Raw genomic sequence first — 64,784 nt, 5'->3', positions numbered from 1 at the left:
CACAGAGCCTAACTCAGGGCTTCACTCTCAACCCTGAAATCATGACCTGAGTCAGAACCAAGATTCAGATGCTTAACCGCTTGAGCCACCCAGGTGCCCCAATTTTGTCATTTTTTAAAAAATAAAAATTATCAGGCACCTGGGTGGCTCAGTGGGTAAGGCTCTGCCTTCGGCTCAGGTCATGATCTCAGGGTCCTGGGATCGAGTCCCACATCGGCTCTCTGCTCAGCGGGGAGCCTGCTTCCTCCTCTCTCTCTCTCTCTCTCTCTGCCCGCCTCTCTGCCTACTTGTGATCTCTGTCTATCAAATAAATAAATAAAATACTTTAAAAAATAAATAAAAATAATAATAATTATCTACTTTGGGGCACCTGGGTAGGGCTGAGTCAGTTAAGCATCTGCCTTCTGCTCAGGTCATGATCTCAGAGTCCTGGGATCGTATCCCGCATCGGGCTCCCTGCTGGGTTCGGGGGGAGCCTGCTTCTCCCTTTCCCTTTGCTGCTTCCCCTGCTTGTACTCGCTCTCTTTCTGTCAAATGAATAAATAAAATCTTTGATTAAAAAAATTATCTACTCTGGGTGTCAAATATGCTAGGTATGCCAGTTTTACTAGAATATTTGCATGCAGGAAGAGATAAGGAAAGCTTGGGTGTAACCCAACATTCCCCTTCTTTACTCCTGCCTTTCCAAAAACAATTTTGTAGTCTACTTGTTTGGACAGAATGAGGAATTATTTACATTCCACAACCAATTTCGAGTATATTTCGGCTCCACACGTTTCTTCACTTAGTAAGTAAGCTGTATTTCTACGAAAAAAAAAAATCACCACAAAAGTACTTAGCCTAAATGTTGGATTTTTAAATTGAATTTAGAGGAGCTTTCCCGATAATCTTGGATTATTTTCACCTTCATCAGAATAAATTTCCATAAACTTTGCTTTGACTCCAGGAACTGGATGAACACTGAACTAGTATTGGAATTAACTAATGGGATGGTTCATGTATGTGTCCCTTTGGCTGGGCCACCGCGCCCAGGTAATTTGGACAAACTTTCTGGATGTTTCTTCGAAGGTGTTTTTTGGATGGGATTAACATTTAAATCAGTGGACTTTGACTAAAGCAGATTACCTTTCCCCAATGTGGGTGGGCCTCATCCAATCATCTGAAGGCCTGGAAAGAGCAAAGGCGGACCTCCACTGAGCGAGAAGGAATTCGGGCCCCCAACTGCCTTTGGACCGGAACCGCAGCTCGTCCCTGAGTGTCCAGCCTGCCGGCCTCTCCCATCAGATTTTGGACTCGTCAAGCCTCCGCAATTGTGAGCCAATTCCTTAAAATAAACCTCTCTTGCTCTCTTTCGAACTCCCCCTTCTCTCTTCTCCCCATCCCCCCATACACACATCCCATTAGTTCCCTTTCTCTGGGGAACCCTAATACAACTGGTTTCCTATTGGAAGCCTCTAATGATCTAGATGGCTACTTCTTTAAAGCTATCACTTCACTTTTCCTCGTGAACGGGACACACACAGTCATGATCAATTTTCCTAGGTAGCAAATGCGGTATTTACTTTTTCACAAATTTTGCACTGTGAGTGTTTGAACTCCCATGTCGAAAGGGGGGATTGAAAATTCTTAAAAAGTCATGGGTCGTAGATTTGCGCCATATAATGAATGACATAACCGTCGTACTGAGAGCGTTGAGGTTCCTTACTGTGTTCTACAGCAGGACACCTCAGCCTCCTTTTCCTAAAGATATTTTATGTCCATGGAAAGAGGTAATTTACTACACCCACTGGGCTACCCACTCGTGGCCGGGCAGCTTCTTGCGATCTCGGGGGCTCTGGCATGGGCACAGCTGGACGGCATGTCCTGCTGGGACGCCTGTGCATCCAGCAAGGGGCACAATCTTGAATCTTCCCTCTCATCCCCGCCCGGGACAAGAATGAGTCGGTTGTCTCCAACGGCTAATGCCTGGGCGCGCTGGCTCTGTTATCTGTGAACACCTAGCTCGCCGTCCTTGAGAGGGTTGCCTCTTATTTGGAAAAGATTAGAAACAGGGAGAAGGGTTATCACTGGTTTAACTCTGTGTTAAAGGGAGAATGTGCTTGTCTAAGTACGCACCATGCAAGCTAGCAGACAAGACCAAGGCAGAAGCTGGAATTAAAAAGTGGTGGCCACCCCCGCCCCCACCAGACGCATCCTGGCTTAGGGCGATTCAGTGATTCCTACTTACACCTGGTGGGGAAATGAAAACTCTGGGACAAATGATGACATGGACAAGTTGCTGGGATAACCGTCCCTCCCATGCAGACTGGAAAGTAGAGGGCCTGGGTGGGGACACCTTCCAATACTGTGGATGGCCGTTCTTGGCTGCAGTCTTCTGATCTCTGACCACAATTTTCTTCCTCTCCAGTTGTCCCTGGCCACCCTGCCTAGCAGAATTGTGCTTCAGGCTCATGGGCGACCTCCAGTTCCCCGGTCTACCACGGAGCCCCTGGCTTCCTTCCCACATCAGGTTGGATCCCACCGGAACCACTCTCTTGCCAACTGCTGGAAGTCCTTTGTAGCCCTTTTTTTTTTTTTTAGGGTTTTATTTGTCAGAGAGAGAGGGAGAGAGAGTGCGAGTGCCCAAGCAGGGGAAGCAGTAGGCAGAGAGAGAAGCAGGGTCCCCGCTGAGCAGGGAGCCCAATGCGGGGCTCCATCCCAGGACCCTGGGACCATGACCTGAGCCGAAGGCAGACGCTTAACCCACTGAGCCACCCAGGCATCCCCCTTTGTACCTTTATTAATTCTGCTTTGCCAAGATGGCAACGCCACACCATGGTTCAGCCCCACAGCCTGTTTTATCTACCCCTACCAGGCGGCAGAGAAAATCCCACAACCATGGAGATGGATTCATGAGCTCAGGTCTCTTCTGGGCCCTAAACAGCCCTCCACGGTCCTTTGCAAGTCCTTGGTCAGCACCCCCTCTTGTTCCCCTCAGTAATGTTGTGAACATCTGCCCCCATTCAGCCTCATCATCCTCACTCTGGAAGGTAGACAGGACCCCATTAACTTACGAAGAGAGCAAAGGAAACGAGGGACGAAGCGCGTCAGTCCCTCCCACCCACGTCTACGCTGTCTTCTCTCTCCTCCAAGCCCAGAGGTGAGGAGGCCCTCTGACCAGCAGATCTGTCACCTCTGGTACCTGTCTCTTTTATTGTCTCACAGCTCTGTCCTTCCTTCTAATCTTTCCCCTCAGGCCTGTACAGACTCAAGTTTCTCTTCTCCTAAAAACAAGTCCGTGAATAATGGAGTGAATGAATGAATGAGCATGTTGAAAGTCCTCTCCTGATGTCATACCTCATGTTCTCAGAAAAATTTCCATGACATTCTGAGGAAAATCTGATGTCGTGAAACATTTTATGACAGGAATGTCTACAGCAAGTTAACTGCTGTTTTAAGTCACTCGTGCTGGCTTTAGCTCGAACAAAGAAACGAGTTTATAACAAGTAAGGCCAGGTGCTGTATTATAGGACTATGTATTCTTATTGGATTCTTTTCAAATTCTCTATCTCTTCTTCTGAAAATTGTCAGCCACCCATCACCCAGAGTTTCCCTCATTCAATCTCTAGGCTAACGTTCCATGTCTAGATCAGAGTCTTCTTAATGACCGCTAAACTGTTACTGGCAGGGCTTAATTTTCTCCCAGCTGCCTACTGTCATCGTCTTACGTCTTTCATAGCTTTCTGATATTACCGCAGGGAGTCTTTTATATAGACTGATATCTAGAACTTTCGAAATCGCACTTGGCTCACAGAAGTTGCTTTCTGCTTAGGATTTTTTTTTTTTAAAGATTTTGTTTAATTTGACAGAGAGAGATCACAGGTAGGCAGAGAGGCAGGCAGAGATGGGGCGGGGAAGCAGGCTCCCTGACGAGCAGAGAGCCCAATGTGGGGCTCGATCCCAGGACCCTGAGATTGTGACCTGAGCAGAAGGCAGAGGCTTAACCCACTGAGCCACCCAGGCGCCCCGGGATTTTTTTTTTTTAAATAAACTGTTAAGTTAAAAAAAAGAAATTCTTTTTCGGGGAGACGCCTGGGTGGCTCAGTCGCTTAAGCATCAGACTCTTGGTTTTGGCTCGGGTCATGATCTTGTGGGTCATGGGGTTGAGCCCCGCTTCGGACTCCGCGATCAGCGCAGAGTCTGCTGAGATTCTCTCCCCCTCTGCTCCTCCCCCTGCTCGCTCGCTCGCTCGCTCTCTCAACTAAATAAATACAATCTTAAAAAAAAAAAATCTTTTTCAGTCACAGCACCCCCTTCTTGAGTTGTTCAGACTTGCTCCCTTGCTGTTAGCCTCCTCACTCACCGCGCTCTGTCTTCCGCACCCACAACGGTGCCAGAACACCGTGGCTTGGACAACACCATGGACTGTTCTCTGGCTACATTCAATGGACGCTATTTTTGGCCTAGAACCGTCCTCCCTGTTGTATTTGACATTATTTGTCACTGGGTTCTTTTGCCTCTCTTCCTTTGGCTTCTGGGACACCACCCTCCTGACTGTCCTGCCTTCCCGATTCTGGTTTTCTCTCTCCACCTTCTCAGTACAGATAGTTCCCGACTTACCTACACTTTTTCGACTTTATGGTGGTGCAACAGCGGTACACCTTCGGTAGAACGTGTACCTGGAATTTAGGATTTTGGTCTTTTCCCAGGCTGGCAGCATACCGTACGGTCCTCTCTCGTGATGCTGGGTGGTGGCAGCAAGCCACAGTTCCCAGTCGGCCACACGGGCACGGGGGCGAACAACCCATACGTTGACAACCATTCTGGTTTTTTGCTTCCAGTACAGTATTGAATACATTCCATGAGATCTTCAACACTTGATTATAAAATAGGCTTTGCGTTAGATGATTTTGCCCAACGGTAGGCTCATGTAAGTGTTCTGAGCATGTTTAAGGGGGCTAGGCTAAGCTGTAATATTTGATAGGTTAGGTGTAGAAAATGCTTTTTTGATTTATGATATTTTCAACTTACAGTGGGTTTATCAGGGTCTCCCCCCACTGTAAGCGGGGCAAGGTGTGTATACTCTTCCCCAGCGTTAACATTTAATATAACCACACCCATTACGATGATCAAAATCAGAAAATAACATTGATGTGACATTATTAACTAATCTAGAATCCTTATCTAACTTTCATCAGTCGTCCCATCAGTGTACTTTTTCCAGACCAAGATCTGATCTGGGAGCACATGTTACCTTTCCTTAAATCTCCTTAACCTCCTTTATTCTGGAACAGCTCCCGTGTTTGTCTGTTATGACCTTCACGTTTCTCGAAGGGCACTGGCCAGTTACTCTGTAGAATATCCCTTGGTTTGGGTTTGTCTGATGTTACCACATGACGGAATTTCAGGTGTTCCATTTTGGACCAGAAACACAACAGTGACAATGGTGTGTTTCTCTATTAGGAGGCACAGGCTTGTCAATTTGTCCCTTTAAAAAAAAAAAAGATTTTATTTATTTCTTTGACAGAGAGAGACGTAGCGAGAGAGAGAACACAAGCAGGGAGAGTGGGAGAGGGAGAAGCAGGCTTCACGCTGAGCAGAGAGCCTGATGCGGGGCTCCATCCCAGGACCCTGGGATCATGACCTGAGCCAAACACAGACACTTAACGACTGAGCCACCCGGGTGCCCCAGTTTGTTCCATTATTGATGCTAAGTTGGATCACTCAGTTAAGGCAGTGTCTGCCACATTTCTTCACTATACACTGTTTTCCTCCTTGTAATTAATAAGGATCATGGGGCAGGCTGCTTGGAGACTGAACTATTCTGTTCCCCATCAAACTTCCACTGACTCATTCTGGTATCCATTGGTGATTCTGAACTGTAACAGTTCTTACTGGGATGTTTGTCAAATGTTGCTCTTTCCATTAATATCATTCCTTCTTCACTTATTTAAATTATTTAAATCACTGCAGACCCAGGCATTTTATCCTGTAGGTAGTGATCCATCAGTAGCATTAATTACTTTTGTGCTCAGAAGTTGGCTCTTGGGAATCCCTTTGTGTTGGTTCCTGTGTCTTTGTGGTTATTTTCCCATCATTCTTGGAGCACTTTCTTAATTTCTGGCACCACAAGATACACCAGGCTCATCTTGTACTTTTCCTGTCCTAGCCTTGGAATTGGCTGTTTTTCCAAAAAGCCTTGGTTCTACTCATTGGAAAGCAGTATTAGAAATAGGAGAAAATACTAGTATTAGAAACTAAGCTCTGGGCATTAGGTTATAACATTTCTTTTCTTTTCTTTTTTGTATTCCAGGAAGACATTTACTGTTTGCTGAATTAGAAATCTAGTGGAAAAGAGTCCCAGGCTTTGAGTGCTCAAAGACATGATCCAGAAGTCAAGCCTTTCTTCCCATTCTATTATGCCCTTCTCGGGTTTGTTCCCTCTTGGTCACAAGATGTCTCCTGCAGCTCCAGACACAAGATTCAAAGCACAACAGGAGGGAAGAGGGCTCCCCAAGACCCTATTTCTACAACTCGCTAACAAGGAAGAAAAGTCTTTCTCATATACCCCCCTGTAATCTAGATGGCCAAAACCTGTGTCACACTTACTTCTCTCTAGACCAGTCAGTGGTCAGTGGGAATTAGTTCAGACTGGGCACGTTGTCCACTGAACAAGACCCAGGGTTCTGTTAGCAAAGAAAAGAAGGTGGGGGAAAGGACTGTTGGAAAGAAAATTTAGAATGTCTGCCACAACAACTTTTAGACATTCTCACCAAAGTATCTAACCAATGTATATCTGAAAGAAAACAGTGATTCCATTGCACCAAAATGACAAACACCAATATTTTAGTACAGTGTGTTCTCTCGAAATTGAGTATTTAAGGAGCATTTCCTTTTTTAAAAAATATTCTATTTATTTATTTGACAGAGAGAGATTAAGGAGCATTTCCTAAGAAATTGCTAACTGTAAGACATTGTGCTAGGGATATCAGTGGGCATAAAGATGAATAACAAATGGTCCCTGTCCTGCCTCAATATAGTCACTCCAGAAGAGACAGGATAGATCTAGTGAGGGTTCTCAACCCTGGTGGCACATTCCAGTCACTTGGGAAGCTTGTAAAATTCTGGCTCCGGGGCCAAGCCCTAAAACAATGAAATGAAACCCTTACAGGCAAAGCTGGGTCAAAGGTTAAAGCTCCAGAGTGGGGAGGATGCGGAGAAAGGGGAACCCTCTTGCACTGTTGGTGGGAATGCAAGCTGGTACACCCACTCTGGAAAACTGTATGGAGGGTCCTCAAAAAATTGACAATATAGGGGCACCTGGGTGGCTCAGTGAGTTAAAGCCTCTGCCTTCAGCTCGGGTCATGATCCCAGGGTCCTGGGATCGAGCCCCGCATCGGGCTCTCTGCTCAGAGGGAAGCCTGCTTCCCTTCCTCTCTCTCTGCCTGCCTCTCTGCCTACTTGTGATCTCTGTCTGTCAAATAAATAAATAAAAATCTTTTAAAAAAATTGACAATAGAGCTACCCTACAACCCAGCAATTGCACTACTGGGTATTTATCCCAAAGATACAAATGCAGTGAAAACAAGGGGCACGTGCACCCCAGTGTTCATAGCAGCAATGGCCACAATCGCTAAACTGTGGAAGGAGCCGAGATGCCCTTCAACAGATGAATGGATAAAGAAGATGTGGTCCATATACACAGTGGTATATTACCCAGCCATCAGAAAGGATGAATACCCAACTTTTGCATCAGCATGGATGGGACTGGAGGGGATTATGCTGAGTGAAATAAGTCAAGCAGAGAAAAACAATCATATGCTTTCACGCATACGTGGAACATAAGGAATAGCGTGGAGGACCATAGGGGAAGGGAGGGAAATCCAAAGGGGGAGAAATCAGAGAGGGAGAAGAACCATGAGAGACTATGGACCCCAAGAAACAATCTGGGGCTTTCAGAGGGGAGGAGGGTGGGGGTAGGGGTAACAGGGTGATGGGTATTGAGGAGGGCATGTGCTATGTAACGAGTGCCCTCCTTAATGCCCATCGCACATTTAACCCATCCCCCCGCTGCCCAACATCTCTTTCTAATGTTGCTCTTTCCTAGGATCAGGCACCAACTTCAGAATAATAAAACTGATGAGGTATTTTACACCAAAACCCATCCTTAGCTGTTCTCCTAGATGCCTGCTAGCACCTGACTCCCAGTGTGACCTCACAGGCAAAGGTGGGGAGGGGTGTGTGTTAGCAATAATTAGGTATAATAGGTAGGCTTCATGTATGTTTCATGAGATCAACAGTAAACTGTCTTGTAGTTTAGGCTCACAACACAGGGAAGGTTGTCAAGTCAAAGAAGCTCAAGTTATTTTAGGTTTACCTTTTACTACTATAGGAAATGGTATCTCTTCTCAAGCATTGTGGCGATAGCATTCATGTTCGTGGGTGTAAGGGCTAGTGAAGTGGCTGTTTTTGTTTTTAGGATTTTATTTATTTGTTTGGCAGAGGGAGAACCAGGCTCCCTGCTGAGCAGGAGCCCGATGTGGGACTCGATCCCGGAATCCTGGGATCGTGACCTGAGCCGAAGGCAGACGCTTCACTGACTGAGCCACCCAGGTGCCCTTAACTGTTGTGTTATAGGGATTCTAGCACACACTGTACAGGCCAGATTTTAACACCCTGAAGATTTCCCTGAGGCCTTCTCTGTTCATGAAACGTGTACCACTAGCTAGCTACAAGCGGGTCCTTTCCCTCGTGTACTGTTCCCTGCTAAGGCGTTCGGCTCACCTCCATTCTGATACTGTTGGTTATCCTAAGGAACCACTAGAACAATTTCGTCTTTCCGTAGATGGTCTCTGCTCTCCCTTTGGGCTTGCACAAAGATCCCTGCTGTGATTTAAGTAGAGCTGTGCTATCCAATATGGCGGCCACTAACTACATGTGGCCATTAGTCTACATTTAAATGAATTACAGTTAAATAAAACATTTGGTTCCTCAGTCCTCCTAGCCACATTTCAAATGCTCAGTAGCCACTTGTAGCTGGTGGCTGTTGTGTTAGCCCGCATGGACGGCCGGAGAACATTTCCATCGTTGTAGAAAGAGTGGGACTTCCAGGAGGAATGACAAAGAACAGGGAGAGCTCTACTAGAAGCTGATTTCTCTGTAAGCTGATACGGCTACGAGGGGCCCAAGACTGACAGACTTTTCCAGTATACCAAAGACTCAGGACTTCTAGGATTATCTTAGCCCAGAGTCGGAAGACTTCATGAGGGTAGACTGCTGGGACTCCTGGGTGGCTCAGTCGGTTAAGTGTCTGCCTTCGGCTTGGGTCATGATCTCAGGGTCCTGGGATCGAGCGCCGCATCCAGCTCTCTACTCAGTGGTGAGTCTGCTTCTCCCTTTCCCTCTGTGATCTCTCGCTCTTGCTCTCAAATAAATAAAATCTTTTAAAAAAGTTTATTTAAAAAAAAGTAGATTGCTACTCTAAGTAGAAAACAAAGTAGGACAGAGTAAAACTGATGAGAAATCAAGTCGCAGTTGTCTTAGATCAGAATTGTTCTGAATGTTCTTTGTGGCCAGCATAGCCAGAGCCCCCTTTCTCTTTTCTCTCTCCCAGCCCTCAGTTTAGCAGGCTGTATCGATGCTATTAAGGTAAATGCATTCGCTCAAAGTTCATTACCAGTGGACTCCCAGCCTTAATTTCTAAACCAATAGTGTAACTCCTTCTTTGACTGTTAATGCCATTTCAATTACCTGATTTGTGGAGGGGTGCTTTTAAAGAAAACCTTGTAGGGGCGCCTGGGTGGCTTAGTCAGTTAAGCATCTGCTTTCGGCCCAGGTCAAGATCCTGGAGTCCTGGGATCAAGCCCAAGGTGTGTGTGGGGGGGGTCCCTGCTCAGCAGGGAGCCTGCTTCTCCCTCTCCCACTCCCCAGCACCCTGCTAATGCACATGCATGCTCTCTCTCTCAAATAAATAAAATCTTAATTTAAAAAAAAAGAAAATCTTGCAAGCAGGGAAATCAAAGCAGTATAGGGACAGGGAGGGAGCTGAGCAAGGATACGGCCTCAGGGAAAGTCTAGTCCTGGCCTGACTCACAGGGGAAACCAACCCCCCCCATACAAGGACTTTGTATCCTAGAATCACTGGCTACCTTGGGAAGGGGGAGGGCACCCTCCCAGGCTCCCACGAGGCAAGGGCAAGTAACCAGAGATGTCACAGGTAGAAATTACAAACCAAACAAGTGTGGGATGAGGGCACTAGCTGGTCAGGGAAGCAGGGCACCAACAGCACCTCCCACACCCGTGTCCATAGCTACGTGCCACAGCTGCCAGTGAAAATGAGTTACCATGGGGTTTTGTTCTGCTAGAAACATTTTCCTAATAGAGGAAGGCAGTTTAAAGGGATATTATTGCATTATCATGAATAGAAATGACTTTAATAATGACTTTCCGTGCTACGTAACTAAAACTAGGTCTCATTTCCACCATTTGTTAGAAATTTTTAAAGCAATTGACTGGGCAACAAATTAATGGAATTTTCATTCATTTTTGCTAGTAGCTATTGAGTAATAATTTGTTTAGCTGAACCCAGGTAACATTCTGAAATTTACGTGTATAGAAATGTTTCTACTCAGCTTTGTGTGTGGCCTTTTAAAGGCATACTATCTGATGGGTTTGTAAAAATTATTTTTATTTAGCAGTTGTATTTTATCTCCGTTTTGTATCTCTTAATATTCTTAAGTGTCTTTGGGGAGTTTAAATTAGTATAATACTAGATTAATAAGCATCTAGTTTTATACAGTGTACTAGAATTGCCTGAAATATATGCCTGTAACACATATAATACAGAGATGGTAATTATATGCAAGTGAGTGCTGACCTCGAGGTGATTTCAAAAACCTCAGGAACTTGTGTTTACATCCCTCCCCCCCCCCCCCCCCCCCCGCAGAAAACTGGAAATTTAGATAAGAATAGCAAACACTTAAGTTGCACTTACCATTAGAGAAATTTAAACACTGGAGGTTTGAAGACAATCGGGGAGTACTATTAAAAACTGAGGAGTCCAGGGGCGCCTGGGTGGCTCAGTCGCTTAAGTGTCCGACTCTTGATTTTGGCTCAGGTCATGCTCTCAGGGTCACGATTTTGAGGCCCACACGAGGCTCTACTCTCAGCAGGGAATCTGCTTGGAATTCTCTCTGGCTCCCTCTTGCACCCTCCCCCCCCCAATAAATCTTTTTTAAAAAAGAAATTTATCTTAAGGCTATAATCAGACAAGGGCAGAAAGCTATATGGATAAGAATGTTCATCTCAGGGCGCCTGGGTGGCTCAGGCGGTTAAGCGTCTGCCTTTGGCTCGGGTCATGATCCCAGGGTCCTGGGATGGGGCCCCACATCGGGCTCTCTGCTCAGCGGGGAGCCTGCTTCCTCCTCTCTCTCTGCCTGCCTCTCTGCCTACTTGTGATCTCTGTCTGTCAAATAAATAAATAAAATCTTTAAAAATAAAATAAAATTACTTGATTCTCTGACTTCCCTACTGTCTTCTTCCCTGTCATTTATTCCCTCTACCTGCTCTGCAAACAGGGGGTACTCCAGCAGAAAAGGTTAGCGATCACCCCGAGTACTGGGGAGGGAGAGAGTTCTCTCTGGGCCACTTGGTCCAAATACAGTTGATGCTCTTTCCTCCAGATTGTGGTTCCTTAGTGGCCTTTGGTGGCCTTCCTCTCTAGGCGACTTGAGCCAAATATAGCTCGTGCTCCTTCCTCCAGAGTGTGGTTCCCCTTCCCTCCCCATACCCTTCGGAAGGATGTCTTGGCTTACTCTCGTTCCCTGAGCTTGGACCGTCTTCAGGCTCCCTTAATAACGGCTGCTATTTCTGCTGGTATGCCTGACGTTAGATTTTTTCCCCAAAATTACAGAAAAGCGGCAATAACAGTGCAAAGAGCTCCTGCAAACCATCCACCAAGATTCATCAACATGTGGTATCGTGCTCCATTTGCTTTCTCTCTCTCTCTCACTCACTCTCTTCTTTTTTCCGAACCAGGTAAAAGGCAGACATGACACCTTTACTCCTAAACACATCGGTATCTGTTTTTTTTAAGAATAAGACTATTCTCCTATAACCACAATGATCAAAATCAGGACATTGCCATTGCCATCATAGTATGAAGTATGAATCTTCAGTCCATGTTTACATTTAGTCAGTCGTCCCCAAAATGTCCTGCACACCAATAATTCTTTTTTGCTGAACCAGTCCCCAATGTCAGGATCCCACATTACTTTCAGTCGTCACATCTCTTTATTGCCTTTAACGTGGGACCGTTCTTCAGGCTTTCTTCGATCTTCAAGACATTCAAGACAAGTACAGGCCAGCTGTTCTCTAGAATATTCTTTAACCTGGGGTTCTCTGCTGTTTCTTCATCATCAGATCGGCACTGTTTGCAACAGCGAGGTAACAGCAACAACAAAAGTCGGAAACTTAACGATCTAAGGATAGGAAAATGGCTAAACTAGGACAGATCCACAAAATGCACTATTAGGCAACTAATAAGAATGATAGAATTTATGTACTGAACTGTGAAGATACTTCCTATTTTTAGGTGGGAAAAAAGCAGAATACAACTTAGGTATAAAATGCGCCCTTTTTTTAAAGATTTTATTTATTTATTTGACAGAGAGAGATCACAAGTAGGCAGAGAGGCAGGCAGAGAGAGAGGAAGGGAAGCAGGCTCCCTGCCGAGCAGAGAGCCCGATGCAGGGCTTGATCCCAGGACCCTGAGATCATGACCTGAGCCGAAGGCAGAGGCTTTAACCCACTGAGCCACCCAGGCGCCCAAAATGCACCCATTTTGTGTGATTACATATATGCACAGACATGTTTGAAGATTTTACAAAAAATATAATGGTGGCCTTATGGTTCATAAGATTAGGGGAGATTTGAAATTTTTATTTTTACTTCTCTGTATTTTCTAATTTGGATTCAGTGACCATTAATTCATGTGCAAGTGGTGAAAATACAAAAAAAAAAAACTTTTCAAAGAGATGGGATAGCATTACTTTTATATATGGAGGCTCAGGTGTGGCAGGCAAGGGGACTAGCTGATGAAAGGATTTCCAATCTCCGCCCTGTCATCTAATGTGTTACTCTTATTCTTGGGTTATCTGCAACATAACCACATGACAGTGCTTGGACAGTTAGGGACATGACAGTCAAGAAGTCACGGAAAGAAGAACTGAAGAGGACCGACGGGCTTTAGCAACGGCCCCTGGTGGACTTTGCTGGAACAGTGTCTGTGTAGTTGAGAAAGTGAGTTCAGTGAAGCTGAGGACTAAGTCATAAAAATAGGGAAGCAGAGGCATCGAGTGGGGGCTCAGCGCTCAAGAAAATTATTTGCGAAGAGGAGAGAAATAAGGTAAAACTAGAAGGGAACACAGGAACGAGGGCCAGCGTGTCAGGGGGATGGGGAAGTCTCGAGTCTGTTCTCTCCTTTAATCCTCACAAGTCTATGCATGGAGTACTATTTTTTTTAGATTTTATTATTTATTTGAGCGAGAGAGAGAGCGAGCGAGCGAGTGAGCATGAGAGGAGAGAGGTCAGCCGGAGAAGCAGACTCCCGATGTGGAGCCCGATGTGGGACTGGATCCTAAGACTCTGGGATCATGACCTGAGCCGAAGGCAGTCGCGCAACCAACCGAGCCACCCGGGCATCCCATGGAGTACTATTTTTATGGGCATTTTAAAGATAACATCATGGGGGTGGAGATCCAGTAACTTAATCAAGGTTACACAGAATCCCAGCCAAGGCCACCCATACCTAGAGTCCATACACTTACGTCTGTAATAGGTTCTAGGTATAAAAGGAAAGACAAGTAAAAAGGATCGCAGAGTGATGTGGAGAACCTGAGACGAAACCCCAGTGTACGTGGTGGCATGAGTCTGCAGCGTATGTGGTGGCGATCTCTAGTGGGTCCCCTTCCCCGATGGAACAGGAGAAGGAACTCTAGGCACAGGGACGTGAAAGGGCAGATGAGGATCGAGGAGTGGCAAGTCGTGGCCAGCGATGTCTATTAAGCATCTCATGCGGACTGAGTAGGAAAGGAAGCGAGGCCAAAAACTGCCCCCAAAGAAAACGGAGGAACAAAGAGTCTGATGAACAAGGGTGCAGAGTGGACACGGAAGTTAGGATTCTGAGCAAAAGGTGAAAGAGAAAAACAAAACACCAGGTAAAATCAAAACTAGTTTATCAGCCGGGAGACTATGGAGAGGATGGATCCAAGAGACAGAACGAATGACGGGTCCTGAGGAACTTCGCAGGCAGACGTGGAGAGGCAATCAGACCGGGTGCGGCCCTAGAGACGGATGGTGTCATTAACAAAGAGATGAAATTCCGGTCAGGACAACTGAGTTTGGGACTCATGCCGGAGTAGCCTGCAGACTGGGCGCAAGTGCTCAGGAGGACAGTGGAGACTATTTGGTGGGTGGAGCCAGCTGTGGACGAGGATGGGGACTCTGCAGCAGACCATGGTGGAAAGGAGAACAGCGCAGGCGGCAGAGACCAGAACGCTGCCTTCGGTCAGGGCTGGGGAGAAGGGCTGGGGAAGGAGTCGTCCTGAAGGCGTGGTACACATCATGGGAGTGAAGGTACGAGGGTTTCCAGGAGAGCATCAAAGGAAGAAAAGAATAAAGATGTGAAATGTTCCAAGTTTTGTGCCGATCTTTCTAGGAAATGACCTAGAGTTGGCTGCATTTCCAAGTTTCATGGAATGAAGGGACCCCAGTTACGAAATAGACCTCTCTCTCCTACCCTGCCTCTTCCCGAGCAAGAATGAGCATCTGTCAAGGCTTTCCCTTAAGCAACATATGTTTTTTTTTAACCCTTCTCCCTGTGTCCCCGTCGCCAGCCCCTGCATACTGGATAGCTGCCCTAAGCCGTTTGGGCACCTGGGACAGGGTGAAATGCTTAAGGACAACTCCTCTAAGGGAGGTCCGGAATGACGGTTGTGTTTGAGGATAATGCCAAAATTCCAGCTCTCTGATCTGCAAACTGTCAGAAACTGCTTATCTTTTGTGCTTGCTCTCTAACCGAGAACATGTGAAACCAGGATCCCAAGAATGACTGCTTCCTGGTAATACTAAATCAATACTAAATATTGAACATAGGCCTACTTGGGCTTAAGGATCAGGAACATTTGAAAATAAGCCTTTGTGTTAAATTGTCTGGCTAACTTCTGAAATGAAAGTAACGGCAGTCTCTGTGACCACTGAAGTTCAAAGTTTTAAGAACTCATGGAGTCAGGGTGTTTTCTTACCCCTCTTTACAGACGTCATTATTTCATAAACATATGAGAAATGAGTGGAGGGAAACATGATCAAAGGTTCTGTTACTGGTAAAACATTAAAGAATTATTTTTATAGGTTATGCATCTGACTGAAATCTTTTTTAAAAAAAATGGCTCTTTGACTAATGTCATAAGTACCTAATTAGCACAAGTCGATTTTGAGAATTAGAAAAAACTACTTTTCAGGTGGCACCGATCATCCCTGACTACATTCAATTTATTCTTTCTTAGAAACTGGTAGGTTGACTGAGCAGCATAACCAAATATTTGTGTTATTTTTGCCAACAGTTTATTTTTAGACATGCAGGTAACTGTTGCTTGAAACTCTTAAATGAAAGCAATCATTCTTTAGCAAATGAGCTAAAAGCATGATATATACATCAAGCCCATTTTTCTGGCTTGTCTTAGATTTTTTATGCATACAAGGACAAAACAACTAGTCAAAAAGTGAAAAGTACAAATGGCTTCCTCTTGTTTTTACGCAATTGACCAGTTGTTAGACACAAGGATGGGGTTCTGAGTTCAAGCTCCACCTTGGGTGTAGGGATTACTTAAAAATAATTTTTTTTAGATACAATCTTAAATTAAAAAAAAAACCAAAATGAAACTAGGTAATATATTTTAAGCACACGCATTCACACGCACATGCACACGCACCGAGCACTACTAGGTAATGTCTGCAGTCAGGCACGCCGTCCCACAGTTCTGGCGTTAATCAGAAGCTGTTCCGTAATTTGTTTTCCTCTCGAGTAGGAATGCCGGCGAGGACTTTTCTGTATGGAATGAGCACATTCCACTAACTGAAAACTGATTTCTGCCCTGGCTACACCTACCTCACTGTATGAGCGCGCTACTAGAAGTCAGCTGTCCGTGATAAAGGGGGGACATTTAAATCTGTAAGTTGGAATCCCTATTACCAAGCAGATAAACCACACTAGGAGTTTTGGGTTATTTTTCAAAATCACCTTCTACCTAGGTTCCGGAGGACCCAGTTGAAGCCAGGGTTCTCCCTGAATCACGTAATAATAAAAGCAGCGAGGAGTCACGCACTTCTGCTGTACCTGGGAGACTGCCGGTTCTCTCCATGGCGAAACCTCTGTGCTGTGACACCTTGAACTGGACTCGAATGCACTTTTTGACGACCAGTTCCTAAGCCAACTAGGCGTCTCGTCTCGAAGACTAAAGGGAGCACCGTCCTACTGCCGCTGCGCGTAAGTGTCATTAGACCCTCTCACAAAAAAAGACAAGCGTACAAACGTGAAAGTCGTAACTCATTTATTGAATGAATAGTATATGCAAGGATACCAATAAAAGGAAACTAATACTACAAACTACCATTTTGAAAATAAAGCCAATATAACAGGAACAAAATATACATAACATGAGAGGAATGTTTGATTTTGACCCATAATGCATTCCTTATCTTTACAACGAACCTAAATGCCTGTTAGAACAAAACTGCATACCTTGGTCTAACCTTTAGTGCTTTTCAAAAAAGCAACAACATTCTAGAACACTTTTCTTTTTCTTTGAGATATTTAAGATTCACACATTTGTTCAAGTACATAGATTCTGATTCAACAGTAGATCTACATAGCTTGTTACTCTCTTAATATCTTGAGTAGCATGTACTCCTGAGCAAGTACTATCTGAAATTCTAAAATTGCTGATCTTTGAAATAAAATCTATTTCAGCTGTGGGTTTTTAATAAATTGAGATGAAAGTAAAATTCACACCCCCGCCCCCCCTCCCCCCAGGAACAAAGAGCTCTTATTAAAGTATAGAAACTCAAGTCTATCTTTCTACGCTAAAGAACATTTCTTACTAACAGTTCTGGTAAGGCAATAAATGCTCCAGAATAATCTTCAATATACGCTTGCAAAGATTACACTGTTGAATATCAATAACGAAAACAGAACAAAAAAGAAGAGGGGGAAAAAAAAGGAAAGAAAGAAAAGACGCTCCGAAATTTCAAGCTAAAATATGCGTAAAAGACAGTCATGGCAGTATTTTTTGAAAGGATGTACATGTTATATACTTATCAAATAATGTCATGCTTATTAAAACTACAGTTAAGGACTTAAGAGATGAACAGTAAATACACTGCTGAGGTCCATTTTCCTAAATATTCATACCACAATGTAATTACTACCCAGAAGATGATGACGCTACTTGGGAACATAAGTACTGTACAATTTTTACATTGTAAGGCACTTTTTACTCAGCATGTGACAAAAACATGGATGGAGAATCAAAGTATTGGAGGTTTACAACCAAAGGTGATTTTTCATGTGACTTCAGTTTACATCTCAACTTTGAATGAAAGACTGTTTAGCCAATCACACCACAGTGAGAAAAACAGGTAGCCAGCCACTTAATTCTAGCCAACCAAAAGGTAAAGTGCTATTCTGGTTGCTAGTGGCAGAGAAAGGGGTGAAGACACCCATACAAATTGACACACTTGATTACATAACAAATCCATCGACTAACAACTACAGTATGTGAAGTCTATGATATGATCATTGGCTGGCCACGATTACCCCAGCACCTTCCATTTTTCCTAAAAACATAATTACAGTAGTTGTCCGAAAATGAAGGTGCCCTACTGTTCTGCGGGTAACTCTATGGCACACAATGTAAAAATGATCAAGACACAGTGATTCGAAGATTTAAAAATAACAGGTTTCAAGCTGTTGTAAGGAAATAAAGTACAGATCCTTTGGGAAAAGTCACATAGCTTGGTAAACAAACATCTAGATCTGTCGTTGCACTTCAAGTCATGGTGAATTTTGAAAATTCATCACATACACACACACACAAAAACCCAATGGCATATTTAGAGAAAAAGAGAAAAACATATAGGGCAACCCCACTAAAGCTAGTTTCCTTCTAAAAATAATAAAAGATGGTTAAAATAAAGCAATCATTGAGTCCCTTGATTGAAGTGAATGTGTGAATAACACACTTGACAAATGTGACCATAAGGGACTAGCAGTTAAAAAAAAATCAGTCATTAAGCACAGTGTAATTTTCCACCTGTTAATATTTTAAAAACGCTTCTCCATAAGCTGCAGAATATCATGATGTACAGTCAAGTTAACATATTATTTCTTATTTGCTAATTTGCTTTAATGTGGTAGGTTAACGAAGAATTCAGAAATCAGAGTCCCTACCCTTGGTACTGAGGTGCTATGGTAATATTAGGCAGACCACAACTAAAGTTTTTTGGTTTTGCCATAAAGAAATACATAAATGTGCTTCAGCAGGTAAGTGGAAGAAAATATCCCTAGCTGGAAATACCAGTGTGAAAATCCTTTCTAAACAGCTGCGTTCTTAGGCTTCGATAAACAACTCTGATGATCAAGAAAACACCACCCAGCCCTACCAGGAAAAAACAAAACAAAACAAAACAAAACACGTAGGGCACCGAAAGCCTAGTCAACAGATAAGCAAAGCAATGCATGAAAACATGAGAAGTATTAAATAATTTTTTAAAAAATAGTGGTCACAAAATGAAAAATAAATACTGTTTTATGCAGACTTTTTTTTTTTTATTCCAACAGCGGCTGAGACCTCCTCGTGTACTTTGGGCCAATATATGAAGTGTTCCACACCACACGGCACCTGAGAGAAACCAGTTTCAGACATGGTGGCTGAAGTCCTTCGTGAGTGGTAACCCTTTCAATCTTAAAGAGGTTTAATTTGCTGCTGCCAAATCTTAGTTTAAACTTGAAAGGATCCAATCATTTTGCTAGAAGCTCTTTGTAGGACATGATAAGAGAAGAGGTTTACTGTCAAGGGAATTTTGGCGTAAGCACCGGAGCTCACAACTTAACATCGCCAGTCGCCCGAGTGCATGCTGGTCAGTGAGAACAACTTTAACAGGAACAAAATAAAAAGCTTTAGCACACTTCTTGGAAGAGATTTTTTTAGCATGTGCTGTCAAAGCCAAGAGAAAAAGAAGGTTCTCTTCATTTCTAGCCTCCGTGGCTTGAGTGTGGAAAAAAAAGAAAATCACAAATTCCCATGTGTTGCCACCAGAGGCATGTTACTGTAAAGTGAAATTTGCTTATGCTTTCCCTTGAGTATGAGTCCACTAAACAAACTTAGACACTCTAAACAGTAGAACTTTTGTTCAGTCCAGAAATATAGCTTACTTCATTTCAATGTCTGCTTTAACTGTTGACACTATACACAGGGTTAATAGTGTTTCGATTGCTTCCCAGAAACTGCAAACTACAGCTAGTAATATCAACATGTCAAATTCTGCCATCTAGTGAAGGCTCATAAAACAAACAAGACGTTTTTAGGCAGTTCAATGAAGGATCTAAGAGTTGGGCAGTAAAAAGTGACAAACCCTTTTTGATTTTAGAAAACAGTGAAAAAAGAATAGTAGTTATGGATGTCTTATTCATTCCCAGTTTTCTAACTCTGTCCCATGAACCTGTTTAAAAGATGATAAAAAATTGTAAAATATGATGTTTGAGGGGAACACAATAAATATCAAGTTACTGAGGAGCAAGAACATCTTACTGGTTCGACATTACAGCTACGCTGATTGATAAAGCGGATCGCTTGTTTTTAGTTACAAAATCAGCTAGTTAAGAAAAAAAAACTATGCAAGCCTACACAATCCTTTAGCATTCTAGTAACATGCTGAACTAAACATAATAGCATTAAAAAATCATACTGCATATACCATTACTCCGACAACGTATTTATCAGCGAGTACTGTATCCCGACAACAGATCCGACATAAGTAACGTTCATACCTAGTTTCCATTAAGTTGCTGCTGAGTTAGTTGCTGCTGGTCAATTTCTACTTTTCCCCGGCTTTTACTCTCTCGTTCCTCATCTTCTTCATCTCTTTCATCATTCCCACTATGATTTTTACAGTACAGTCTACAATGAGGAAAGATAAAAATCTCAAAATGTTTTCTCGCTGTTGATGAGAATATATTCGTGCCACTAGTAGATGAGGTCGGTGCCCACTTAAAATAGCTATGCTTTTTAAAAATGCTACAATTAGTTACAGGTCGTCCATTTCTACCTGAATGATAGGAAAGCACACTATTAATGAGATCATAAAAAGTTCATCTGAAATAAAACCTGTGGTTTAGGATAAAAGTTGTCATGTATGCCCAAAGATATAGACATTTCTCATTTTACGCATTGAGATTAAAAATAAAGCTTCCAGCCTACTTGAACATATAAACTTGCAGGTATGTCGACGAATAGTCCAATTCTGCGTTTTAGATACAGAATTCAAAAGCACATTTTAGGACATAATATAAACTCTATAGATACTGCTGCTTTCTGCTCGTATTACATGAAACACTTTTATTCAAACTCCCCAGTGTCATTTCATCATTAGTGTCCCGGCCCTTCATGAGCGCCCTATTTTTATTCATTCATTCATTCATTTATTTGGCTCGGTCTCTCTTGATCTAGACTGGCTCCTCCCAACTTCTTTTTTCCCCATGACACTGACTTTTTGGGAAAAGTTAGACCAGCTACCTTTTCAACTGTACCATTCTGGATTTGTCTAACTGTGGGACTGTTTCATTTGGTTCTCTCTTACCCCGTATTTCCTATAAACTGGAAATAAGGTCTAAGGGTTTAGTTAACTCTAGGTTCAACTTTTCCTTGTGAGTCCGGGATATTTGATAGGGGACCCTGCACACTTCAGGAGGCATGTTAATTTCAGAATGCCCCACTATTAGTGATGCTATTGGATCATTTGGTTAAAGTGGTGGTGATAGCCAGACTTCCCCATTGTACAAGTAGGTTTTCCCCCTTTAAAATCAGCAAATAACCTCTGGAGTGGTTCGACATCAGGCTATTCTGACAACCTTTTATGTGGGTATATACACTGTTTATTTGGCATTCATTGTTTTTAATAAAAAAAGCAATGCGCGTTATTTAGGACAAGGGCGTAGGTAGGCCAATTAATGTATATGTACCAATATGTGTTTTATAGTTAACCACCCCACCGTAATCAATGGGTGAGCTGACCATCAGCTCAGTTCTAGGTCAATTTATATATATCATGACAGGATGGAACAAGGCTTTAAACATGTTCAGTGGGTGCCCTCTTGTGGTCAGCAATAGGTAAGACAGTCATATACGAATTCTGACACAAAAGACCTAAAACTAGGTTTAACATGAAGAGTTTCTAACGTGTGAGTAGAATAAAAGGTAGGGAGGGGGGTGGGGAGCAACAATAACAACTGACTTCCAACCTAATTTTACTTATTTTTTATTTTTAAAACATTTTCAATTATTTCCAAAGAACTATGGAGAATCTGTATTCTTCAAATGCAACATGTTGGCAACCACTTAAAAATAAACCAACAGCCTGAGTTCAAATATCAGGAGTGAATTCCTTTATAGTGTACCTATAAAGTGTCTTCCTCCAAAGTATAACCTGAATTAAGCCTTTGAGCCAACTTGTAAATTACACGGTAGAGGAACAAGGTGAACGCATCATGAAAGGACAAAAAAATAAATCTAGAATGTGGGGTTTTCACAAGACGACTTATCAGGGTTCTGCAACAATAGGGGGAAAGGCGGGATGGAGTGGGGATTGCTCTATTTTGAGAGACTTACGAGACATATTCATTAAATGCAGTGTAGGGGCCTTGTATGTATTGAGATTTGAAGAAATCGGGTCTGGAAAGGCATTTCCAAGACAGCTGGGGAAATGTGAACGTGGACTTGGGAGATGACACTAAGAACTTCCTGCTGATTTTACAAAGTGTGGTAATGGCATAGTGATACTGATGGATGTAGGGATACACCGACAAGAGGTGTGGGATTCTGCTTCAACAGAAAGAAAAAACAGTAGATGAAAGCAAGTGTGGCAGTAACTCGGGAGCTGCTGAGATGGGGAGCAGCTACAGTATCCTATTATTGTATACTTTTGAAAACTTTAGTTGTTAAAACAGATTTTAATCTTTTTATGGCATCATTTTTCACTCCCATAGGCCCATTACGTGTCCTTTGCCAATCCAGACACCAAGAGCACAGGTGACATCCTGTCAAACAAGATCCCTGTCACATAATTTACTTTTTTATGGTGGGGGACTCACTTTTTAAACATACATATTTTAAAAATTTTAGTAATACAACAGAGACAATAAAACAGGATAAGCAGAAAAACTATGTAAGGAATCTTCCCTCACCTTCTTAAGGAACAAATACATTTAATCTAATGAATAGATTAATGTAATAATTTAATGAGCCAGTAAAGAAGGAAAGCCACATGCAGGAGAGGGAAGCCCCTTCATTCAGAAGTATTTCTCCTTGCATTTCCTCTTTGTGTGTTCTTCTCTCCCTGAACTACTTGCACACGGACTCATTTGAACTCAACAGTCTCTATGAACAAAATCTGGAATCCGCACCATAAGCAAGATTTCAGAAACAAATTTCAATGCGAAAAAATAAAGAGTAATTCAAATCACTGTGGATCCTGGTGCAAATATTTTCTTTAGAGACGGTCACTGCGACGTGGTTTCTTAATAGCTAAAGATTAAAAACCATCTGATTGTCTAAAAAAGGAACTGATTACACTGATAGACCTGTACAATGGAATACTATGCAACCATTAAAATGGTGATATAAAACTGTTTAATGTCACAGAAAAATGTCTCAGGTATAGCAAGTGGAAGACAGATTACAAAAGCGTATATAAGATCTTTTTATGAGTAAATGCGCACACACAATCATATATGTGTCTAGAAAATATTCTGAAAGATTTAAAATTCTCTCTGCTGGTAGAATTGAAGTTCACATTAGGCTTTTTCCCCTTATCTTTATTTTCCACTTTTTTTCCCCCCAAAGCGAAAATGGGTAAATATTACAGTATGTAAATGAAGCTGAAATTTAAATACAAGAATTTTCCACATACCTGATTCTAGATGTTCAGCATGGGCCTGTTTTTAAATCTTAATGCCACTTTAAATAACGATTGCTTATAAAAATATTCAGCCACTGAACTATATAAATATAAAACTGCTGAACAGTAAGTTGTATAAAGAAAATTGCTTCTCTCCCATCCCCATGCAGTGAATGAGGTAACAACTGTTAAAGTACGTTTATGAACACAGACACGTATCTTGTACACGTGTGTTTTTTATATGCCAGAACAGATCACACAACTCGGTTGCTTCACCTTACTCGACCCCAGAACACCCTCCGTGACTCTCCACATGGATCGACTTCAGTCTTTCATTGTTGCATAGTATCCCATTAAATGCACCTACTAAAACTTGAGTCTCTTGATAGGCATTATTTTGGGCTTGATTTTTGCTGTTGTGGGTTAAAGGGTAAAAAAATTCTTTTCCCATTTCACCTTTGGTTAACTCTAGCTGTTATTCCCTTGGCAACTGCGCCGAAACTGGCATGGTGCGTCCGCTTCTTTACTGAGCCGCCCCTCCTTCCACCTGGTAGATGGTAGCGGGCTCAGGAGAATTCTGGCCCTGTGTGGTGTGACCTGAAAATGCCCTACGCCTAGACGACTATCCCGTAACAGGTGCTGGCTCAATGGGGTAGGCAGCTTTTAAGGCGGGGGGGGGGGGGAGGGGGGAATCCCCTGTGGCCCCACCCAATGTGAATCCAAACTTACTGGGCCTGCGCTGTACCGCACCAATCCCAGCACAGGTGCGTCAACAGGGTGCCCTAGCCCGTAGTGCAGCTATCCTTCAGGGGGCAACGGAACTGCCTGCACATACATCTTTGTGCTGTTTTCTGCTTCCCTGGCAGAAATCCCTACGACGCATACCAGTAGCAAAATACATTATTTTGTTAAAGGCGGTGGTCTCCAATGCTAAATTGCTCTCCTAAATTGTCAGTTACATTCTAATTCACTCTCAAATGCAAATACCAGGTCTCCAGGTGAATCCTACTCATCCTTGCCCATCAGATAGGCAAAAACTAGTAAGGTCTTGTTTAATTTGCATTTCTTTCATTACTAAGGGTGAGTGGCTTTTCACATGCTTATAACCCACGGCTAGTTCTCCCATAAACTGCCTTTTCATGTTCTTCACCCATTTTATACCCCCTAAACTGGGCTCTTTTTCTTAAGGATTTGGAGTTCTCTTCAGCCTAATTTTAATGTAGTCAAAAATTCCAAGTTTCCTAACACGTTTAGAAAGGTCATCTGTACTCAAGAGATTCTAGAAAAATTCTCCTACATTTTCTGTTTTACTTAGTGTTAGATTTTTAGCCCAACGAGGAGGTATTCCTGGGGTACAGTCTGAGGTAAGGATTCAAACTGTTTCCTAAATGGAGCCAACTATATAAACTGTACAGAGATCAGATACTGAATAATCAATTAATCCTGTCTCCACAGATCTAGAACCACCGAAATTACCCAACAAAGACATGGATCTGTTTCCTGTGATCTTTGCGCCAGTACCAGTTTTTTAATTACTGGGTGAGTGGGTTTGATATCTAACAGGTGATCCTCTTGATCTCATTAAACTTGTTCTTGGCTGCACATAATAAAGACTAGCCCACGACCCCAGTACCTACTTTCCCCCTCTTCCCTTGGTAGCACTGAAGCAGATTTGGGTAGCATTGTGCCCACCAGGGGTGCATTTCCGAGTCCCCACTGGATAGGTGACTGAATTCTGGCTAATGAGATGCTGAGCAGAAGTGTGTGTGGAACCTCCTGGAAGGAGGATTTTAAAACCCCGTCCGCTGGAGGAACTGCCACTTTGTCCTTCCGCTTTCCTTTGCTCCCACTTCCTCCTACTGCCTATGGAAGGACACCCCATGGATGAGAGAGCAGAAAGATGGTAATCCGGGTCTCTGACGACACAGAGAAGAGGCTAACGCATCTGGGCTGCTCTCCTTGAGACATCTTGCAGGGAGAAACAAATTTCTGTCTTGTTTAAGCCTCTAGTTCTTCCCTGTTCATAAGGGAACTTAATCATTACCAGTAGAAAATAATAACCCACTCACTCTTCTAGATAAAAATCATCAACATTTTATATTTCATCAGAATTGCACTCGATGTATAGATTAATATGAGAAGAATAGGTATCTTTCAGTGTTGAGTAACTTTTCATCAGGGAACATAATACATTTTACTATCCATTTGGGTCCCGTGTAAAACACTGTGGTTTTTTTTTTTTAAAGGTTCAACTTTGCTGTGCGAATGTCTGTGGGGAAGGGGTAGAGGGTGACATTTTTCCTTGCCATTTTCTAACTAGTTGTTACTGGAGCTGTTTTTAAAACTTCATCTCATAGTCAGCAACCTTACTGAGCTCTTATTAATTTTAGTAAATGGAGTTGGTCCCTTTGGATTTTCTTGGTAGACAATGACATCAATAACAAATATTGACAATTTTATTTTGCTCCTTCATGGTATTTATTAGACATTTTTCTTCCTTCTCTTGTTGCAGCGGCTTAACCCTCCAGAAGAACGCTGAAAAGTAACATTGGTAGTTGGCACCCTTCTCTGGTTCCTGATCTGAATGAAAGTGTATTGGTATAGTGGTTCTCAATTACGGATGAACTTGAGAATAACCTGGAGAGTCATCGAAAAACATGGTTTGGGCCTCAATCCACTGAGTTTAAAATCTCTGGGGCCCAGGCACGAACATTTTTAAAGACGGCCCTATCCACCCTCAGGTGGTTCGAGGCTCAGCCCTGGTTAAGAACCACTGTCCCTTTACTTTAACACTTCGCTACTGTCTTCTCATAAATGCTCCATCAGGACCCCCCGCTTCCCACGGGGACCCTTGGTACTGCACTTTAAAGTTCAGAAATGGGTCCTGAATGCTATGAAATGCCTTTTCACCATCCACCAGGAAGGTGATAGGATTTTTCTTTCTCTGTTAATGGCAATGGATCACATTAACAGATTTCCTAATTCTGGACAGTCTTCAATTTGAAGACAATTTAAAGACAATTTGTTAGAAGACAGCACTGCATTTGATGTTCTAACATTTTATTAGGACTTTGGTATATTATTTATAACAGTGAGATTGGTCTATAGCTTTCTTATTTGCTTTTGTTTTAAATGCTATCTTTATCAGGTTTGGTCTCCCAGTTATGCAAAGTTTTAAGGAATGAACCAAGTCTTTCACCTCTGCTATGCGCTGGACCTCTTTAAATAGTATTGGAATTCTCTGTTCCTTAAAGGCTTGATAGAACTCACTTGAAAAACAGCTCTGCCTTTATTATTAAACAGAGTTTGGCAAATTTTATAAGACAGCCCTCGCACCTCATCCAGTTACCCAAAGGCACGGCGGCTGTCTGTATAAACTACTTTGTATACAGGGCAGTAGGGTGTTTACTCATTGGCCTACTGCGTCCTGGGAATGTAAGGAAGTGCTTTACAACTCGCAAAGGCAAGTCGAAAAATCCACGGATCCCCACCAACTTCTTGTCATTCAAGCAAACAAATGGAACCATTATAGATGCGCACTGATATGAAAGACCCAGAAAACAGAGGGTAACATGTCATCCCAAATCTCCAAACCTTGTGCCTTCATCATAGGCGTAAGAGTGTCTCTGGCCTTCTGTCTTCACACATGCGCCCTCTTCTAAGCTACCACGAACCCTCACCTAGACCCTGAGCAGGAGCCTCCCAACTCACCTTCCCATCTGCACCCTTGCTTCTGTCCCACCTTCGGGTCTTGCGCGCGCTGTTCCTTCTGCCTAGGACACTGTCCCAATGCCCACCCTGACCTTCACCCAAGAAGATCAAGCTCTTCAGCTCAAGCTCTATTTCCTTAAGGAAATTCCTAAACACTCTGCAGTACAGACTATGAGTCAGGTCCTCCTTGCTGGCTGCTCTCGTAGTGCTTTGTAATGTATCCTTTCTAGCACTTAAGTAGATTGTAATTGTAGATTTATTTATGTGCTCATTTAATTAATATGTCTCTCCCACTAGACTACAGGCTTCATGGGAACATAGTCTGTGCCTCTACTGATCACTCTATTTTTTTTTAAAGATTTTATTTATTCATTTGACAGAGACACAAAGAGAGCGAGTGAGAGAGGGAACACAAGCAGAGGGAGCGGGAGAAGCAGGCTCCCTGCTGAGCAGGGAGCTTGATGCAGGGCTCATGCGGGGCTTGATCCCAGAATGGTGGGATCATGACCTGAGCCGAAGGCAGACGCTGAACTGTCTGAGCCACCCAGGTGCCCCCACTGATCACTCTCGTATGCCCAGCTCCCAGCACAAAACCTGGCATTTGGTAAGCATGATGCATACTGGCTGAATGAATGCAAATCCAGGGATGTGTAGTCAGAGGAAAACGCCAATGGTAGTACTTGCTTCTTTATATATAAGAGTCCTAAGTATTCTACGCTTGGCTAAATACCACCTAGGAATCATGACCAAGTAAACTAATGCCATCTATTTAAGGGCAATTACTTACTGACAAGTTTAGGCAAATGGACAATTGTTGTTCTCTTACTTGTAAATTCCTCGTGACATATTTTCAATGTATTTAGCTTTGTCTTGTACTCCACAGTGGTAATGGTAAGTCTTAACACAGGCTTTTATTTCACATCCAATAGTAGCACCGGGCTGACTGCAAAGTGTACATTTCTGTTTAAGGGAAGAGAAAGAATGATCATAAGCAGTATTTCAAAGTTTTTGCAACCTTATTTATTCTATTTTAGCCATATTTCAGCCACACATTCTAGTTTACAAGAAAACAGCCAGTTTTCTATGGAAAAACAGTACAGTGAACTTACTGTTTAGCAGATCTGTTAAATCATGCCGCAAGTTAAACCATACTTTGATAGACTTTCTGACATTAAGTCACTCCCTGATGCTTCCATTATTTACCTATACTAACCTTCGAAGATCTGACATCCAAACATAAATAAGACACTCCTCAATACCGCCAAACACAAAAGAATTAGATTCTGTTACTTTAGTGGTTGGCTTCTTCTGCTCCCTGGGACCAGTTCCTTTCCTGTGATGACTGAAGAATGAGAAGACAGGAAAGCAATTCCCCACCAAGAGGGATTGCTACCAAGTAGGTAAAAGGGCAGAGGGAGATTGAAGGGGCTGAAATCTTCGCAAGACATCGCGTCTTGGCCTCGGTCAGCCAGCCTTGCCTCAAGAATGCTCTGAGATTCAAAGGTGGTTGTTGACAAAAGGGTTTCACAGTCAAGTAAGTGTGAGGAATGCTAGTTTTAAACAGACTGCTTGACTGCAGAACTTCTCACAGCCTTTCTGCAAGAAGGAGGGTACAGTAAATAGTTCCCAAATTACTGAACTCCAGATGCCCTTATATTTTTGGACGGGTGGGGGAGCATCTTGACAGACTACTTTCCTTTGGAGCACACTTGGGAAAGTGCTAGTTTGGTGTTTACATGAACATTCAACCGGGCAGAGGTGAATGAGTTGACCAGGAGAATTGAACTGTTACACTAGTCACCTACTTGGACCGCAGCTGTATGACACGGTAACACTGCTTGGTACAGTAAGCTGAAGAGATTTTTCCCTTGTATTTTTTTAGTATTACACATTCTGATTTAAAGGAGTTTCATTTTTACAAGAGTAATCGAAGTATCAACACGGAACTGGATTTAAGTGGAACAGATCACATCAATGATCTTCACACCTTCAGAAATGCAGCTCCACAAAGAAAGGGGCATCTCTAATGGATTCAGATAAAGCTCACCAACATGGCAAACCACTAGATGAGACACTGAAGGGGAACTTCACAACAGAGGGGGAAGGGATTAGACTCACCACCTGAATCCAAGGATCAGACATTACGACTAGTTTGATGTGATAAAATATGGATGACAGAGTCCTACCTGTGGGTATTCTTACCCCCAAAAATCTTGACACTGAATCTAATCAAGCCTTTACATCTAACTTCCACTTAAAAGAAAATCTGGTGGATAGAGGGACAAGTTAAATGGCATCATGAATAAGCAGACAGACAGATACAACATATGGGACATGGGATATTGTCTACAGGACAATTCATTCATTTTCTTCAACAAGCCAATGGCATACGACAAAACAAAAACAGACACAACAAAGACAAGGAGAGAGGGAAATGCCCTAGGTTGTTACATCAAGGATACAGAACCACCAAATGCAATGTGTGATCCTCCTTTGGATACTGAGTCACACAAATTGACTTTAAAAAGGTACTTTTGAGACAACTGGGGAGATACAAATACGAACTGGGTATTAAGTAACACTGAGAACTCATTGTTAATTCATAAGGTGTAATGACATTGTGGTTAGGTAAGAAAATGTCCAACTTTGAGGAGATACATACTGAAATAATGTAGAGGTGAAATGATAGGAAGTCTCAGCTCTGCTTTAAAACACTTCAAGCAACAAGAATAAAAGGCAGAGATGAAGCAAGTGCCGCAAGTTCTTGATAACTGATGGGTCAAGGTGATGGACAGACGTGTGTTACTAGTCTTTCTAATTTTGAGATGTTTGAAAATTTTCAAAATAAAAAAATTTTAAATTCAGGTCATCTCTAGAGACAGTTGAGGTCTTAAAAGATTTAGCATTCCATTGACATTTTATAATATTTATCAACTGTAAAGGAGTAAGTAATCAATAAAGATGCCAATATTTCTTAAAGCTATTTATTAGTAATTCAGTATGTTTAAAAACATGAGACTTAGGCACAGTTTATAAAGAAAAACTTTAAAGCTATGGTAAACATTTTAAGAGACATAACTGTGTATGTGAACTTTAACTAAACAGAAGGCTCTGAAAAAAATCTTTTCCTTTTATTTGAAAAAAAAAAAAAAGAAAAAAATAATGAAGAACAACATGGGGAAGTTCCCAATGATCTATTAGGATTATGGAACTGTTCTTTAAGCAAGCTGAAATAATATTAACATTTTAAACTTAGTAAGGTGTGTCACATTCACATCTTCATTTATTTTATTAAAAGACTCTCAGATACCCTGAAATATAAATCTCAGTGTAATTCTCTTAGGTACTGAAGTTACATAGAAAGAGGAGTAAGTTCCAGAAACATCAGCATCCTTTATTGTATTACAAATAAGTCAAATATATACTTGCTTTAACATATGAACTACTTTAGATTAGATGTTTTAATGACTGGATAAATTTGAGATGTGTTCTAAATTTAAAGCAGAAAGTCAGAAGAGTAACGTTGCATAGCATAAATATAAAACCACAGACCATTCTCTTTCCTCGCTTAATCTCCTGAAGTACAGTTTTAATATCAAAATCTCCAAATTCTGCTCTTGATGTTGTTGTGAGCTGGACTGTGCCAGAAGAAAATAACTAGAAAAGAAAAATGCAGGAACATTTAATGTTCAGAACACTTGTGAGAAAAAGATTAAACAACGGAATAAACAAATGTGTTCTACTATTTCAATATCCTGAGAAAGAGAACTTTTCTTTAAAAATCAAGTATCAACTCCAGTATTTTTAACACACTCATATGTCTGATTAAAATATAATCCCAAATAAGGACAACAGGGGCGCCTGGGTGGTGCAGTCGGTTAAGCGTCTGGCTCTTGGTTTCAGCTCAGGCCATGATCTCCGGGTCATGGGATCGAGCCCTGTGTCGGGCTCCGCACTTGGTGGGGAGTCTGCTTCTCTCCGTGTCTCTCTGCCCCTTCGCGCGCATGTGTTCTCTCTCTCTCTCTCTCTAATAAATAAATCCTTAATTTAAAAAAAGGAAAATAAAACAAAACTAATGTTGCCAGTGTGGACCCAAGATTATTTCATTCAACAATGCAGATTTCAACAGTGTTACCCAGTCATCTCCATTGTTTTATGTTTCCACAAAGTTTTAAAAAATAGTTTAAACTGGCAAATTTCAACCACAGATGTAGATCAGAATTACCTGGGGATTTTTTTTTTAGACTAGACATTTCTGGGATATACTCCAGGGGTGTGTATTTTGGAAAAAGCTCCCCAGGCAAATCTGATACACATCTCTGGTCAAGAACCCCAGATATAATAAATATAATTTTAAAAACCTAACCATAAATGGGATGAATAACTGAGTACAATCAAATTCAAAAATGTTTATGTGTCCTGTAAGTCAGACCCGGATCTAAGGACGCTAAGATCAAGCACAGTTCCTCTCTTCAAGGAATTAAAAGTCTGTTACGGGAGAGGCTCATAAATGACTGCAGGGCAATGTGTGAGGGACAATGACACAGACATGAACTGGGCTACAGGGGAGGCTGAACGTGTATCTTCCATCACAAGTTTATAAAGCGCAAAGTTGTACAGTCACAAAATAGTTAACTGTCATTATCTAGAATATGGGAACTATAATTAGGACTCCTTTAGATCTTACTAAATCATAAAGGCTATATTTTTAAAACCTAAGGTCTATGAGGATATGGAACTACAGGATATACTATTCCTAATTCTACACCACTTATGCTGGAGAGAAAAGTGCCCTATTTGGTTACTAGGTAAATGCCTTTCCAAAAAACCTGGGTTTAAAAGCACATGAAAAGAACCACGCTTACCATGCACTTATAATGTGCAGCTGCCTTCTTGGCATTAAATATATGCAGCTTTCCTCTTGCTTCATTTTCTTCCTCTCCTACATGACAAAATCCACATTTAGGCCTGGTGTCACTAGGGCTGCTTCTATGTGGAGACCTATCTCTCTGCAAATGCAAAAGAAAAAAAAAAAAGAAAAAACTTAAAAATATATTATCAGTACCCTCAAGCTTAGTTAACATTTCAAATGATGAGCTCTACCTATACACACGGTTTAAACGAAATACTCGTGGTACAACAAAAAGAATCCCACATTTTTCTACTTACGTAGGAACTACTTTCCATTTCATCTGTTCCATGGGAGGATGTGGACCTGGTATCTTCCGACAGCCCTTTAAAATTAGTTTTTCGTGGCCTTCCTTTGCGACTTTTCTTTTTACTTTTAGGTGATGTGGGCTCCAATTCATGTTCGTTAAAACTTTCTTCTAAGTCAGCTGCTCAAAAATGAACAAAAACTTGACATGGACTCATCTTAAAATGAACATTTGTTCATGGGTCCTTAGAATATGTATTTCTCCTTATAATGAAATCCCCTCCAGAGATGAAGGGAAATGGTCTGTGGTATGCTCGCTATAGCAACCTTAATGTTTCATATAAATGTAACAAAAATTGAATACAAAAACATAGTTTTATTGTAATCACTGTCATTATTCCTTTTGAATTTATAATTCTATAAAAGTGAGTTTTGGAATCTTGACTGTGCACCTAAGTCAGTAAACATTTTCAAACTCTAATAAGTCAATTCTCAGAACTAGCACTTGTACTGTTTTGTTTTTTTTTTTACCATAGGTTTCAAAGCATTTTCCCTCACACTGTTGGTGAAATCAGAACACTTAAAGAAAATAAACTTACTCTAACTTGGAAAACTAAGTGAAAATAAAGCAGGTGTATCTGTGCTGTCCGGTATAGCAGCCATGAGCAAATGGTGGCTTTTTAGAATTTCTGTTGCTTATAATTAAACAAAACCACACCCGCAGTTTCTCACTCACACTGACCACATTTCAAGTGCTTATTACCGGTCACATGAGGCAAGCTGCGCCTGTACCAGACATCACAGATATAGAATGTTTCTATCATCACAAAAATAGTTCTATCAGACATCACAGTTCTAGCATAGCTCCTTGAACTATCATGAAAATCAGATGATCATATTCAACGAGGAAGTCTTGTACAAATGAACTAACTACTGATCAAGTAATTAAACAAACGTTAAGTATAAAAGGCATTTCTAACATAAATGGTTTAAAAAAAAAGCTGTGTTGCAAGTTAGTTGTATACTTTAAGAGATTAAACAAAATGTATGTAGAAATTTTACAACTACATTTCCCAGCAATTTGAAAAGAATTTCTACCATTAATGGAAGGGTGTTTCATTCAGTTATTCACTATAAACATTTATTGAGGCCCTACTGTACGTAAGACAATGTATTTAGTGTAAAAAGGAATAAAAACCAAACATTCACTTGTCTTTTAGGGTCCAACTAAAAGTTTTAGGCACAGTTCTAATGTCTCCATTGTTTTTTTCTTTTAACGTAAGTCTTCAATTCCAGGGACTAATTTCTCAATGAGAAAGCATATCAACTTCGAATCATAGATGCTAATATGTTTCCTAATAAATACTACAATGGTTTTTAATTTTTATTATTGTTTTAGAAATAAAAGCATAGTCATTATGACAAGAAAAGGGTAATTAAGTGTATCTGAATACATAAAACTCAAGGAACCGAAAGCATCAGACTGTTTGTGAAACAGTTAATAAAAATTTATATCAATGCCACTTCACATAACTGCAGTAGGGTTTGAAGGAGGAAAAAACGGGAAAAGGTAGAAGTGGATAGCATTTTATAGGCAACAAGGCAAATTTATATGGCTAATTCCCTGTGAAGACAGATTAGTCAAAAATACCTTCTGATCTTAACATTTATAGCAAATTTCCTATCAGAACACATCACAGACTTTAAACATTCAAACTGACAGCTTCTAAGAAACAGAATTTCATTAGGACTGTCAGAATTACTTGCAGTTGCCCCAAATTTAAAAATTCTTTAAAATAAAAAATCATAAGCAAATGTTTCAATCATTCTGATACATGTTATATCGTACATATGATACACATAATATTCTGTTACAATGAAAACAAATAATCACTAACACTGTAACACTGCATTCTTAAATACCTTTAAAGAAATTACTTAACTGATTCCATTATCAGGCCAACATGACTAGTTTTCCAAATGGCTTTCTTTTTTTTTTGGTCCTAAATATGGAACCATTTGGTGTAAAATTTTAGTGGACTTTAACAGCAATAGTAAAAATCGTAAAAGACTGACAAATTTAACTATATTAAATTTTCAAACTTACATAGCAAAGAAAGTGTTAAAATTAAAAGGCAAACAATAAACGAGAAAAACCTGCTGTAATTGTGAAAAAGGATCACTATCCTTACGATATAAGCTCTTAAGAGATTAACACCCCAATTGAAAAAATGGACCAAACATACGATCAAATAATTCACAGAAAATAAGTAGTTAAACATAGTTCTATAGAAAATTTGACTTCTCTGGACTCAAAGTGTAAATTTAGTGATATGTCATTTTCACCTATCAAAATAGCAGACTTATAAAAAGTAAGAATAAACAAAAAATGAGTTAGAAATAAAAATCTAGAAGAAGCCCCACAGAAATACTGAGCTACGCCATGCTTCTGGACGAACAGGATCAACATCAGAATGTCAGCTCTCACTAACCTAATTAATGCAACTCTGATAAAATGGTTGATCCCACCATTTTCTCAAAGAGTAAATATATAATACACAAGAATTTTTTTTAATCTCAATATATACTATAAAGAAACAGCAGTTAAAATCTTGGCACAGGAAGAGACCTATATCAGCAAGAGAGAAAGCAAGGTTGAAAATAGACCCATAAGCATATGGGAATTCAGAGTATAATGGTAGCATTTCAAATGAGTGAGGAGAAGACACGATGGCATAATTGGCTATCCACTTTTTAAACACCGACACTCCTTTCCTTATACCATATGAGAAAAATCTCATCATAAAATAACCAACTATAAATATAACAGAGAAAAAAATGGAGGAGAGTATTTTTTATAATCTTGGGTCAAGACACCTAAGAAGTCATAAAGGAAAGGACTGAGATCTGACTAAACATTAGAAACCTTTGCATGGGGGCACCTGGGTGGCTCAGTTGGTTGGGTGGCTGGCTCTTACTTCGGGTCAAGTCATGATCTCATGGTCCTGGGATGGGGCCCTGCATGGGGCTCTGCACTCAGCAGGGAGTCTGCTTCAGGATTCTCTTCCTTTCCTCTCCCTTTGCCCATCCCCCCCCCCATTTGCGAGTGCGTGTGCGTGCCCGCGCTCTCTCTCTCTCTCTTTGTCTCTCTCAAATAAATAATAGATCTGTAAACAAAACAAAACAAAAACAAACAAACAAAAAAAACAAACCTCTGCATGGCACAAGGCACCGTAACAGAATTAGAAGACAAGTGATAAACTGGGAAATCATTCACATTTAGTGTCGGAGAATTAATACCCCCATTACAGAAATCACTCACTCACAAATCTATTTCAAAAGGACAAACCCAGAAAGAAAAATGCACAAAGGACAGAAACTGACAATTCATAGAAAAAATATAAATGACTGAAAAAAACTTGAACAGCAAGGTCAACCTTACTAGTGATAAGAGAAATGGAAATTAAATGAGATAACAGGATTTGCAAAAATTAAAGACTGATAAGCTCCAGCACAGAGGCAGGAAATACACTGTTGGTGGGAATGTAACCTGCCTGTGTGTGATAGCCCTTTCCCCAAAGTTAAATGCAGACCCCTTTTTAAAACGTTATCCTATAGAAACACTCATATAGGTAAGTAAGCATATATGTACAAGGAAGATCAATGCAGTCTCATTTGTTTTAGTGAAACAAACAGATGTAAATGATTTTATTTGATAGAGAAATCCTTAAATAAACTATGGTTCTATTTATTCTATGGGAAAAAGAACGAGGTCAACTGATAGGAAAAAAGACAAAATTGCTTCAATGGAAAAAAAGCAAAAAGAATGAGGTCAATCTGTAACCACCAATAGGGAAGGAGGTCTGTGATAAATCACAGAATTAAAAAAGTAAGTAGCATCATAGTATGCACATCAACTATGATGCCACCGTATTTATCAGTAAGTGTGCGCAGACACTATCTACACAGGTTTGTATGGAGGTAAACAAGGCTCTGTGGAGATACCCACCAAACTTAATACCAATTACTCCTCAAGAAAGAGACTTCAGGGCAAGGGGAGGGCTTACTGATCTGCTTTAATTTAGTATTATTATACTATTTTAATATGAAACAATGGAAAATGAACTACTTCTGTAACTGAAAGAACTTCCATCATCCAATGCGGTGAAAGGAGGGTAAACTCATCCACCACTGATGGGAGTACAAGCTAGCACAACCTTCCAGAAAGTAACACGGCGACAGGCCTCAGGAACCTTAAGAAGACTGAACCCTTCAACCTAGTGACTGGACTTTGGGAAATTCACCCTAAAAAAAAAAACCACTGAAAATGCACATGGAAAAATGAGCATGAGGCTAGTCACAGTGCCTTTGTTTAAATTTTTCACAGTTACAACAGGTCCACCCCCATTTCAAAAGTGTGAAAAATTTTTAACATTAAATTTTGTTTCCTTCTTCAGTAATAATTATAAAAGACCTCTGCATAAAAAAGGTAAAAATCTCCCTTTCCACCTTCTAATTCTGCCTGCTTGGCACTCCCAGTGGTGCCGTGGCTTTCTTGCCTCCCCTCCCCTTCTCCCTCCCTCCCTCAAGTAACCCCCCCCTTAACTGCTTTTCTTCTCAACCTCAAGGGTTGAGAGCCCGATTTTGGATCCTGAAACTGCCAGACTGCGTGTCCTCTTGCCTCAGAGCCGCCTCACAGGGCCCAAGAACGAACCAGATGAGTTGTCTGTGTAAAGAAGTGAGTTCAAGAACAGCGCCTGGCGGGTGAGACCCTCTCTGTATCTGTTAGCTACTATTTTCCCTGGGTGTGCAAATGGGTTTTTTAAAAGGAGACACGAACAAATGGCATCCTAAGTATCCTATTCTGCATCTTGCCCTTTTCTGTGTAATCTCTAAATTGGAAAGAGCCCAAATCTAAGAGCTCACATTTCAGCTTCTGGAGTTCTGACTGTGCCACATGTGCTCCGCAAATTATACACGCAATCGTGCTGGAGCCTCACCACCTGCCCTGTAAGCTTCTATCCGCCACCATCTGGATCCCTCATTTTTACAGATAAGAAAAAGTTCAGAAAGGTTAGATAACTTTAGCCAGGGTCACAAAGCTGGGAAGTGGCAGAGCTGAGACAAATCTATGCCAGTGAGTTCCGACATGCTTCTAAAGTGGTAATATCCACTGTCACAGAAGTACACCATTTCAGGTGCTCGTGAAGTTAGAAAGAGGACGGTTTTACATCTGCTTCTGTCTGCAGAGCAAGGCTCTGGAAGGGTACTTAGGAAACAGCCAGCAGTGGTTGCGTTTAGCAAAGGAATCTGGGAACAGATAGAAGGGTAAGGATGGGAGGAAAGCTCGCAAACAGTGGATACTCTTGGCATATTGCTGACTCTTGTACAACGTTCATATACCTTTTCAAACAAATGAAAGCAATAAAAAACCAAAACCTTACCCTTATGTTCGCAGCTTCAACTCCTACAAATCCAGGCTGGTAAGGGAGGGGACCAAACAAGGCTGTGCTCCTTCCTGGGCCACCAAGGATTCCCACCCACCTGCTGTGAGCACAGCTCCTAAACATCTCTGTCACCTCAGAAAGGCCAGGCTCCTGTCTGTTACCCTTCTGACTGTCACTAGGAGGCACAGCAGTGACCAACTGACCAGGGCCCCAACTCTCCGCCTCCTAGTACTGTCAAACCCCACCTGTTCCTTTACCAATTCTCTTCTTCCTAATCAGTATTTTTCCCATCTTCTAACCTCCTGGTTTTAGCTCCATTGCCTTTCCTCCCCAAAGTCTCACATCAGGTAGAAAGGACCCCTGCATAGAAAGTCCGAAGACAGCCACCTACCAGGTCTTAAAACTTGGTAAAGTTAGTTAATGCTCACGAGGTGAAGTCTCCTGGTGTATCAAATGGAACTAATGCTCACACCTTCCTGAAAAAGATGCCTTAAGAAAATGTGAAAAATGCTTTGTAAGCTAGAAAATTCTATTCAGATGTTAGTTATTATTCTTGTCATACCTTGTGTAGCCTGTAAGCTCTTTGTCAAAGGGCTTATTTTCTAAATTGCCTAATGCGCCCACACCCAGGAAGCACTCGATAAATGTGTGTTGAAATTATTTTGAAAACAAAAGCAAAATGATGAGCATTAAGGCTGGGGGGCAAGCGTCACCACCTCTGCTTTGCATCTATAGGGCTGTGACCACAGGAGGCCTGGAGGTCACCTGCCCTGCCTTTACCCATGGAAACGCGATGTGCTTTTGCTCGGCTTCAACTCTGCTTTCTGCTTTGTCAGTAAAGTTGGGAGATAAATGATTTTATGCATATTCATATACAGATGCATATATAAACACATAACATACATCAAAAATAGCAATTATTAATTAAGTGTGCTAAAATGAAATAGATCTGGAATTTCAGTCCTAATTATCCAGAGGAAGTAGGTGAGGGGTGCAGATGAAACAAGACTGGCCACGAGCTGATGACTGCTAAAGCTAGGTGATGGAGCTTTCTCTCAAACATACTTTTGTGTATGTCTGAAATTTCTGATAATGAGCTTGTAAAGCGTGCTAAATGAAAGATAAGCATAAAGAGTGCCTAGCACAGCACTTTGCATGGGGGTAGTCAACAAAGCTGGTGAATCGAAGAAAAAATAGGGAGTCAGTTCTAGCAGAGGGCACAATGTGAATAACTCACTAAAATTTTCCAAGTTAAATCCCAAATACACTGTAAATTCTATTACCTTCCAAGGAAGAACGCATGAACGTAGTACTTACTGAGCCCTTGACTATGTCCCCGGAACACTGCTAAGGCCCTTACACATGTTATTTCATTTAATCCTTATGATAGTTCTTCCAGGTAGGGTTTTTTTTTTTTTTTTCGATTTTACAAATGCAGTATCTAAGGCTCCAAGAGAGTATATACTAAGTCACTTGCCCAAGACCATGTGACTAGTAAGTAGCAGAGCTAAACTTCAAATATAGATCTGATTTCAGAGCCCATATTCAACCAGTGTACAAAACTGCCTTTCTAGTACTTCCTAAATCTATTCTATTTAATCTAAATCTAAATCTATTTAAAAACCTAAAAGGTTTTTAAAGACAGTGGTATCATAGTAAAATCTCCCTAAACTTCCATTTGATACAAGTAATGAAGACTGGAAGGTGCAGCACATTCCAGAGAAAACAAACGAAAAGAAAACACTAAGTAAGGGAATATTCAAGCAGGCAAAGGCTTCGAATCTACATAGATAACAACACACAATATACTTGTAATGTAACTATGATAACTCTAGTTCTTGAAACACAAATTGAGTTAAATGATTTGACAATATAAACAGTTCCAAACTGGAGGCGCCTGCGTGGCTCAGTGGGTTGGGCCTCTGCCTTCAGTTCAGATCATGATCCCAGGGTCCTGGGGTCAAGCCTTGCATCAGGCTCTCTGCTCCACAGGGAGCCTGCTTCCCCGCCTCTCTGCCTGCCTCTCTGCCTGCTTGTGATCTCTCTCTCTCTCTCTCTCTGTCAAATAAATAAAATCTGTAAAAAAAAAAAATTGTAAAAAAAATAAATAAAATCTGTAAAAAAAAATTTCCAAACTGTCCGTTAAAGACGAGCTCTTCCAAGGTTAGGCACAAAAGAGTCCCTTACATTGTCTTTCATGGCCACTGCAAGTAATTATGGCACTTACCACTAAGCTATTTTTAAGTAATTTCAGACTTATAAAAATTGACAGAAACAATTCCTGTATACCCTTCACCCAAATGTTAACAACTTACCACATCGGCTTTATCATTCATATACTATTTTCTGAGGGTTTAAGATACAAGCATGATGCCCCTTTACCTCTAAGTACTTCCATGTGTTACCACTGTATTTTACTCAGCTCATCACATATCTGTCACTACATGATGTCCCCCTCAAAACCCAAAACCCTGTTTTATTAATTCATCTTGTGCTACTAACATCCAATACGAGAGCAATCACAGGCGACAGAAAGGTCACCCCAAAATAAGTGATGCATTACATACCATGCTTTGTTTCAAGCCAAAGGAAAGAGATTACAGACATCTCTTGAGTGCCCCATCCTGAGCACAACATTCTGTACTGGGTAGTTCAACAAAAATAGTAAGCCACAAGTTTGGCTACTTACGATGTCAAGAACCCATACTGAGCTGAGGTTCTGTTTGTGATCACGACTTTAACAATCTACACATTCTCGCTGCAAGGAGCTAACACTCAGCCTCTACTCTGCTTCCTATCTCGCCACAGATGACTTTGCTCCATGTAAATTATTAAACAGAAAAGCTTTAACCCCTTAATGAAAAGGGTTTTAGAAGAACCACAAGAGGTAATCACAGTTCCTTGTAGGTACTCAAACGTTTACTGATGACAAGCTGTCATGTTTAACTACTTCTACAATTCAGAAACTAGCAGCAGTTACAAGCTAGACCTATATGCTATTGCTAATGTTTGACATTTTTAAAATACCACTTTAGAATCTAATTCTGGCTTTTCCTGTCCAACTTTAATGTATAAATTCCTATTCTTTTAAAGATTTTTTTTATTTATTTGACAGAAAGAGAACATGTTGGGGGGAGGGGCAGAAGCAGAAGCAGACTCCCCACTGAGCAGGGTGCCTGAGTGGGGATGTGGGGAGGGATGTGGGGCTCAATCCCAGGACCCTGGGATCATGACCTGAGCAGAAGGCAGATGCTTAACAACTGAGCCACCCAGGTGCCCCAATGTATAAATTCCTATTAAGACTAGGAGGGTACTACACGGTTTTTTAAGTACTCAACGGCCACCTGTGGCTAGCGGCTACCATATTGGACAGTGCAAATAGAGAACACATCCACTGCCACCGTAAGTTCTACTAGACAGCCTTGCTGAACCATTAGTTCTGTATCCCCTTGTAAAAAGCCCTGCCCCTGACATGGGCCCTGCGCCTGACATCCACGTCATCCAGCTAAACCACTGCTTCTCAAACTTTAACGTGCACACGAACCACCTGGGATCTCGTCAAAGTGGCGATGCCTATTTAGTAGGTCAGGGGTGGGGCTTGAGATTAGGCGTTTCTAACCAACTCCCAGGTGATGCCAATTTTGCTGGTACACTGACTATGCTACCTTCCTCCCTTCCATTCTACCAATCATTCTACCCCTGCATCAGATTTTCCGTAGCGCACAGCCTGCAGCTCTTTTCTCCTTCCAAGCCCCTGCTGTATCCTGGGTGACTCCGACAGCCTATGGGACAATCCTAGCAAGTTCCTTGACCTTCAGTGGTGTTCCCCATCAACTACCCAATTCCGATAATCACACCCAGACACCTTCACGATCCCCTAAAAATGTTTCTAACCTCTGAAATCACTCTAAATCACACGCACTTTGGGACCACAAAATGATTGCTTTCCCGAGTACTTTCATTCTCATTGACCTTCAACCTTATCAGGACGCCCAATCTATTAACTCCTTCCTATTTCTTTTTTTCCTGCCTTCACTTCCCTCAGATTTTTGCCTTGCAGATATCCTAAACTCCCTTTCACCATTACTTCTTTGTTGAACCCACTTGGCAAAATCCCCATTCTGATCTAACCAACTAACTTCTCTCTCTGTGCTACGCAAAGGATCCTGAAGTGCTGAAGGAAGTCACACAACCTGAGGGTATCACTATGTCGATTAATGGTTAACAACCTTAACTGAGCCCTCTATCCACTCTGGAAACCTTCCATTTCTCTAGGCAAACTTCCTCTCCCAGTCTTCGCAACTATTCTTTCAAACTTTCTCCTCCCGCCTTCAATTCCCAACCCTCAATTCCCAACCCTCTCGCCTCACCCTACGTTCTCGCTCAGAGAGAAAAGAGACCAGTTAGGAACCATCCCCCCTCTTCCCTCTCTTCTATTGCAATGGAAATGTTCTCTTATCACAGGGCAATTCTTCTGTCCACGCACTGAGTCTCCCTCCTTCCCAGACCTTCAATCTCTTCTCTCCTATCACATCCTTTCTCATAAGCATTTACATATCAACTAACCTGCTGCCCTCCAAAAAAAAAAGGCCAACTAAGTGAAAGAAGCTAACCTGAAAAGGCTGCGTAGGGTATGATTCCCACTATATGACATTCTGGAAAAGGCAAAACTGTGGAGACAGTAAAGAGAGTCTCAAATTTAGTATTTCAAAACACAGTTCATATTACATCAAACTCATATGAACAGACTGAATTACAGAGGATTCATCATTTTAAGTATTGGCAAACTAGGTTACTGAGCCGACGGCAAATGACCGAGAGACACTGCCACAGGTATCAATTCCTCTTTGCTGCACAAACTACCATCCTGAAACACAATCCTAGAAACCCCAACCATAAATTATAATCATAAAGTAGATTTCCTATTAGAGCTCCTATTTTCCTACTAGAACAATGGTTTCCTAGTAGAACAATGAAATACCTGGAAATTCTGTTTCTAACAAAGCCCTCAATATCAAGTAAATTAAAGCTAGATAAAAGTGATAAAAGCCAAAAGTCAATAAATACAAACTCTGAAATGTCTTTAAATTGTAAAATTATGCTTCAAGTTCTACAATGTGAGTGTAAACACATTGTGCATACATCAATACGACATGAGGTCCCAGAGTGCTACAAAAGTATACACTGAGCCCCAAATTCAAAACAATTGTGTCATGAATTTGAATTGTAGGAACCCGCCAGTTACATTAAAAAACAGTCATCTTGAAAAGTATTAATTTAGATCTTTCTCGGTAAGTTTTTGAAAGCAAAAAGGTAGTCAAAATTCTTTTACTTTACGCAGCCTGCAGTGACTTTTCCCTACCACTAGATGGTACTATCAGCTTCAGAAAGCTAGGGAATAGAAGGGAAGCCGGCTCCATTAAACATGGTTGCCTCACTCAACTCTCCTGCCCCAGCACAGCCTATACTTGGGTTCCTCAGAGCCTTACCTCTTAACCCTTGCTTTACCATACACATCTGGTCACCACAGTCTTAAAGAGAATCAAACACACTGTTAAAATCTAAAGTAATGAAAGGTGGGCAAGCTTCCTCTTAACCTCTGAACAAGGTCTTCGACTGAATTCTAGAACTGAACGAGGAAAAAAAAACCAAGGGAAACAGTGTAAAGGTTTCTCAAGTAGTACTTTATCACCTCTAAAATGTTCTGGTCTTACTATTTATCCAATCTGTTTACCTTAAAGACAAGTTTTTTAAGTCTAAACTACACTAAGTACTGGAACTAATCTAGAGTCCCAAAGTGGAGGATATAGACACGATCTAAGATATCAAAGAGGGTGACAAACTCTTAATAGGCTAATACGGATAATTAGGTAAAACCTTAACACGGGAAACCACTTCCTAAATCGACAGGCTCAAACCATTCTAATTCTAAGCAACGTGTTTTCAGAGGCTACCAAAAACTAAAGATCTCTAATTTAACTGGAAGGGTAGAACAATCTCAGATTAAATCTAAGCCTTTCTATACAGCTAGTGAAAGTATCAAAACCGTATGTTTGCAAAGGCGTGAACCAAGTCAGAGTTCAATTTAAGAACTTTCCATCCCTTTCAAAGACCAAGGACAACTTGGCTAACTATTTATAAACACCCCAATGTTGTTTTATATAAATTTAAGGAGAAACAAACTATAAAGTAATTTTTAAAGTTAACATACTTTAAGATTGATCACTTCTTATGAACATGTCTGTATTTTCAAAAAAAGTACAATGTGTACAATTGTACAAAAGCACAAAAAGTACAAAAAAGTAAATGTTAAAAATTTAACAGGAAGCCTGGTGATCACAAAATGTACCAGTGACTCTAGCTCATCCGACACTAGTTAAGGATTCTAATTATTACCTTTACAATCTACTAACACTTACATGAACACAGAAATCCAAAATCACTAGCATCCTTTTTTTCCCTAAAGATAAAATATATCTCAACGTACTCCTTACAAGAACTTCAGGGGTAAATATTTTCTCAAAAATCCAGATCTTTTTCACTATGCACATTAGTTTATCCTAACACTTTTCTTAATTCTTTGAAATGTATTCACTATTGAGATACACCTTATGGTTAAAAATCAGTATAGTAGAATTCACTCAAATCTCTTCCTGATGTTCTGAAAAGTGGCTGCACAACGTACCTTCAGCATTATGTGCAGTTTTCTTGTGTTTCCGGCAATAAACCCTATTAAAAAAAACAAAGAAGTCAAAAATTATCAAGCCAACAAACTAAACTTTTTCAGATTAAGAAAATGAGCAGTACACTTCACCCCATTCACAAGCTGGATTCCAAAAATATTATTAATCGTCCTATGCCATGGGTCTAACCATTCAATTCCTTACCAGAAACACCCTTTACAATGACGATGAAATGCTTTGAAATGGGAAAAACTTTTACAAAAGCCTAAAGAAAGTATGACTGCTAAAAAAAAAAAAAACAAACTGAAAGAGAAGTTAAATAATTACATGTAAATTCCTTGTGAAGGTTTCTCCCGTATTTGAGCTTTATCATGCAGCGCACAGTGGTAGTGGTATGTCCTGTGACATGTTTTCACATCACAACCAATTGTGGCTCCAGGACAATGGCACAAAGAGCACATCTACAGCAAAACAATAAAATAATGATTATTAGTGTGCGATTCTGCTAAGGCTGTGATGGCAGGTTAGAGGCATATCAATCTCTGTCAAGGAAAACAAACTGGTTATTGAAAAGCTGTGTAACTAATAATGCGATTTTTCTTGTTTTCTTACCTAGAAATAATCTGAATAAAATTCTACTAGGGGTACTTTCTCCCCTAAGATTGAATGCTGACAAAATTAATGGAATGTTATTAATGCCTACTGTTTCACTGTGGTCAAGAGAAAATTTGAAATGTTGCGAATCAGGAATGTAAGCTGTATGTCACTTAGACCTTTTCACAATCCTGATTTTCCTGGAAATGGGTAACTGCGGAAAATGTCTCATACCAGAAAAAATTTTTCCTTCACATTTCTCCTTAATGAAAATCTTTGAGGGAAAAAAACCCCTCACATATTATTGGGGAACTTGGTAAAATCAATTTCAAGTGAGCGAAGAAGGATAAAAAATAAAGTAGATATTTAAATATCTCAAGCTCTAAAAATATTTTGTGATGTCAGATTGATTGTGAAAATACACTCATCTATTTTAATTTAATCTATGTTACTTACCTCTTGTGTTATGAATTCAAGCAAATAGAAGAACAGACTCTTTAAACATATTTTAATGTAATTTACCTTTTTACTTTATTAGATAATTCCTATTGTTTAACTAGCTCATGCTCTCAATTTACGAAAAAGCTCTTTTAAAAAAAGCACATAATGACTTTTAGTGGTTTTGATTAACGTATCATCGTACACAGTACTGAGTGGATTTTTTTTTTTTTTTTTTGACAGAGAGAGATCACAAGTAGGCAGAGAGGCAGGCAGAGAGAGAGGGGGAAGCAGGCTCCCCGCTGAGCAGAGAGCCCGATGCGGGGCTGGATCCCAGGACCCTGAGATCACGACCTGAGCCGAAGGCAGAGGCTTAACCCACTGAGCCACCCAGTTGCCCCACACTGAGTGGACTTTTAACGAGCTATTCTCCTGAGCTATAAATGCCATGCCAAAATAAATTCACTGTAAGGCAAATCTTAAAAACTGTTTCGTGGTTGCTAGATACCTCATTCGGAACTGTTCTCATTCCTCTATTAATTTTAATATAAAGAACACTTACCACCCTAACTTGTGGATTACTTGGCCCCTAAGCAATTTGGGTATACTGGGAAGCTAATATAAATTCCAATAAAATTCCTTACACTTCTCTAAGCAAGTCAAAAACTCAACTTCTCATTCAAACTGTCATTTAAGAAATACTCCTATCGGGACGCCTGGATGGCTCAGTTGGTTAAGCAGCTGCCTTCGGCTCAGGTCATGATCCCAGCGTCCTGGGATCGAGTCCCACATCGGGCTCCTTGCTTGGCGGGGAGCCTGCTTCTCCCTCTGCCTCTGCCTGTGCTCGCTCACTCTCCCTCTCTCTCTATGGCAAATAAATAAATAAAATCTTAAAAAAAAAAAAAAAAAGAAATACTCCTGTCTGAGTCAGAAGCATTCTCAATACAGGTACATTCCAGAAAACATGAGGGCTAGTGCCCATTATTAATATTAGAGAAACACTCCCATTTCCTTAAATACAGAAACTTCAGAGTATTACTGTAAAAAGAAATACTGTGCCAAATTATTAAGCAGGAAAAGCTGTTAAATACTTTTGGGGAGCTTGTAAATTCTTGAGAAGGTACAGCATTTGTACTACAGCTTAATTATGAAGTTTTATCATTTTAGCAAATTATATCTTTCATCAAAAAACACACATTACAGACATTTTGGAAAACACGAGGGCAAAAGAAAATTAAAACAAACAAACAACAACAAACTAACTCCTGCTTACCAGAGATGCACTTATAGTATGTTACAATGTTTACATGCAAGTATTTGTCTATGTAATTCCGTACATACTATTTTACAACCTCTTTTTTTAAAATCTAAACAGGTTGAACATTACTCCACCTCATTAAGAACTCTACTGTAAATAGTTCATCTTGAAATTTCATCAAAAATGGGTTTGCACAGGTACATTTTGAAGAAACGATTTTGAATTCAATTAGCGAGCAAAATTGAAAGGAGGGGAGGGACTGTTAAAAATACTGTACTTGGCTCGATGCTGGCAAAAATACAGTGACACGGGCACTCTCATATCCTGCTGGGAATCTCTACACTCTGCATAGCAGCTTTTGCCATATTTATCAAAAAGCTTTTAAAAAGTTCTTATTTCCTGATCCACTGACTTTACTTCTATTAATCTAGTCTAAAAAAATTAGATTCAAATGATTTATATACGTATCATCTTCACTGCAGAATTATTTGCAATAGTCCAAAATGTAAAACCACTCATGGAAAACAACTGAAAAATCTTTGAATTATAGCACACCCATAGGTAGAAATAGTCTATAACCACACTCCAAAGAAAACTTAAGGGCATGGGAAAATGTTTATGTATGAAGAATAAAGCAGGATACAAAACTCTGTTAATTATGATCACAGTTGGGTTTATAATAAATTCTTTGGGGGCACCTGGGTGCTCATTTGTTAAACGTCTGCCTTTGGCTCAGGTCATGGTCCCAGGGTCCTGGGAGCATCAGGCTCCCTGCTCAGCGCAAGCCTCCTTCTCCCTCTCCCACTCCCCCTGCTAGTGTTCCATCTCTCGCTGGGTCTCTCTCTGTCAAATAAATAAATAAAAATCTTTTTAAAAAATTAATAAAAACCCCACAAATTCTTTGAAAATGGGAGGAAGCAAATATAGCAAAATGCTGAGGGACTGTCACTAGGTGGCTGGTTTTCTTTACAATTTCCTGTATTTTCTGATGTTTTTTCCTACAATGGGCAAAAATACTTTCGCATGTAAAAAATTATTCTTGGGAGAATACACTAGCCAATGCTTTTAATACCCATCTGTCAGTTTGTTGAGAATAAGAAGGAAACCAAATGTCCAAAATATATCAAAATTTGTCTTTGCTGGTTCTCAGTTTAAATCTGCCCAGAGTATCACGAGTTAACTATAGTAATTTAGGACAGATACAATTTCTAAGTGAGAAGAAGCTCATTCTCACTTTTGTCAGTTCCTCAAAGAAGAAAGGAAGAAGATGTTCCATTAAAAATGGTTTCCAAGAGTGGAAAATTCTTTTCAAGGTTAGCAGTAGGAATTTTTCTCAATTAGAATTTACTGGATCTATTTTAAGCAGCATTCATAGAAAAGCCGAAATACCCACTTATATATGAAATTCTGGCAAGATGCTAACCAATAGCAAAAAGTACCCACAAGAAAACAAAATATACAATTTAAACATCATTGTGTGCTTATGAACACAAAATGGAGACATAACTGTTACCTTGAAGTGTACTACACTATACACCCTAACCCCTAAATAATTCCTTTATCTCTAAACTCCTGTGGGACTTAAGATATAGTATTTATTTTTGGCCCTTACCATTTTACTTCCTTGTGTGGCTAATTATATTCGTAAATGTATAGATTTTATCCATTAATAGTTTCTAGACTGAGTTTTCTGGAGCACTGCCACTGCGCTTTACAAAGTAGTGCTCGATAAACGTGTTGACTTTAAGCTTCCTGTCACTGAAGATTTTAGTATCTCCCAGCATATTTTTTCCCATATATGTTTCTAATACCTACAGATTTCACATAATAATCTTTAAACACGCCTACAAATTTAAACAGTCTGATCTAGAGTTTGGAAAGGTACAATTGAGAAGAACGGTCCAGTAGAAGGGGCATAGAATGAACAGAAGTGAGACTATTTGGGAGGCACAGATTAGCCCTGTGAGATACAAGGCTGAGAATCAAAAGAGAGAAAAAGAAAAATTAAAGAAGTTGGGAAACCAGACAGGTGTCTGGTACACTTAAAAAAATTATGGGAGATAAAACAAAGATGACTTCTCTTGAAAAAAGTAGAGTCACAGGAACATGGGATTCCCCAACACGGCAAGGCAGCAGTTCGCTGGACCCAGGCAATGTCATCCCATATTTCTCTCTCTTTTTTTTTTTTTAAGATTTTATTTATTTATTTGACAGAGATAGAGAAGGATCACAAGTAGGCAGAGAGGCAGGCAGAGAGAGAGGGGGGAAGCAGGCTCCCCGCTGAGCAGAGAGCCCGATGCGGAGCTCGATCCCAGGACCTTGAGATCATGACCTGAGCCAAAGGCAGAGGCTTAACCCACTGAGCCACCCAGGCGCCCCTATCCCATATTTCTCTTTACAAAAAACATTTGCCCTCAAATTTGTCACGGTCCCTACTGGGCTCCTAGCAGAAGGACTGTGAGCTGCCATTTAATATCAAGTTTACACTACCCATGACTCTTGCAAATGTGGGAAAATGAAAGTTAACCTGACGGGAACATGGTGAACTAACTGTGGACCTCTCCCCCCTGCAAAAATGTCTGTCCCACACAGCAAATACTCTGTTTGAGGGCTGATTTCCTGCTCCCAACAGAAGTATAAATGTCAACTGTCAGCTTATCCTGTTCATACCCTGATTTCAAGCTCTTTAAGTAGAGGTAAAAATTTGTTGATAATGATTTTTCTTTTATTTTTCCTTCTCTCTTCAGTTTGCAACCTCGTAGACCTAGTAAGCCTCAAAACTCAATCACCTCTTCTGAAATGGGGAGCCTGGGTGGGGGGGAAGGCCCCATCCTACTGCAGATGTTAGCACGTCATCTTTACAGTATGGCCAGAAGCTATACTAACTTTAAATTTTTTTTGCTAAAAGTTATATATATATTCAGGATATATGGCACAATATTTTAACATTAGTGAAATGCAAGTTAGTATCCTTTAATCAGCATGTCCGCACCCTCCCTGCCTGTGGTAAGCACTATTCTAAAACCTGTGAAGCTATCCGACGCTAACGTCAAGCTGTACCAACAAGCTGAGTCTCAAGGGGCTGACCCACAGATTAAAGAGGAACTAAGTCACACCCGAGAGCCGACTACGGGAACCGAAAGGACGATGACTTAGCTGAAGTCCTGCGGGAGCCAGAGACCGGCATGTACCTGCTCCTCAGTCAGCTGAGCCAGGCCAGGGCTGAGATTCAGTCTGTAACAGGAAGAAGTCCTACAGAATAAAAGGAGAAATACTGCTTTCTCCGTAGCTATGGGTAAACCGCAGGGAAAACTCAACCAAGGGCACAGACAGACACAAAGTAAAGCTAAAATGAGATTCCCAACTTCTAGGATGGGCAGAAAGGGGTGGCTTTTGGGGGGAAAAGCTAGAGTCTGATGGCTAGCCAGAGTCACAGGGAACCGAGGGACAAAGGGCTTGCTAAGACAGCTTTGCCCAGCTTAACTGCTGCATATGGACCATGTGTATTGAGGACTGATCACCACTGTATAGATATAAATCTTCATGGCCAAGTAGTTACTACTCTTGACATGTGCTCCCAAAAAAGGGCTATAAACCTACAAGAATGCAGAAGAGGTTCCAAAATGAGACCTGTAGGCAAAGAAAACATCCCAAGAGCACTTGGGTTGGGAACAGGCTACCTAGGATACCTGCACGGGAGACATGAGACAAAAATAAAGTGAGGACAGTTCACCTTACAACCGGTGTCTGTTGTTTTCAGTAACAGATAATTACTACCTCCAGTAAAAATGTGGGACAAGGTAGTTGGGATAAGTTTTCCGAGCTGCCTAAAAAATGCTCCTAAACTCCAGGTTCACTGCTTTAAGTAAAGCAATGGAATCCCTCACCTATCCAAGTATGGTTAGAAAGCTCAGTGACCTCTGAATTATCTGGTTAAGTGACAGCTGTCTGATTTACCGGTTATAAATTCCTGAAAAGAAAGGCGTCAGGGTGGCTCAGTCAGTTGAGCGACCAACTCTTGATTTTGGCTCAGGTCATGATCTCAGGGTCATGGGATCGAGCCCCGCACCAGGCTCCACACTCAAAGCAGAGTCCGCTTGAGATTCTCTCCCTCTGCCTCTCCTCCTGCTCTCACTCACTCTCTGTCTCTCTCTAAAAATGGATAAATAAATCTTAAAAAAAATTCCTATGGGGTACCTGGGCAGCTTGGGCGGATAAGTGTCTGCCTTTGGCTCAGGTCCTGGGATCGAGCCCCATGTTGGGCTCCCTGATCCCAGGGGAGTCTGCTTCTCCGTCTCCCTCTGTGCTCTCTCTCTCTCTCAAATAAATAAATAAAATGTTTTTTAAAAATTCCTAAAAAGAATAGCACTGCATGGTGGGGTAGAACATGAACTCAGGACTGTTTCTGGCTTATGCTAGAGCTACAACTGAAAAAAATAGTTCAGCGTTTTCAAGAGGGTCTTATAAAAACACAAACTTCACATTATCAATAATAATAAACTGTATAATAATTAGGTCTAAATGGAAAGCTGGAAAGCAAAAATGACATCTGAAAGCCATCAAAGTCATCAGAAAAAAACACACCTGATAGGGTAGGACCTTAAATCCCAAGTGTTTCTAAAAAACAGGGCTACTGAAAAGTACTTGTTTTTACTAGAGTAACAGACTAAATCTAGGCCGTTAACTGAACAAATCAGTTCAGAAATCTTTTCAGAACCAGAGGGCCATGAACTAAGTAAGCCTGTCAAGTTCTTCCTTAAACTAGTCCCCTGACCTTGCTGTGAATATGACATACTCCATACTCATACTTTATGAGTCATCACTGATGAGAAATTTAAATTCTCTTACTGTAGCTTTTGAAGGGTATTTTTTTGTTTCCACCTGAAAACATTCAGACCGAGTTTTTCTGAGCACAGATCAATAGGTTCAGCCTGTTCTCAGGGGTAGGTCTTTCAGGCTGAGGGTACTCTGAACTCTAAACATGCTGCCTGCTATCCTTAATCAGGGAAGAATGTCAAATACACATCCATGTTCAAGTAAGAACCAAGACATGCCCCCAAACCAGATAAAAATTATTTTACATTACTGGTTTGGGTTCTCCTCCATTAGCACAAATAAATGAGAACTAGTTATGTGATGACATAAATTTACAGTACTCCCAGTTACAAAGAAGTATTTAATGAAGGCAGAGGGGAAAAAAAATTAACTTATTCAGTAATAGTCAAAGACCTGATTTTCTCCATCACTGGACTTGAAGTTTCTCTTTCTGACATTCATTCTCCTTAATCGTCTCCAAAGCAAAGCAAAATTCCTTTTAATATAAATGACAGGTAAAATATTTGCACGCATTAAAATTAATCTGCATGCCATAATCTGAGCTTTATAAAAAAAAATACACACTTAGATGAATACACTCATGATGGATTTACACTTAGTTACACAGATGACAATAAGGCAAGCGAACAAATCTGCAGGAAGAATTTACCTGTTTTTCCACAAAAATACTCTTAGGCAGGGGTCCTGCAAGTCCAATCCAGCTCACCAGCCATTTCTGTAAATAATGTTTTATTGGAACACAGACACGCTCATTTCTTTGAGTACTGTCTGTGACTGAAACTGAGATAATATAGCTGGCAAATCCTTAAATATTTATAATCTGGCCCTGGACACAAAGTTTGCTGAGCCCTCTCCTGAGGCAATGGTCCATAACCAAAAGTGTTCATCAGAATCATTTGCAGGGGTGGGAGGCAGAGCGCCTGGGTGGCTTAGTTGGCGAAGTGTCTGCCTTTGGCTCAGGTCATGATCCCAGGGTCCTGGGATCTCTCACTCTCACACACTCTCTCTCTCTCTCTCAAATAAATAAAATCTTTTAAAAAATTCTTTGGGAACCTTTCTCAAAAAATACATGCCTGCAATCCCCTGCGTGGCCCACTCAGATTTCACAGCTGGTTCAGGACCACTGCTCGAAGGGTTGGTAGCACCACCGACCGATCACCTGGCATCTTCTGCTTCTCTGTATGCAGTAAACAGTTGGAGCATTCTACGCACTGTGGGCACTCCATTTTGCCCTTACTGAATGCTAAATGAGCTATTCACTCTACTTTAAATAGCACTGGCATTTAATACTAACCTAATACTTTTGCCCACTTCCTCCTCCTTGAAACTCTTCCCCCTCTGACTTCTACGGCATCACTTTCCCACTGGAACACATTCCAAGGCTCACTTTCTATGAAGCCTTCTGACTTCTCAAGTAGAGTTACTGATGGTCCTTTATCCCAGCTCTCCCGTGGCATTCTCTACATACTCCTACAGCTAAACTGTATGTATTCATAGTGGCACCTACTGAAGTGTCTCACCTTATGCTTGGTACAAAGTAGGCACTAAACTAAATAACTGACAAATGGACAGAGAGATGAATTCTAGACTCTAGGGCAAGGGCTTGACAAATTCCATGCCTAAGGAAACAACAAAAATAATATCACACTGGGTCAGGGAATGTTGAAGAAACATGCAAACCCTCCTGGCTGAGGCATACACAGCTCTCCACCATCCTGAACAAATAACCAATAGCATGTTTCCCACTAGATTTCTCTCCTTCCTTTTCAAACCACCAGAGCTGCAAACCACACCAGAGCACTGATTAACCAGAAAAAAGAGGCATTTTATGCTCTACCATTACTTCTCTGGCCAATCTACACCTAGCCCGTTATTAAGGTTTCCCACTATTATCCAACTGAAGCTCTTCTCTCCTCAAATCCAACAATCAGTGAGTGCCCACCTATTTATCAGAATGCTACTGAGCCCAACTGAGACACCAAAGGCTGTGCCAAGTGTCTTCCATGCATTAACCCCACTTACTCCTATGCTAGGCCGAAAGAAGTCTCTACCCTCCCAGAGACCAGAATATAGTGGGGAAGAAAGGCTTGCACACATGCAACAAACACAATGCATGTTATGTTAAACTCTACGACAGGGCACCTGGGTGGCTCAGTGGGTTAAACCTCTGCCTTCGGCTCAGGTCATGATCTCAGGGTCCTGGGATCAAGCCCCGCATCGGGCTCTCTGCTTGGCAGGGAGCCTGCTTCCCCCTTTCTCTCTGCCTGCTTCTCTGCCTACTTGTGATCTCTGTCTCTCTCTGTCAAATAAATAAAAATAAATTTTTTTTTTAAAAAAAAACCTCTGTGACAGAGGTAAAGTTTGAGCTGAACTCAAAAACAGAACTGAGAGGCAGCTAAGAAACGGCTAGGATGAATAATGTCGGTATGTGCACAGCAGTAGGGACACACAGAGGATGTTCGGGAAACCAAGAGGAGAGAGAATGAGATCAAGAATGGAAAAGGTAAGTTATGACTTCTGAAGGGCAGCCCCTGGGTATGATTTTGTATACATGAAGGCATCAGTGAAAGTTCGAAGTCAGGGAAGTAGAGATCCAGCAGTTAGCAGCAGTATGTTGGAAGGATGGGAAAAGAAGACTAGGTACAGGGCAGCGCTGCCAAAGAAAAGACAGCAGATGCGTGCCTGGGTGGCTCAGTGGGTTGAGCCTCTGCCTTCAGCTCAGGTCATGATCTCAGGGTCCTGAGATCCAGCCCAGCATTGGGCTCTCTGCTCAGCGGGGAGCCTGCTTCCTCCTCTCTCCCTCTGCCTGCCTCTCTGCCTACTTGTGATCTCTGTCAAATAAATAAATAAATAAAATCTTTAAAAAAAAAAAAAAAGAAAGAAAAGAAAAGATAGCAGAGACACCCCAGAAGGAGAACCAGTGTGACAGATATGTAAGAAGGAAGAGTTGAAGGTAAAGGATTCCGAAAACGACTCAGGGTTCAGGGCAGGGCAGATGATGAATAATGGTTCAGACAGGCTGAGTTTTAAGACGCCGCTGCAGGACATCTAGGTACAGCAGACAAACACCCTGCCATGATTATTTCATTCTCCACAGTGACTACTGTACATCCCTTTTCTCCTCAAAACTGCTTTGCCCATCCCTATCCCCTCCTACCCAAGGTGAAATGCCTGCCTACGGTTTAAAGAACCTGCCATTATCCCACCTTACTCAACTCGATTCCATTACTGCTGGTCTCAGTGACCCATTCTGGTATTAACCTATTTTCTGGACTCATCCCCCTCCCCTTTTTTTAAACTTCACCATCTCTAGGAAGCAGTCTTACCTAAACAGGCAAGCCTCCTCCCACACAGAATAAAAAGTTGTACCTATGAATTGTCGTATATGCAGATTCACGGCATACCCAATATTTAAATCATACACTCTCAAAATTAGATACCCCATTTCTATAGGGCACCAAGCACTCCACTGGAACCATGTCAAATAGGTCTTCCCATTTTTAGAGGCCACAAAAAATATCTTGAGGGTAACAAAGAATCAGAATATTCTTACCTAGTACCTATACAAGATTTCTGTCCTAAAAACAATGCTATTAATACATATGAAAAGGTGTCTGATTATATCCTAAATCCAGCAGTATTTCCATATTTGTTTAAAAAAACTACTAAGCTCTAATATTTACATTTGTTTAAAATCTGATTTGGGTAACTTAAAAGGCAGTCTAGTATAACCTGGGGTGATCAAGATTCTAGCTGTGCAGTTCACTGGCCCTGAAGTCAAATGGCAGCTCTGCCATTTACTAGTAATAGGACCTTAGTCAGCTTACCTCGCCGGCCTCAGCTTCCTCATCCCTAAAGGGAGAATTAAAACTTCCCATCTCACATTATGATGGTCAGGATTATAAAGAATCCTGTATTTAAAGTACTTTGCCACCATATTAAGTGTTCAGTAAATGTTAGCTATTCCTACTATTGGGGGAAAAAAAAACAGGAAAAATGTTCAGAGGATTTCTTTAGACCTATAAAATTTAGTCCAAAAAGAGGAAAGTTTAGGAGTGACCTGAGTATACTCATCAAGTATATGAAATATTTTCCAGTTTCAATAAAGAAAAAACCCAAATCCTTCCTTTAATGGAAGGAGAGAAACCTAGAACAAATGGCTTAAATTAAGCGAGATAATTAAATTACAAAGAAGGACGAATTTCTCAATTCTGAAGAGTGTCATATAATTATAGTCATGATTCAAGCTGCTTGGGTAGAATCACCACCTCTGGATATATTTAAGAATAGGAGAGATGAAAATCTTATGTTGGATGGCTTGGAGGCAACCTTGCATAGGGGGTGGGGAAGGTGAACCAAACGGCCTCTGAACTCCTGTTCTCAGAGTGATACATCTGACAGTTACCACTTCCAACGGTAACTATTATCCACCATAGATACTGCTAATGATTTCACCACCTAGCTTCATCCAGAAAGAGTATGTTCTTCAAATATACTCCTCCCAAGTATCTCCTTAAAGAAAATGAAAACGGTGATGATGATTCATATAATTTTACTTGGAAATTCGCATCTCTTGGCTAGATGGCTGGAGAATTAAGAGTAGATGGTACAGATGTGGCATCTCCATATGGCTGCAAAAGAAACTGGAAACCATTCTGGAAAAATACATATCTGTCTTAACTGCAAAAACAAAGACTCAAATGATAAAATCCTTAGTACCCTGGCAAATTCTTCCCGGTCCACCTTGGAGCCCAAAGGTAATGCAAAAGAGATGAATTTGCTCATACAGAATAACTTTCCTCCCCTGATCTTTGTGACTGACACGAAAACCTCCGAAAACTGCCTGTGGCAGTAAGAAGACAGAAACCATATACCTGTACCTCCTGTTCTGTGACCTCTCACTCTCTCAAGACTCTGACCCATCTGGTTACCTAAACACTTTCACCACGAGCCCGAGTCTCTTTTCTTTGTACTTTTCTTTGGGGCGAGTGGGCACCTTTCTTAAGCCAACAACAGGTATAGCCTGGAATCTGACCTGAAAGCACCCGGGGACCAGCACTCCTGTTTATTTTTGAAGGTATTCGTGACCTACTTTTCACCTAGAAGTCAAAGTTAAATATATGAATGCTGCTCTAGCCCTATCCCCTACGTAACTGATTTAAATTCTGACAGCTGGGAGAAGGGAAAGAAGCAAAACTACATACTAGGCTCAAGAGTTCTTTCCTTTTGACCCTATTCCTTACTACTAGATGCCCATAGCCTCAAAACAGCTTTTTAAAACACCTTTCCTAGGGTAACTCTTTCTGTCTTTTATAGAACTGGTTAGCCATGGAAAATTGCTGTTTAATAAGTGGTGATACAGCATTATCTGTTTACCACTGGCAAAAAGACAAATAAGTTAACGACCTAGCTAAAGTTACATAACGTGTCAGTGGCAGAGTTATTAAAAAAAAAAAAAAAAAGCCTCATGACTTTCCCAGCCCAGCATGCTTTTCATTAGCCTACAATGACATCAGCAGGATATTATTATCTATAAACAATAACTACAGTGGTAGCTAGCATTTATCAAGTCCTAACCACGTGCTAGGCACCATGCTAAGTCCTCTAAGTCCAGCCTCTCTTAATTCTCACAATAACCCTGTGAGACAAGTCTTGTCACTATCTCCTTTTAGCAGGGGAGGAAAAACGTGGCGCAGAGAAGGAGATGACTTGCCCGGGGTCTTCAGCTAGTCAGTGACAGAGCTAGGAGTCACATCCAAGTCTGTTACTTACTATAGCTTGTGGTCTGCACCTCCAATGTTCTTCCACTCCCTAGATCAAGGGACAAATTTAATTCTTTATAACTCACTACACTTGGGAAAAAATTAATTCCCCCCACCATACCATTAAAAATTAATCAAAACAATTTATATTAGTGAAGCTTGTACAAAGTTCTGATGCTGTCTTCACAAACACGTCCAAATAAAGAAATGCCCGCTGGATTTACCAACGCTGCCAGATGTACACCGCTGCTTCATGTAAAACCAGGCACTGCATTCGTTAATAATAAGTAACATCAGAGACCAAAACGGCTCCTGTTCAGACCAGAGCAGCCATGCCAAGTGACAAAAATGCTAACGAGTCAGGATGTAGATGCATTTCCAGGCATATGCATAATGCCAGGGAATAAATAATGGGGTGATGAGGTCTACAGTACAACCACTTTCAGGTAAGGAGTATTCTTTCTTTACCTCTGAATTTGTTTTTAAGGACTAGGAAATAAAAACATACTGCTCTGGTTCTCAAAAATCAGCAAGCCATAAAAACATGAAGAATTCTGAAACCACCAAATAAAAATCACACTAAAAAAAACCGAAGCATTCAAAAAAAAAAAAATGAAGCATTCTATTGCTACTACAGTTTTGGGGGTGGAGGGGAAAGAAATACTTTCAGTTAAGGTCTCACTACCACAAAAACTGGCCTCTGAATTCCCATTTGTGCCAATACTAATTCTAGGGTTTTAGACTATTTATCTTAAAGCAAGTCTCAAATCCTTGAACTTCTTCAATTGCTTTTTTTTTCCCCTACTACTACCAGACTGACAACTTCAAAAAAAAATAGGTTATTCCTGGTCATCGACACGACAGTTCCTAGCTCTGCTCCTCAAATTCTTTGTGAAACATGAGATCATCCAGCGCCGAAGGACACAGCTTTGTGTTCTGCCAAGCCCACCTTTAAAATAATGCAGCACTTAATAGTGAAGCTACTGAAGGCATTTGCAAACATAATTTCAACAAAGGGTTCAAAGGGAAAAATAATAACCAAATGAAGAAACGTTGTTTCGATGTAAACCATAATGTATCATAAACGCCAAATGAGATGAGGTTACTTTTCCAACAGAGCAACATAGTATCCTGCCCACCTGCTTGCTGGTAGAAGACGATTATAGGACCATTCAGTGTAACAGAGCTTCAGACAAAGAGTGAAATCCATCAAAAGTGATACTAAGTTATAAATGCGGGGTTATATAGCTGAACCACAGTCAAATACAGCAAGTGCTAACATATTCCTGCTGAAAGGGTAGGGTCATCTTCATTTATGATGACCACGATGACTTTATGATGGAAGATGAAAAAACATCTGATCATGAAAATTTTAAATGAAGACTTCAACACATGATATATTCAAATTAAGCAAACTGCTTGTTTTTTTGAGTCAACACAGCCTCCAAGAACATTTTGACCCTTTTTGAAAAGGGAAAAAAAAAATTTGAATAATATAAATATTGATCCACTCCTTTTTTGTTGAGTGGTAAACAAGTTAAGCCCAACCTTGGAATTTCTGGTTCGGGGGGTAGGGAGGGAAAGACTGCAATTTAAAATCATAATGTTAATAATGCAATACACTGTAAACTAAGCAATTTCCTCTTTAATGAGCTTAAAATAAGTTTTATTCTCAAGAGGCAGAAATACCAACTTACCAGCTTCGTGCCTCTTTTAATTTCCTTTTGGACATCTTCAATAGAAAATCCACCAAGACTTTCGTTATCAGAGTGTGATGATACCAAAGCAGATGAAAAGAGCTATAAATTACATTTAAAAAAAATTAAGGTTCACATTTAAAGAAATTGCAGTGAAACAGTGAATAAGATGTTAACTTTACAAGGAAATTTTCTAGTAAAAATGGCATAGCATTAGTGAGAAACCATCTCTTTAAAAATTTAACTGAGTTTTTTTGTATTCGGAAATATTAATTGTCAGGATTCTCATGGTTTCAGGTGTCTTGGTTGCCGGCCTATACTTACCATGCACTTATGGTGTGCTGCCACCTTCTGGTTTTCAGATATTAGTAACTGTCCACATTCCTTGTCTCTATTTGACTTACAAAAGCCACATTTGCGCTGTCTTGTAGGCCCCTTTTTCTGTTCAACTGAGCTTGACATGATTTTTAAATTGCTTTTAGAATGCCACTTTAAGCCTCAAGAAATGCTACAGAGAATAAGAAGGGCAACAAAATGGTTAATTTCACTTTAATACCCATTTGCACAGTCATGTAAGTTGTTTAATATTTAACCTAAGTTTTAACATATGCATTTTTAAATGGCTATTTAGTATAGAAAAATTAATATTAAAACCTACAACGCTTCTGTAATGGAAAAAAATGAACGTATGCATAAAGACAAGGTAATGAAATAATTCAGGAAAATCAAACTGCTTCCAAATTAGGGGATATGTGAAATAATTAAAAAGATTTCCGTGTGGATCGATAAAAAAATGTACAATGTGTGATACTAAAACAACCATCTGCTGACATAATTAATATAAAATATTTTTAAAATATAGCTAGATGCCTCTTCAAGGAGACAAAGAATTATGTATCTAAGAGCAGAGCAGAAACTTCTAAGAGAAGGACACAATATCCAGAGTGAACAGAATTCTAAAATTGCACAATTCCTTAAAGTTCACATAGTGATAAACCAACAAAAGACAAATGAATGCACTTAACCGTGACTCTGGAACACTTACTTTAAAAAATCTGAATTATTTTTAAGTAAAAAAAAAAAATCATGTATACATCCTTAACAAGTTTTGCTACTGTAGTCCTTTTTAGAGTAAAGAAAAAATTAAGTTTATAACAATCTATTCAAAAAAGCATACTTTAGGAACCAATTATTTATTTTTAACAAACTATATTATCTGACTCTGGGACTTACTCCACAAGCCTGCTTATCAAATTAAAGCTACAAACTGACTGTGGTGTTCTAAATGTAGTAACTTCCACATTAAATTAGCAATATTGTCTAAAAGGAAGGAAAATTTTTCTGAATGACCCTTAAATCTAGTCAAGTTATAATTATAGGTAGCAGAGTCAAACCAAAAAAAAAAAGGGGGGGGGGTGGGGGAGAAAAGCTCTGACATAGACGGTGTCAGATTTAGATCATCAATCTCAACAGGGATTCTTAAGAATCTAAACAAGTGTAAAATCAGTGATGTGACTTATGTGGTTTTCCCAAATCGACCAACCTAAACAGTTCAGGATCCAGGCTGCTACAACACACAACACAATCAATAGCATCTCCAATTTTTGTCTTAAAATCTCCCAAAATTCTTCCCATTTTTCTGTATACTCAAGTGCTTTCATGATACTATGTTGAAAACTGGACTCACTGATGCTACCTTGTAGCTCTCTGAGAGGTACTTACTCCCCATCAAGAACAGTAGCTGCCGGATGCCAGCAAGGTAGAAGCTGCAAGCCAGGATTTTACAATATAAAAATGCAGACACGGGATTCCAATTTAAGGTGAAGCCACAAAGAAACAGGTCTTTTTTTTTTTTTTTTAATCAATTTATACCTAGGCCTTGGCAGTCTCCCCATTGATGGGTTTAACAAACTCTTAATGCTATCGACAATTTTAAATACCTCAGTGTTCCAAATGGCATCGGATACTTTACAACAGTACTGTATTCATAGCACTGGCTATAAACCATGAAACTGATTGAAAACAGGCAGCAAATACTTTTAGGATTAAAGAAAAAAAGGACATTAACAGAGAAACAAAAGAAACAAAAGGGGAAGTGTGTTTGCATTTGTACAGGCAAATATGTGTTCAGTTGCTTTATCAAGAACATAGCTGCCAAATCTTTAGAATTAACCATGCGAAACACCAAAATTCACAAATAGCACTAAAATTTCCTATGTGAGTTCTAAATTAGCTTTCTTTACTACTATGCAATGAAGAGTAGGCACTCTGAAACCACTGTAATGCATTCAGCATTTCTCCCGGTCATCCTTGGCCAGTTCAAAGGATGGCACATTATGAATCTAATATGTACAGACATCTTTAATGTGTAATTTCTGTTCAATCCTAGCATACACTATAAAACCAGTTTAAGGCTTTTTAAAAAGTCCTGGAGTAGAAAAGCACTTTTTATTCTTGAAATCAATCCTGAAAATGGTGTCCCTCAGATTCTATCTCTATTGAATCCTGCCTCTTTGAATTTAATAAACAGGTACATTTCTCCTCCTAATTTTGAGAATTTTTCTTTTCCAGATATCAAAGACCCAAAAATCTAAGAGAGAAACAAGGTATGCTTTATTTCACATTCAAAAATATTCTAGTGTCTTAATCAGTATAAATTGGTAAAGTGACCAGAAACACACAAAAAAAGTGCATCAAACCAATTAAAAACTTTCCCCAATGCACAATGACTAAATGGATTTTTCCACTAAAATTCAAATAATGCATCTGTGCATATCTTGCTAATTTTTTACAGCCTCCTAGTGAAACATGAAGTGGGGAACATCATGGAAACAATGACTCCTAACAAAAATGTCTTTATCATAAAAATACAGATTTTTATCTAATGCTGTCTCATTTGTGGTCTCTAGTTAGGGAGAATAAGGGCATTCCAAGGACCAATATTAAGAGATTCATAATGATCCACACAGCAGTATGGCCTTTTAATTTCAGTCTAAAAGGTTTTTCAGCGCATGCAGAGATCAAACTTTGATGCTTTCGCCCAACAATGAAACCTTTTCCTTAAAAGAAACAGAATATTATGGACAGTGTTATAAAGCAGAAATAAAAAAGCAAAGGTATCGGCGTGAAAAACATTTAAATATCTGGCAAAATATAAAAGCTCGATTAGTTAGGCTAAAGCTATCAATGCGTTCCTGATTTTACAAGATGCTGTAAAGAACCAAGGTAGAAATAACCTGAAACATCAAGGAGAGCATTGAAGAACCAAGTCGAGAGCTCATTCAATGTCTCGTATCTGAAAGACCATTTTCACAGAAAAACAAAACAAAAACTGCAGTTCCGGAAGATCAAACAATTCCGCACGCAATCAAGCTGAAATACACAGTTCAGAATACATAAACGTGATCCTCAAAGAAGCAGTATTTCTGTCAGGAAAGTTAGAGCGGAGAGAAATAAACGAATAAGAGATGAACCGGAAGGGCACCTGAATTTGGTTGCACGATATTATTACATGCTTCGCACTGCTTTTTGCGGTTATTCAAAAGGAAACTGAAGGAATTTTCCAGTTGTTTCAAACCCAAGGGTAAGAAAGAATTTGAACTGTATGAATAAGACCTGATATTACGTAGTAAGCCGATGAAAAGAAAAGGGTTTTCAAAAATAAAGGATTTTTCAACTTCCACGCAGGATATCGAAACGAACAAATTTCAAAAGAATGCCGTGCTGTTCGTCCATATAATAAAGGATGGTACACATAATGTACCGGGTCCTCTCCCCGTTATTTATTCCTCAATACACACTAGACTCCACGACCTCCCTCTAATCAAGCGCTAGATCAACTCGCAAAACTATCTTCCTCTAAAACACTTTAGCAGGTCCTTGCGGTCGGCAAGTCAGGGTCCCCTAATCGTCCTTTTCCAATCCTCCCGAATCCAGGCAAATATCCCACCACTTTCTTTAACCCTCCTTCCCCAGGAGTTCGCCCTCAGTCTCCGTTTCAGATCTCAGTTTCGCCCCTAATTCCCCCCACCCCAGAGTTTTTTCTCATTCCGTAAAGCTAACCCTCTTGCCATCCTAACCATTCTTCCTCTTAAGCTTCCCAAACTGGGAGTCTCCCTCCTTCCCAAATATGTCCTAAGCGATGGCAAAGACTAAAAATTCCCAGTATTTTTTCCTCCCTAAATGCTGCGCCCCCTCCCCCGAAGTCTAGGCTGAAGCCTAACCTCTCCCTTAGCTCCCCCAAAGCACTTTTCTCAGCAGCCTCTTCGCCAAGCGCCTTCAACGAGCGGCGCTTCGGGGGTCCTTGACAATAAAGCGAGACCACCAAGAGTCCCCCTTAACAACGGGCAGGGGCGGCGGCCTGGCCACCGCCATCCTCCTTGTCTTCTCCCGCCGGGCAGAGAATGGGGGGCCCCAAGCTACCGGGGGCACTCACCGGCAGGGCCCGGAGGCGAACGGCAGCGGAGAAGCGCCAATGAGGGGAAAGAGAAAGAAGTCGGTGTCGGTTCTCCGGCAGCGCCTGGGAGCGGGGCTCTGTCGCCGGAGGTTGTTTCCTTTCATTCGAGGAGAGACGGGCTCGCCGAGCGCCCTTACGTCGCCCCCCTCGCACGCAACGACTCAACACAGCGTTAATACGTCCCTAGCGCGCCGCGGGCCCCGATTGGCTGCACGGCCGGGCAACTGATGCCGCAGAACCACGACGCATGTGCGGAGGCCACCCCCCAGGACAGATCGGGGCGGCAAGCTCCGCCTCCTGCTCGCGCGCGTACCTTCTATTCTCCGGTCCGCCGCTCAGCCAAGTGTTTGGGGGCAGGAGCCGAGGAGATAGAGAAAGAGGTTCAAAGATATCGCTGTGGGTCGGACGGGGAAGGGGCAGAGTTGGGACTAGAAACCACTGGACAGGGGCCCTGGGTAGCCAGTTTTCAACAGTGATTGAAGTGGGTAGGCCTGATCCTTGCACTTGTTCACCGAGGCCTTTTCACATCCATTATTTCATTGTACTCTCGTGGCATCCCTTTGAGGTCCTCCGTTCTCTCATCTTACTGCCGGGAGAGACTGAGAAACTCGTAGTGGAGTCAGTCGGCCCGGATTTCAGTCCTCGGGCAGATCATTTTCATCTCTGTACCTGAATGATTTTTTTTTTTTTTTGGTCTCTAAGATGGGAATTAAAAATAGGATCTCACGGGTTTATTGTGAGGAAGAAATGAGATAATGCAAGTTAAGCGTGTATGAGCGTCCCTCGCATATAACAGGCCCTCTATAAATGCGGAGATTATCATAATCAGAGAAAGATAAGTGATTTCCTTTGTAACTCAACATAGGTAAACGCGACAGCTCACAGAGCGCTTTCCTTTTTGATGTATGGAGCCTGACTGCTTGGGTTTGAATCCCAGCTCCCCCACTTCTAGTTCTGTGACCTTGAGCACGTTGCATTACCTCTCTGTCCCTCAGTTTCAGCACGTCCAAAATGGAGATCACAATGGTAACCGTCTCAGAGAGCTATAAGAGAAATGAGTTAATACATGTAAATCATGTAGAATAATACTTGGGGCACATAGTATGCCCTTTGCAAGGGTCAGCTTTTGTTATTTTCTTTTACACTCACAGACTAAACGCCAGTGGTTAAAAAAAAAAAAAGCCCTAACAAACCGGTGAAAATTTAAAGATGTCTTTTATGTAGCTACTTTTCCTGTAAAAGGGGGAAGGGGGGCGTGGTGGATTTCCATTGTTGCGATCCAATGTTGTTACTATGATGTTTCATCATTCTTTTTATTTTTCCCTGCAATGTCAACGGTTAAATTGTAATCCTAAAGAAAACAGTAACCATGTTCATGTAACATTGTATCCCATACAAACAGGTATCAAATAAGGTTGGACAAAGCAGTTATTTAGCTGCACGGGACCCTTAGCCCTTTTACTCAGGCCCTCTACAGTGAAAGGGAGAGGCTGGCAATTTACATAAGATCCAGAATGTGTGTTCCAAACACTAACAGTA

At 40.9% G+C, this 64,784-nt stretch overlaps 1 protein-coding gene across 2 annotated transcripts; it reads right to left on the bottom strand.

Annotated features, from left to right (window-relative positions):
- Nucleotides 1–16,572: 16,572 nt before the first annotated feature.
- PHF6 (PHD finger protein 6) lies at nt 16,573–63,403 on the bottom strand. Of its 2 annotated transcripts, none has more exons than XM_080795460.1 (11): nt 63,225–63,403; nt 59,114–59,297; nt 58,790–58,891; nt 44,532–44,665; nt 44,207–44,250; nt 32,089–32,255; nt 31,785–31,928; nt 30,472–30,576; nt 27,746–27,879; nt 20,084–20,213; nt 16,573–19,755 (listed from the first exon to the last, which is right to left on the bottom strand). In XM_080795460.1, the coding sequence occupies exons 2-10, from the start codon at nt 59,249–59,251 to the stop codon at nt 20,084–20,086; spliced, it is 1,098 nt and encodes a 365-aa protein (XP_080651586.1). In that variant the 5' UTR covers nt 59,252–59,297; nt 63,225–63,403; the 3' UTR covers nt 16,573–19,755. The 2 variants fall into 2 exon arrangements, with proteins under 2 accessions (XP_080651586.1, XP_080651587.1); XM_080795461.1 differs by having other exon boundaries at nt 18,868–19,071.
- Between the last annotated feature and the right edge of the window lie 1,381 nt (nt 63,404–64,784).

The sequence above is a fragment of the Martes martes genome (genome assembly GCF_963455335.1).
Source record: "Martes martes genome assembly, chromosome: X".
NCBI classification, from domain to species: domain Eukaryota; kingdom Metazoa; phylum Chordata; class Mammalia; order Carnivora; family Mustelidae; genus Martes; species Martes martes.
The sequence above is the reverse complement of the archived record's forward strand: the minus strand, read 5'-3'. Positions and strand labels throughout refer to the sequence as shown.

What these genes read in the sequence shown, in the direction of transcription:
- PHF6 (XM_080795460.1), bottom strand. Translation starts at nt 59,251, where the DNA reads ATGTCAAGCTCAGTTGAACAGAAAAAGGGGCCTACAAGACAGCGCAAA. An exon ending in AAATGGAAAGTAGTTCCTAC is followed by an intron (nt 31,929 to 32,088) that starts GTAAGTAGAAAA and finishes TTGCATTTGCAG; the next exon opens with AGAGATAGGTCTCCACATAG. An exon ending in TTAAGCGAGGAAAGAGAATG is followed by an intron (nt 27,880 to 30,471) that starts GTCTGTGGTTTT and finishes TCCCTTAAACAG; the next exon opens with AAATGTACACTTTGCAGTCA.